General features: G+C 37.4%; 2 protein-coding genes and 4 pseudogenes across 2 annotated transcripts; 5 read left to right on the top strand and 1 right to left on the bottom strand.

The window, feature by feature from the left end:
• Positions 1 to 529: 529 nt before the first annotated feature.
• On the top strand, positions 530 to 3,347 carry LOC143633093 (serine carboxypeptidase-like; annotated as a pseudogene).
• Positions 3,348 to 5,489: 2,142 nt separating this feature from the next.
• On the bottom strand, positions 5,490 to 7,071 carry LOC143633119 (uncharacterized). The gene is made up of 4 exons (XM_077101463.1): positions 6,983 to 7,071; positions 6,815 to 6,868; positions 6,022 to 6,734; positions 5,490 to 5,953 (listed from the first exon to the last, which is right to left on the bottom strand). Exons 1-4 carry the CDS (start codon positions 7,069 to 7,071, stop codon positions 5,490 to 5,492), a joined length of 1,320 nt encoding a protein of 439 aa, XP_076957578.1.
• Positions 7,072 to 9,975: 2,904 nt separating this feature from the next.
• On the top strand, positions 9,976 to 12,137 carry LOC143633118 (uncharacterized; annotated as a pseudogene).
• A 14,407-nt stretch (positions 12,138 to 26,544) lies between these two features.
• On the top strand, positions 26,545 to 30,300 carry LOC143633092 (4-coumarate--CoA ligase-like 7; annotated as a pseudogene).
• An 11,899-nt stretch (positions 30,301 to 42,199) lies between these two features.
• On the top strand, positions 42,200 to 44,401 carry LOC143633117 (ABC transporter F family member 1-like). Its single transcript, XM_077101462.1, has 5 exons — positions 42,200 to 42,430; positions 43,498 to 43,571; positions 43,646 to 43,856; positions 43,951 to 44,185; positions 44,343 to 44,401. Exons 1-5 carry the CDS (start codon positions 42,200 to 42,202, stop codon positions 44,399 to 44,401), a joined length of 810 nt encoding a protein of 269 aa, XP_076957577.1.
• Positions 44,402 to 65,811: 21,410 nt separating this feature from the next.
• LOC143633169 (arogenate dehydratase 3 pseudogene) lies at positions 65,812 to 67,396 on the top strand (annotated as a pseudogene).
• Positions 67,397 to 72,089: the final 4,693 nt, after the last annotated feature.

Genomic DNA, 72,089 nt, shown 5'->3' with positions numbered 1-72,089 from the left:
TATAGCGCTTATTATTACGTACTTTTGCAAGAATGTCAATTTATATTAGACAAACAAACGACAAGATCGAATCTTAATGATTTGTTTGGAATATAGGGTAATCCAAAAGTGTAAAAACAAATTAATTTCATATATCTTCTGTGACAAATATTTTAAATACACATAACTAACATAACTAACTGTAAACACATTTTTATCATATTAAGTATCATCATCATCGCACTCAGTATATCATATTAATTATAACTATCCTAATTCAAAATTTAAAAAGTTGCTATCGTGAGACTTTAACTAAAAATAATAATAATTAAGATGAAGAATGAGTCCAAATACAACCGTTGAAAGCTATCCAATGACAAAGCTATGGAAATAATCGAGCATCATCTCCATTTACAATTTCTTTTTGACTTCTAGTTCGCATTTTCACACACACTATGTATGTGAAACAATACAAGAAACAAGCAAACATATACACATCATACCCCCCACACAATAACACAACCTGCTTCTTTCTCCTATCTTCACAATCATGGCTACTCCTCCTCACATCTTTTATCTCATTCCTCTTATTATTCTTGTTGTTTTCCTTTCATCATCATGTGCAAGAACTATTCCTTCTTTAAGTTCTTTTCATCATTCAAAACCTTTCAAAAAAACAGGCCACCAACTCATCAAAGACCTCAATTTGCATCCGAGTCTTGACATTAATATCGTTAAGTCCTACAATCATTCGTCATATCTTGATCAACAACTCAAAGTTACACAATATGGAATTGTTGAGAAACGGTTATCGCTATCTGTTCTTGGTGACTCTGGAGCCACTGTTCATGATCTTGCTCAACACGCTGGATATTATCGCATTGAACACACCGTTGATGCCCGGTATGTTATCGTTTCGTGATTTCAACTTAACACCTTTTATTTATACTGGTACTGTTATATAAATCATGTAAAAAAAAGTTTTGGAAAACCTACCCCTTTAAAAATATCTTGATGATTGGGAAAAGTTAGGAATATTGGTTGGGAAATTTGACTACTTCTTTATTCTATTGGTACTATTTCTAATACAGAATCTTTTAATGATTTGAGTATTGGAGTGGATACACTGTGCTTAGAAAGAATGCATATTCACATGTGTAGTTTATATATGATGATATACAATTACATTATTTTTAACAGAGTTTATTATTTAGTTCCATTTACAAAGGCAAAGCCTTTAAAAAGAGGTTGCGACACAGCATGTTGTCTGCTTGTCTATCACTTTATTATAATAATTTTGAATTCAATGAGAAATCTTTCATTTAAAAAAACATTTAAAAAAAAAGTCTTTAAACACATGAGTTTTAGAGGGGGGTGCCTTGGGTTTATGTCCCACAGAAGACGGAAATTAAAGAAATTCGTCATTAAAAAAAATTGGTTTTCAATTATTAAACACAAATAAATTACTATTCACCAATTTGGTTTTGTTCTTCTTTCAAAAAGTTATGTAGCCGTTAAATAAAATTCAACTGATCATATATATTGAATATTGATTCGTTAGTTACAAAAATATGATATTTTTATTCCATTTTAATGCAACATGGACTCGGTTGTATATGCAGGTTGTTCTATTTTTTCTTTGAATCAAGAAAGGCCAAAAGTGACCCAGTGGTTATATGGCTAACCGGGGGACCAGGGTGCAGTAGTTCACTGGCTCTTTTTTATGAAAATGGCCCTTTTAAACTTACCAACAACTTGTCTCTTGTCTGGAACGACTACGGCTGGGATAAGGTTCATTTAGTTTGGCTCAAAATATTCTATAAAATATCGTACCAAGTGACGCTCACAAGTTAGTTTTCAAACAGGTTTCGAACTTGATATACGTCAATCAACCAACAGGAACTGGTTTCAGTTATAGTTCTAGCGACCAAGACGTCCGCCACGATGAAACCGGTGTCAGCAATGATCTTTATTACTTCTTGCAGGTTTGTTGCTAAACCTAAATTCCATCAAGTTGTCTACTAATTTTTGCTTCAAGGTTTTTCAAATATTAATCAACAATGATTCACATATTCAAATATATAGGTGTAACCGAATTACAAGATAATGTGATAATGATAAACAATAAATCAAATAATAATAACTATAATGAATAATAAATCCTGCTAACATTTTTGTTGAGTTGGATTAAACTTAACTTTTTTATGAATGTAGGCATTCTTCAAGGCACATCCGGATTATGTCAACAACGACTTTTACATAACTGGAGAATCATATGCCGGGCACTACATTCCGGCCTTTGCTGCTCGAATTAATCAAGGGAACAAGAACAAACAAGGGATTCATATAAATTTGAAGGGCTTTGGAATTGGAAACGGGCTTACAGATCCTGCAATCCAGTATAAAGCATACACCGATTACGCTTTGGCTAATAAGTTGATCTCACAATCAGATTACTCCCAGATAAACCAACAAATACCCGATTGTGAAGCGGCAATCAAATAATGTGGTATGCATATATAACAATTTCTATTTTTGTGTGTGTGTGTGTGATTTTAGTCATTCCCTGGGCAAAATCAAGTATGCCACTTGTGTCTCTAGGTACAACGGGTACAACAACATGCGTGTTGGCGTTGGAAACTTGTCAGGAAATTTTCGAGGATATCTTGGATATTGCAGGCAATATAAATGTAAGATCACAAACAATATTACCCGAAAAAACATAACCATTCAACATTTACTAATGTTAACTTCTTTTCTTTGTAGTATTATGATATTAGGAAACAATGTCAGGGGAGTTTATGCTACGATTTCTCCAACATGGAAAATTTCCTGAATGAACCATCGGTGAAAACAGCGTTAGGTGTACCAAGCGACATAGATTTTGTTTCGTGTAGCGATGCAGTACACGAGGCGATGCTAAATGATTGGATGCGAGATCTTGAAGTTGGGATTCCAGCACTTTTGGAGCAAGGAATTGAGTTGCTTGTATATGCTGGAGAATATGATCTTATTTGCAATTGGCTAGGTGTGTTCTTGATCTGAAACTCTTGAAATAAATAAAGAATTTTTTTTTATTAAAAAACATATGAGAAATTTTCAGGGAATTCGAGATGGGTTGATGCTATGGTGTGGTCGGGTCAGAAACAGTTTCTTGCAGCTTCGAATGTGTCGTTTGTAGTTGGTGGGAAAGAAGCTGGAGTTATGAAGAACTATGGACCGCTTACGTTTCTTAAGGTTCATGATGCTGGACACATGGTTCCAATGGATCAACCGGTAGCTGCATTGCAGATGTTGCAGCTCTGGACTACCGGAAAGCTAACATCAAAAAGGGGATGATAAGCTTCCATGAATGAAGAAAAAAGAAACTGAATGATTTTTACTTGTTAGTGTTTCAAGTGTTTGCTGTTTTTTTGAATATTGTTCCACTTAAATGAAAGAAAGAAAATTTTACTTGTAATTAGATATCTGTTTGCCAAATTTTCATTTCTTATGTGTATTGTTTTGTAGTGACAAGATGAACATGGAACCAACCGGTCCAAACCAGATTAGACATGAACCTAAGATCATAGTTATCAAATGCGATAAGCGCTCGAAAGCGTTGACGTGGGGCCTAACGCCCAGGTGATAAGCGCAAAAAAAGCGCCCGGCTTAAAAAAACGCACATTAAAAAACAAAAATTTAACTAAAGTAGAACATCTTAATAAGAAAACAAGCATTCATTCTTGAAAAAGTTCAAAAACAACCAAAAACCGAAATCCAAAACATTACATACCAAGTACATCTTACAAAGAAAACATAGAACACATAAAATGTAGGATAAAAAGAATGAAATCCGTTGAGTTGGAGGATGCAACATCAAACTGAGATTGACTAGCCATTTACTGAGTCAAATATTAAAGTTAGATTAGATTGTAAGAAATAAAGAACATAAAATGCAGAATAAAAAGAAAAAAATCTGAAAAGAAGAACAAAATGATTTTTTTTATCAAATAATTATCGATAAGAACAAAACTAACTTGTAAATTATGAGTTTCTTCAATGATTTTATGTGTGATAAGATTGATTATGGAATCCCTTAAATAGTGGAGTTTTAGGTTCTCCTAGAGAATAGGAACAGGTTGTTTAAATGATATTTAACGCATATGGAAATATGGGATAAAAATCTGGCGCTTTAAAAATCTGAGGCATGCAAGTCGCAATTAATTCGCCTCGCCCATTAAATGCGCTTAAGCGCAAAAGGTGCTCGATTTTGATAGCTATGCCTAAGATTAAAATATTCATAGACCGTAGACTGTAGAAATTATAGATTTCGTAATCCCTTAAATAACTTTCTAATATGTGAAGTTCGATTGATGACACTTAAATTAACAACATAAATCAATGTTAGTCTAAGGAAAATATGATTTAAAAGTATCATGCATAATCAACGGTAAACGTTAATAAAATTTTCAATTAAATCAAACGAGATTTATATTTTAAAAAGGGTTAAAGTTTGTGAATAGAGTTATGATTGATCACTTTCCTTCATGACCCGACAATGAATTAGCATAGCATTTGATGTAGTATAAAGTTTATGGAAAATCACTAGAATTAATGACTATTTTACTTAACATATAGCCATTTGAAATAAGCTATAAAAAAAATTGGAATGACCATTTTAACTAAACCTATAGCCATAGCCATATAAGGAAAATTAGTGAGGGTGGATCGAAAAGCATAATGTTTACTTTTTGTTTTGAATGCAGTGTTGTAACATCTGAGTATATAACCGGTGTGTAAGTTCCCGTCCAACTTCTTGCTATACTAGTTGTTAGTTTCTAATAGAATTGGTCATTCATAAAAAAAATTTGTCTATATGCATGAAATTATAAGTGTATCACCCGATCAAAATACGTCGTGTCATAAATACCATCATTGACTAATTTTTAGGATGACACGGAAATCTACTTAGATTACAAATCTATAAAAACACTTTTTAGAAAACTCATTCAGAATACCAGTTTTATCTCGTCTCTCACTCAAATTCTTCATTCAATTATTATACGGAGGGTTGTATATCACTTATTCTCTCTACACCGCATAGACTCCAAATTGTATTTAAAAACACCTAATTTAAACTTTAGACAAACGTGATGTGATAATTTTATTTATTACTATTTGAGTAAATTGCAGTTTGCATCCTTGTGATTTATGGGTGGGGACGCACTTAAGACTCTATTTTAAAAAACGACCATGGGGAGCCTTTGGTGCTGTTTGTTTTTCAGAGGTAAAATGTCAGAAGACTGCGAAACCACATCTGCCAACATCTGTAGCAGAAGAGGTGGACCAAAACTCTGCAGTCTGCAACAAGAAGACTGTTTGTTTTTTAACGTCTGCAGACTGCTAAAATAAGCTGAAATTTAAATAAACTGAAATATAAATAAAAAAGGTCTTCAACATTCAAATTTAAATAATAGTCAACAACACTGAAATAATATTCATAATACCACAAACATTTTTTAAATCATTTATTCCGTATTTTGTATTAACTGCTCAGCAATTTCATCTCTTAACTGAGTCATATATTCCCGATCTGATGCAGTGCCAAGTGCTTCAACCTCGTCTTCATCAGCATCAATTTGCCTACGACTATTTCCAATCGACACATTGGGTTGATCGTATTGTGTAAACAACTCATCGTCCAAACCTTGTTTCCTAATAAAATTATGTAGCGCGAAACATGCAACGGTAACTTTCCTTTGTGTTTCCAATGGAAATGGTGTCATCCTCTTCAATATAGGAAATCTTGCTTTCAAGACACCCAAAGCACGCTCAATGACGTTTCGAAGTTTTGCATGTGCATGATTAAATTTTTCTTTATTGGTTAACGCACGTCTCCGACGAAAATCTCCAAGCCAATACCTCACATTACGATATGGAGCCATAAATCCTCGTATGTGTGCATACGCGGCGTCACAAAGATAGTATTTCTCTGTAAATATTTTCAATTAATTACAATATTAAACTAACATAGAAATAATTAACAAACAATAAAAATACCTGATGGTGGAAATGGGAATGGCGCGTGTGGATCTAATAATGCCTCTGATAATATTCTAAAATCATGTGCTACCCCTTCCCATCCGGCCACAAGAAAAGTAAAAATCATGTTAAAATCACAAATTGCTAATACGTTTTGATAACAATCACCCTTTCCCCTTCCTTTATATAAATCTTGTTGCCTAGTAGGAACAACAACATGTATCAAGGTCCCATCAAGTGCACCAACCGCTCCTTTAAAAATCTTTCGTAGCCTCTTGTTATGTCCCGGAATGTTTGGATTCGGATTAAAAGAAGTTGGTACTATTATATCTTTGGCGAAAAGCATCATTTTATCCAACACTTCATGAAAGAATTTATGAATTGTTTGCTTTGAGTGTTGAAATCTACGCTTGATAACCACGTAACGTTGGTTATGGCCGATTATCATCAAAAACATAGCCATTTTTTCCTCAACCGAAACATGTTTACTATCCTTTAACGAATAATTTGTTCTAAAATGTGCACATAGTCGAACAAATGATTCACGGGACATGCGTAACAATTCAATGCATTGTTTGGGATTTCCTTGCAATAACTCTAACGTGTATTTATGTCCCGTTATTGTCGAATCATTGTCTCGTTTTCGTTTCAAACCCCTCTTCCAAAAAAAGCGGATATACAAGTACATAACAACTACCAGAAGTATTTTCTCATCATTATTCATTATGAACCTGTTAATAAAACATAAACAACCATGTCATATAGCTATAACAAAACAACCATTATCATAAAGCATAAACAACCATGTCACATAGCCATAACAAAACAACCATTATCATAAAGCATAAACAACCATGTCACATAGCTATAAAATAACATACAATGTGTTAAACTTAACCAAAAAGCATAGAATGTTTTCAACATAACTAAAAAAACATACACCAAAAACAAATAATGTTTTCAACAAAACAAAAACTACTTCATAAGTCCTAAATTTTTAGCCGTCATCTCGATCCACCCTTTTAACACGACGGGAACATTTGGCAATGCCATCCACGCCTCTCTCATGTCCGTGGTCATTTCAAAAATATGAAAAGCAACCAAATATAGAAGGTCCGTCGGCTCTAACCCAACCAAACTTAACTTCTCAGAACACTCAACAACTGTTGTAACTACCGGGCGTTTTTTTTTCAGGTTTTTCCCTAGTCAAATGTCGCAAAGCATTTTTCATGTCAAGTGCTAAATCCTCAAAAGTGACAGATGATGATGGTTTTGAGGTTTTAGCCCTTTTGGGGGTAGGCTCGGGAGTAGGCTCAGGAGTAGGCTCAAAAGTAGACTCGGTAGTAGGCCCGGTAGTAGGACTAGTGCCGGCATCATCTTCTGTGTTGTCCATAATCATCAGTTGTTGGACCGATTGGAGTCGATGACAAGAGGATGATCCAACCACTGATGTTTGGGTTGAGGTCCACTTGCGATTCCCCGTGGCAATATTCTCATCAAACAGTTGTGCATGAAGTTCCGGAAATGCTAATGGAGTTGTCTTTAAGGATGCCGCTTTCGAATGCCCCTAAAAAATAATGGTAGATGTTAAAAAATAAACTAGGGGTGGACTTTAAGGTAGAGGTAGATGTTAAAAAATAAAAATATATGAACATACCTTCTTAAAGTCTTCTCATTCCTCGTTCGTTAAGGTAAAGGTATTTGTTTGAGGGTTGTAGATGTTGCCGGTTTTGTTTTTCAAATACAACCATCCTATGTATTTGGCTTTGAGATTATCATAGGCGTTTTTGACTTGTTTTTGAGTCAAATCCAATCCAAACTTTTCCTTAAGAACCCGTATTACCTTAGCCCACGAGTCTTTGTGCAAACTCAACCCTTTTTTACCCACGGTGTTTTTCTCTTCAATGCATGTTTCTAATAAACATTTTATTTGCTCATTCGACCAATGTTGTTTCTCTACCATTTTTATGATCAACTAACAAGAAACAACAATTCTATTAAAACAACAATTCATCGAACCTAAACTTTCTACAAACTTTATTCAACAACAAAGTATTAACAATATTCAACAAACCTAAACTTTCTACAAACTAATAACAATCTAACAAAATTAACAAAAACCTTTAACAGTTAACAAAACACTACAAACTTTATTCAACAACAACTAATAACAATATTCAACAAACCTAAACTTTCTACAAACTAATAACAATCTAACAAAATTAACAAAAACCTTTAACAATTAACAAAACACTACAAACTTTATTCAACAACAACTAATAACAATATTCAACAAACCTAAACTTTCTACAAACTAATAACAATCTAACAAAACTAACAAAAACCTTTAACAATTTACAAAACTACAAACTTTATTCAACAACAACTAATAACAATATTCAACAAACCTAAACTTTCTACAAACTAATAACAATTAACAAAACACTACAAACTTTATTCAACAACAAAGTATTAAAAATATTTAACAAACCTAAACTTTCTACAAACTAATCAAAATCTAAAAAAATTAACAAAAAACTAACAAAATCTAACAATCTAAAACTTTAACAATCTAACAAAATCCAACAAAACTAACAACAAACTAACAAAATCTAGCAATCTAAACTTTAACAATCTAACACACTTATAAAATTAAAAGAATAGGTAATTAGATTATAGCAATGGTGGTGGTGGTTGTGGAGGAGTATTAAACCTGGACAAAGAGAAAAGAGGCCGGCGGGTTGCAGGGTGGAGGAGCAGCGGCGGCGGCGTGGTGAGTGGAGCGGCGGCGGTGTGGATGCAGCCGGCGGGTTGCAGGGTGGAGGAGCTGGGCGGCAGTGGAGAGGAGTTAGGAGGAGGAGTGGAGTTAGGGTTTGGGGTATCTGATGAATGATCGATTAAATAAGAATGGGTAGAAGAGGTCAGAAGTAATAATACCAACACTTTTGGGAGAAGAGGGCGCGCAGACGTTTTTTAATGAAACGTCTTCGGAAAAAACAAACAAGCTGCAGAGCCCAAGCTCTGCGCGCCCTCTTCTCAGTGCAGACAAAAGAGGTGGAGAAGTGCTTTTGAGGAAAAACAAACAACACCTTTGTGATTTACAGGCGGGGTCAGCTTGTGTCCCTCTGTCTATTCATCGTTTTCTTGGACGTTACACACAAGTATGTTTGTAATTGTGCCACCATGTAAAATAGGGTCTCAAGTGTGTACCGCACATAAACCACATGAACACAAATTGTAATTTACACTTTTTTTTTATTATTATTAACAACTCGTATACTCCTAAAATTATTTTACAACAACCACTGGGCTTATACTAGGGCTGTTCACGAGCTGAGTCAGCGTCGTTTCAAGCCCAAGCTTGAAATTAAATGAGGCAGCTCAGCAAGGCCCGAGCATGATTTTGAAGTTACACAAGCCTAAGATCGAGGCGACGAGTCAAGCCATGACTCGAGTCGAGCTTGGGTCGATTTTGGCTATGTTACAAAAATGAGCCAGCTTAGTTCAAGTTGTTATGAATCAAGTTTTTTTAGCTAGTTTTATTATAGGTTTTATCAAGCAAGCCACAAACCTAAATTTCAAGTTTTTTTTTTCGTTACTAAAAATGATTATTATTGTAATAATTACGTCATCGATCCACGACAGTCAAAACTGATATACCCAGAAATCGTTTGGGGTATATCATTTGCCGCCACTCAGTTCGAATTTGTTGATAGTCAAGGTAAATCTTTCTTTCTGTCTTCTGTATCTACTGAATTTGTTGATCACCATCTGTTCGATCATATGCCTCAATAATCAAAACCCTAGAAAACCCCAAATCCCCCTAATTTGTGTTATGTATATGTGCTTATTTGACTTCTATTGCAGTGAAATTGAACACCAGTTATTGAATGGATGCTGATAGGTAATAATACTTTCTTTACAATTTTTCAATCTGCTTTTGGTACTTGTTAATAATAATAACAATATTTCTGTTTTAGGTTGAATTCACCACAGACCTCAGCTGTTCTGTTTGAAGTCATGGGATACCAGCTCCAGTTTTCACAGGTACATGATTATATACACATTTGAATGTATTTGCTTTTAGCATATGCGCTTGTAAGATTTGTGTCTTCGGTTATTAGGATCCAAATTCTAAGCATTTAGGGACAACCGTGTGGGATGCTTCCATGGTATTGGTCAAGTATCTGGTAACAATTATCATTTCTAATTCTTGTTAATTATGTATGATTGAATGATTGATTATATGGTTACTTTTGTATGAATGTATGCTTATGGATGAAATATTGCAGGAGAAAAATTGCAGGAAGGGGCGGTTTTGTCCATCGAAACTGAAAGGAAAACGTGTTATTGAACTTGGAGCGGGCTGCGGTGTTGCAGGTTTTGGTGAGATCTCTCACGTATGCAGCATATCAGTATATTCTTATATTTTGTTATATGATGTATGATGATTGTGTTTTTAGGCATGGCATTGCTTGGGTGTGATGTTGTTTCAACAGACCAAGTTGAGGTTTTGCCTCTTTTAATGCGCAACGTTGAACGTAATACTTCGCGAATCACGCAGATGAATCCTGATGCAGGTTCTTGAGTTTTTTAATTATTAGTTCAGTAATTATGCATCAAAGTTTCAGTTATCTTGTTTTTCCATTTTGTTTTTAAACTAATGGTTTTTGCTTACATATCAACCCATTATAAAGCAAATGGGTCAAGATTGCTCGTGTAATCATTACTTCATCACAAAAATAATTGCCCGATAATTTAAAATATGTACGGTTAATGCAGTTTTTAGTTGGCATAATGGCAATTTTACCGTTAATGCATGAAAGATACTTATAAATTTGGAGAACTTGCAAGATATGATGATAATTGATAAAGGTAATTAAGGGAATATTGATAATTCACAACTATTCATTTCAAAAATCGCACTTTGTGACAGGGAATAAATAAATAATGCTCATCTGTTTCTTAAATGAATTAATTTGTTACCTTTTGTTATAAACATGTGAAAAATATTACTAAAATAACAAGATTAAATAACAATTACGCACATATATTAAACGGTGATTTCAGGAACTTCTCTTTACACGCCACAAATATTGATTTATGTACAATTGACAGCAGAAACAACCTTAGAAAAGAAGTATCATATGTTACCTTTGGAATCTTTGAACGTGATATTTGATTCTTTTATTTCATCTTCTCAGATTCGATCGGGTCCATAACTGCTGCAGAGCTCAGTTGGGGCAACCATGATCATATAAGGGCACTCGATCCACCTTTTGACTACATTATTGGCACTGATGTTGTATGTTTAACTAAAACCGGAATCCGTGTTTTTTCACTTTAATTGGTTTGGTCTTCTTAACTCATAATTATATGACAATATTTTTCTGTGTTACTACAAGGTTTATGCTGAGCATCTGTTGGAACCACTATTGCAAACAATGCTTGCACTGTCGGGGCCCAAAACCACGATTTTGGTGATTACTAAACAACATTTAATCACTGCCCTATTCACTATTGTGCACATTCATTTCTTATATACATTTCGTATGCTCTTTTATTGCAGATTGGGTATGAAATTCGTTCAACAAATGTTCATAACAAATGATTGAGTTATGGAAGAAGCATTTTGAGGTGAAAATAGTGCCCAAATCAAAGGTATACCTGATTTCACAACTACAAACATGTTTATAAATGTTCTTCATTTTCAAGATTCAAGATTCACTTTTTTAATTTAAGTTTTTTTTTCCTCAATAGATGGACAGGAAGTATCAGCATCCAAGTATACAGCTTTACATCATGACCTTAAAGTCCCCAGAAGGAATTATAAATCTTGATCCCATTACCGAAAATGATGCAAATGAAAAGATTGAAGATGAAGCTGATAATGATAATGATAATGAATTGCCACAAGAAATCCGGACTCTTAGTGACTGGGAAGCCAGAAGATATGGATCAATGGCTGCTCGGCTTCTTAGAGACATCAAGATAAGTTAGATCCCTGTTGTATGTTTACAATGTTTTCTGTTTTAATTTGATTATAAAACATCATGAAATTACACCGCTGAGACCATGTTGAGGAATTTGGTGGCGCGTTCAGTAGTAAAAGACAGTTTCGCCCTACTGAATTGTAGTATTAAATTCAAGAAATTTTGCAGTGCATATGTTCAATCTCTTCAATGACATTGTGCTTTAAACGTTTCATTAAGGTTGTTAAAAGAACGAGCCAGTGTAAATTCACACCCGAGCTTGCGATAAACAACAATACGAGTGAAGCTGACTTGGCTTGTAAGCTCCAATCTGAGTTGAACGTTAAGATATTTAATTACTTTTAACCAGGGCCCCAAATTTGTATTTTGTTTTAGGCCCCCTAAATACACATGACAGATGTGGCATTGTGGCGTCAGCTTACCATCACATCATGTTTCTTTGGGGCATTTTACCGCCAAACTCAATAAGCTTTAAGAATTATAATGTATTAATTGTGTTTGTTGATGTGTGTGGCCGTAGGGGTGGCAAAACAAACCTAAATTGGTTGTTTTGGGTCAATAAGGATAACTTTTAAAATTGAAATAGGTCAGGATGGATCAAAGAACTTTTTAAGAAGGTTGAGATGGGTTAGGGAAAATGCTAGTAACTTTTGGTTATGGATTATAATTGATTAAAACAAGCTCCATACTATTCTATTTGAAACAAAACTCACGAAACCGAACCTAAACTGAAAACTTCGAAATCGAAAACAGCGAAACCTAATATATACCGAAATCGGCCAAAAACGAAGAAAGAACCAAAACCAATCTGAACCGAGAGAAAACTGGGATTTTTTTTAATAAACGAGGATGGCGGGGGAAACATTTTAGTTGTTTTACCTTTTTAGTTTTTTATTTATATTTTGAGTTATTATTTTTTATTGATTTTTTTGAATTTTTTTTTGATGGTTTTTGAAACCCTTTGTATTATAATAACCTTTACTTGGGTCAATATGGATTAACCCATACCCATCCGAACCTTAAAAAAAACTCATCTTGTGTCACACCCCGACCAAAGGCGGCGGAACATGCCGAGGTGTAACGATTGTCCATATGCACATGACACTAATTAAAGTGACAGTATTTAATAAACTCATTTCATTTCACAACATCGAAAATGTCACATAACAATTATCCATCAAATAACCATGAACAAGATATCACAAAATATGGCAAATTGATATTGTTCATTTTTACTAATATCCTAAGGTCTTTGATGTCGTTTTCTTCACAATCATAAATCAACCAAGACGCAAACCTGCAACATTTCATAAAATAAAGTTTGTCAACACAAAGGTCGGTGAGCAATTCATAAGTTTAATCATATTAGTATATAATAAAGATAGCAACAAAACTTGCATACGAAACGATAAATAAAAGTGGTAATTTGGATAAATAGATATCGCTAAACACATTAGCGACACCTAGCTATAAGGGGATGCCAAATAGTCTAGGATTTTATAGTTATCGTTAATTGCATTACGTTAACGACACCTTGCTATAAGGGGATGCCAAATAGTCTAGGATTTTATAGTTCCACCAACCAAAAGCGATAAACACATAGGCATATAAGCATAGAACACCAAATCGAGCAATTATTTAGGTAAAGTATACAACTACGTTTGTGGTTTAAGATTCAAATATAAAGCATTTTGTTGAATAAGTATGAAATGTCACCCCCAAAATAAAAGATGGAAAATGGGGTATGAAGTACTCACCTTCAAGTAGTAAACTTGAAAGATAATAATTTGGAGATTTGTCGGAACGACGAGTTTAGCGCACAATGCCTAAAAAGAAAAGAAGTCTTGAATTTAGAAAGGTTGTCTTGAAGGTCTTTAAACAAAATAAATGTTGAGAAATGTAAATAATTAAAGTTTAAGGTTTAAAATGTGACTATTTAAGAATTTATAATAATAACCCTTTAAAAATGTAAGTTTGCTCGAAACCGGGTTAAAGTATCTAACCTTAATATTTACTCAACCTATGTTAAGTAATAAGGTGGGTAAAATGCAAGAATGCAAATCCCTTTGGAATAAAGATACTAAAACGGGTTTTTTTATCGAGTGTTCGGGTTGTCGGTTCGGGTCTTGATAATTGGTCAAACCCAAAGTCAACTTTCCAAAATATTGAATGTTATGAGATAACTCAATAAAATTTAATAAGACTTAACCAAGTATGTAGTTCCATTGTTTTAGAACTAACAACGCACGTTAAGCGAGTGTTCGGTTTTATCGGTCCAAACTTTGTTATGAGATCAAGTTGGATCCAACATTTCCAAGTACTTAAGAAAATATTTAAAAATCAATTTGTAACTATTTTTAAAGAAATATACAAGTCTTGATGGCTAAAAAAAACACACTTGTGTGTCTTAAGCGAGCAAGAATCGGTTTGGTTCGGTTTCCATCTTACAACAAGTTCATAGATGGTTTCCACATGTCCAAACACTAAATAACTTGTATAATAATGTACAAATAAAAAAATACCAAAAGTTAACAATAAAGTCTTTAAACAAAAGTTCGGTTTTCGGTTCGGATCGTGTTTCGGGTTAAGACCGAGGTAAGATTCTACAAACCCATAACCGTAGAATTTGTAAAAAATGATTTTAGAAACTTAGATCTAACACTAAGTATGTTTAAACAAACAAAACTAGTAACAAAGTTCGGTTTACGGTTTAGAGCTATTTACGGTTAAACCGAAGCATAGACTCTTAAAAACCCATAACCATGGAACTTGTAAACATGACCAACAAACTAAAATAAGCAAGATTAATATGTATGAACAAGTTATATAGATGTATATATATCAAGGACACGAAGTCCTCCATGAAGCCTTGCCTTATGGGGTCCGAAACCTCACCGACCGGAATCGGAGAAGTAACTACCAAAGGTAAATAAGGGGTGTATATTATATATATGTTGCACAACCATAAACAAGTATTAATAAGGCTACATAAACTAATTAAGATGAAAGACCAAAATCCTTTAAGAACACTTAAGAAGATAACCTTGAATCTTTGATGTTTGAGATAGTTTTTTTTTTTTGGAGTTGTAGCAAGGGAAAATGAAGAGGAAAGGTGGTGTATATATAGGGTAATGTTGGTGGTCAAATATGGGTATGAGACACAAGAGTTTTCATGCAAAATGGATCAAGACAAAAACACAAAACATCAAAAAAAAATAAATAAATAAATAAATAAAAATAGGATGTTTTCAAGACCCAACAAGTGTGAAACAATATTGTAACATAAATCCATTATTTTGATTATAACATAAGCTTCGGTTTACAAATCGGGTCGGTTTACATAATAAACAAATACAAAAACGAATACAAACAAGACCCGAAATTGACGAATGTCACATCTTGACTCATATTCATCTTTATCCAAGCCTATTTTGACCATCATCCAATCTAACTAGTTTTATACCCGTCCGATGGCCAGGCAGTTTAATATGATGTCATAATCATATTAATATGCATTCTATAAAAATTAGTATTTGTTTAAAACGATATTACAACACAAACTAGAAAACTGATCCAACGATTGAGATCCATGATTTCCTTTTATCATTTTTACCTCATAATTGTCTGGCATAACTTATTTCAACATAATTTTTTATAGGCACCCATATTAACTTGAATTCATTTTAGATATAACTCATTTTGATCAGATCAATCTTAATACTTAGTTTAAAATGATAAAAGATATCATTTTACTTACAGCCCTTTGTAATCCAAAACCATTTTGAGCAGTTACGAGCCAGACCTGACCAGCCCATTTTGCAAGACTTTCATGATTAAGAGGAGAGAAAAGCCATTGGAAAACACAAATTAACCAACACGAGTCAACCTCAGACCCTTTAAACTAAACACACCATAACAAATCATTCCCAATTGTATTCAATAGGAAAAAAGTTGACCATTTATTAAAGATATAAAAACGAATATAAATCAGTGAACGTATTGCCGTTATTAGGTTACCTAAGTGTGAATAAGTCTTATAAGCTTATTAACAAAATTGCTTCTAGGATCCTCTTGCTCAACATTCGCCTGCCTATTTTTTTAGCTTTGCAATTCCTTCTTTAATTTCTTTATATCACCTACACTCGGCATCCATTTTATCCCAAACTCTTTGGCTCGGTCAAAGTGATTGATTAACTGTTTATTCACCATGAACTCTGCTTTGCATCCCAACAATAAGTCATTCCCAAGTATGCTCATTGCTCACTGGCTAGAACCATCTTTAAAACCACACAAACATGTTTAAAAAGAGGCCCGAAACGAAATATAGACTAATGATTTGCTCTTGTTTTTTCTTTTACCCCGGTTCCTGTCTTTTTGTTTGTATTCCATTATTGTAAAGACTGACACTGATGCATACAAATGTTTAAAAGAAAACCCCCCAAATTATCATACCGTCCACCCGCAACAGTTGAACTAACCTGGAAACTCATAAACATGAGATATGGTCAAAACGGTTATATCAAGCAAATGAAGAAAAAGAAAATATAACATTAAGACCTGTGTAGTGCCTTTGAAAACAACTTCATATATGTCACGAGTAATAATAATAATGAAGTCCTCTTGCTAAACTCAAATCAAGAACCACTTTGTTCACACATCTTGATTCTTGCATTGTCCAAAGCTTGGAATTTCTCTAAATCACTCAATGCTTGATTTGATGAATTGTTTTTCTGAAACTCACTTCCTTCTTTTTTAAATTCTAATGATAACTGCTAAGTTCTAACGATTATCGGTTCTCCACCATTTCAGTATTTAACCCCTTCTCTACAATCTAATAACAATAAGTAAGAGATGGAATAATAAGAGTCATAAATTTTAAATCAAATCACCAACCACTTTCTTTTTAATTTGCTCAAATGATTGCTTGTCTGGTTTGTCAATAATAAAGCAAACAGTTGTAAATGTGTGAGATGGCACACCACATATCTCCAACAACATTCCATCTAGTAACTTTCTGTTGTTCAACTTTATCTGCAAGCAAAAGTAGGGAATTCAATTTCAATAATTGAAGAAAATAAACATATCACATAAAGCATAATCCCACAAGAAGACTCTGAAGTGATCAACATTTGATGTTGTCAGTACCTTCAAAAGCCTTATGGCCTTGACCCAAAAAGCCTCTAGCTATTTGCCACTGAAAGAAATCGATGGACTCCTGATTTTTAATTTACCATAAAATATTTTTAAGAAATATGCAATCAGGATTAGAAAAATAACCTACCTGAATATGTTCATTTAGATGACTCAATAAATGCATTATTAATTACCGTCAGGCTCTATATGTGCCGGAAACATGAAATTTTCGCTGCTTGCTCCTCCACGTCTACAATTACATAACTATATAAAGCAAAATCACATTAAAACCACCTAATCAGCCACAAATCAAATAACAATTCGAGATAGTACAGACTAGACCTGCTTTGATTACATTCCACACCACAGCAGAAGGAAGAGCGATTCCGTGGTCAGCAGTCGTAACCGTTTGTATTTAAGAAATGAATTTGTGATAGGAATTGAGGAAGAAAGGGTGTTAAATAGGGAATAGAAACCCTAAACGTGGGTGTGGGAGTGGGAGAGAAGATACTGGGAAGGACGCCGGAGAAAAAGGAACTTGAACATAAAACCGCAAGCTATGTAACTGATAGTAACCTCTGCTTCTAGAAGAAATTACAGGACTTCAAACGTCCAGATTTCATCTCAGACCAATCTAATGGTTATAAGTCATTCAAAGTTAGTATAATTACCGGGAACAATATATTATATAATTCAACCCATTCATATTGCCACCTCTTTGTGAGCAACCAAATGCTAATAATTTTAATGATTAGTGTGGAAAGTTGTAGATGTTAAAAACACTTTTGGAACACATTAATTGATTATTTTGGTTGGATTTTAGTACGAAGACGTGTAGGTAGCAGCTTCACAAGAGGAGCATGCATGTTTTCCGTTAACATCCATTTCACATGTCATATATTGTGTGTGACGCTAAAGTACTATCTCATGTCTTAACATGTGAGCTAAGAAATCGTACCTTATATTCTTTATCATGTGTGTATACCCATGCATGCATACATATAGAGAGAGAGGTGAGTTAGTGTACAAAACAAAATTAGCGTGTGAAGGATAAGAAGCTACCAGAATGTGGCACGTGACATATGACCGAGGGTATATGTCTTCGCAATAATTATGCACAAACGTAAATGAGTCAAATCTATACTCTTTAATAAAAAGCCGCATGTTTTGTTAATGGCATCTCAATTTCTTTAGACATATGAATTAAAATGAGTAAAATCTATACTCTCTAATAAAAAAGCCGCATGTTTTGCTAACTGTCACTCTTATATTAAATCTCATCATTTTTAATAAACTTATGATAATAATTATAATAACCTATAAAAAAAGACAGATAATAAAAAATTGTCAAGCCATGCATGTTTAATATTATTAAAATTTATGATTAAAAATTTTTTAATTTAATATTCACCTTTTTTTTAAATATTTAAAATTTGTAATTTATATAATAACAATTATGGAAGAATTGTGCAGTCAACTATTGTACTCTGGGCTTTAGTGTATGTATCATGGTTTTCTCATTTTTCATTTAGCAAGTGTCTTTGCCTTTCATATGTGTCTGCTTTTAAAACAATCTTAATTGGTTTTCCTTCCCACAAAAACCCTAAATTGATCAGACACGCTCTCTCTTCTCTGTAGCGGACCTGAGCCTCGGTTAACAACCCCGTCTCAAATTTATGAAATTGGGTTGCGATGTTTGTTTTAGAGTTGCAATTTTTCAAGTGTATATTTTATGTGGTTTGCCTCTTATTTGTGTTGTCGGGTGAGAGTGTAAGTAGCAACCTATTCGGGGGTGGCTCGTTAGTTGCAGTCAGCTCTGGGTGTAATATTTGTGTGTTGTCGGTTCTGAATTTTCTATTATCGGGTTTGATTTTGTAAAGCCTAGCAACGGGATGATGTGACTGGTGAATTTGTACATTGATGTAGCCTTTTGTTTTTGAATCGAAGGCTTGCCTTTTCTGTCTCATAGTGCTTACATTTTTTTGCATAACTAGGGGTTTGGTTTTAGCAATTTTCTTTTGTCCATGTATTTCATCTCATTCTATCATATAGTTTGAGAATTCATTGATATTATTAGGGCTTCGTATATCTGTTATAGGATTACTAGTAGGGGAGGTGGAAGAATTCGGTTAAACAGTCTTCAGCTTTAGTACAGCTTCTGGTCACAGATGCTAAAGTTATCTTTTATGTTTATGTGATTGTTGTGTGTTATGTTTTTTTATGATCCTTATACTCTATGTTTTCTTCACTTGGACATTAAGTGATCTTTTACTCTTATAAGCATTGAGGCATCTTTTGATGTCAAAATATAAAAATATAAATCTAAAGTTGTGCAAGGACTTTATACGCACAAGGAGAGGGTGTTTTTTCAGCTTTTAGTTCCAATCAAGTTGACGAATTTGTGTGTTGACCCGTTTAGTTTTTATAATATTATTTAATAGTGTTATTTGACATGAAGTCTGAATAAAATTGTTATACAAGTTTAAGTTGCCTTTTAATTTAGAAACTTTTGTATAATAATCTTACACGCTTGTTTCACAAACATTGCTTTTATTATATTTTTTGATGAATGATGACCTTATACTTTTACTCAAGCATCCCTCTGTTTACACTTATACTAATGTCTTATTAACCATTAGATGATTACTAATTACTTTTTTATGATTTGATTTAAAAAGCATTGCAAGGTGATTTTAAGTGAAGTTTACAAATAATGTATGTTATTGAAATTGTTTTCGCATTATTTTTTACTTGCAGTTTGGTATACAAAGACTTTATTTTCTTTGTTGTTTGCAGTGCAGGTTCTTTAGCGGAAACTGTAACAACGTGTGAGGAGATGATAGAAGCATGCGGCCATATCGACCCGTATATAGTCCTAACCCAAATGCACTTCATAGTTGGTGTTATTGTGGGCTGTAAACAACGTTACGGAACCGAGCTCACAAGGAACTCATAAACGCATCAACGACAACCTTGGCACTGCCACCGGCTACACTAGCTGCGAAAACAAACCCTGCAAAAAGGTTAATTCATAACTAAATAGGTACGTTCACATACTCATACTATGTAAATAAACACAACTTACTAAACCAGCAACTTTCTCTACAGAACTTGAAAGCAGCAGTAAAAGACAAAAGTCATGAAAGGACGGTGACAAACTAAGAAGTCCAAGAACAATTAAGTGTTTTGTAGCTAACACTAACAAACCTAACCTTTTCTATTTATGCTATAGTTTGGCTAGCAACCTTCAATGTATTGTAATCATATATGTGAGAAATGCATCTTTTGTAGCTGTAATTTGGCAACCTAATTGTTGCTCCAATCCATGCCTCATGTTCTTCATGCGTTTATTAACGTGTTAACCATGCCTGGAACTGCTGCAACACGCGGGGTACATTAACTAGTTATATCCTATTTTATAAAAAAAAAAAAAAAAAAACGTTATTTAAAATATATACATTTCTTGAGATTTTAATTTAAAGTTTGAAATTTATTAAGGTTGTATGTTCTTCAAATTTTGTTATAATCCTATAAAAACTAGAATAGAGCTCGTATGATACAAGTGTAGTTAAAAAAATACAACAAAATGGTTAAATTTAATAATATACATAATAGCATACCTTATGGATTCATAAGATATAAATATTAATAAACAAAATTTTACAATTCATAAATCTCTTAAAACCTCTTTAAATACAGTATTCGACAGTGACCCGCGCGATTAGGAGAAATGCTAACATCATTATATTTAAAAATATTTAAAGGTTAACTTACAATATACTAATAGGATATTTAATGAAATTGTATATATACGTTCATCTAGAATATTTCTAATTTATTTATTGGGATTTCCAAATATAATGTAATTGATTGGCTTGATAACATAAGAAACTGCTCATATGGCATCTACTTGGTATCCTATGTGATTGTGGAGGCATGTAATGATGCATGTGGAAAAATTATCTTGCTTTAATAGTATAGTTAGATTAGATAAACAAAATATTGTTTCATATCTCTCATACTAGTTAATACCCATAATAATTCAAATTGAATAGATCTTTACTCTATAAATAGTATATGTAGAGTGTCATATACAAATTCTATAATTTTCATTGTTAGCACTTAGCATTTTTGCACGGCCAGAGTTTTGAAGGTCTAATTAAATCAATGACAAACATGTGTGATTTACGGATTAAACTATCTTATGAAGGATTCAAATAATAAATTATACTTCTAAGAACTAAAACATTCTTTATTTATAACTTTTCTAACTAAGTGCATTGATTAAAATTTTAAATGTATTTTCTTACTTTACAGTTTATTTAATTTGCATTAAAACCTGAAAATCCTTCTAGAAAATAAAAGTTTATTGCATATTTTAAAATTGTCGTAAAGACCCTTGTACAAAGACCGTGTATTAATAGTGTTTTATATGTTTATCATTTATTGTATATCGATTATTTATTAAATATTGTATTTTTATGAAGTATCCGTATAGTATAGAGTCTCAAAAGTATATGTTATAAAGATTGAACCTTTCTTCTGACTTTTCTTTTAACTTTTGGTGACTTGCCTTTGCCTTTGTTGGAAAAGACTGAAAGTACAAGGTCAAGGTTGGTATAAACTATCAACCACTTTTGATTCAGTCGTATATGAAGACAGCTTACTTGTTTTATTCACTTAATCCTTTAAATCACATCCGAGTATTAAAGTATGGGACCAGCTCAAATGACTTTTTTGATGCTATATTTTTATGAATGGTCACTTGAATATCTAAATTGTTGGCGGGCCACTTACGTATCCGGTCATTTCTGTTACCTAAGTACCGGACATTGTTAGGAGGAAATCCATCATAGGTGAGAAACCCTCTGGCCCAACTTGAACCTAAGACCTCCTGACTCTTGTTTTTAAATAAAATCTTTGAGTGTTTATTCTCAACCACTTAAACTTGGGGATCATTGGCTTTTGATGCTATATGATGTCCGGTTACTTTTATTACGCATATTTCAAATAATAAACCTTAATATTTTTTTTATGGATTTTTTACTAGTATAGTATTCATTTTACTCTTATTTTTAAATATGCAATTAATGACATTAAAACTTGATTACGTGCTTTTGATAGTTTACGTTTACATTAAAACCGATCTCTAATGTTAAATGAAGTTGAAATAAATCCATAAAATAGTATATATTTCCGCCATGAATGATGGAATGCATAAACTAATAAAATTTACTTGGTACGCATTGCTTAGTCATATTTTCAATTATTTTATTCTATAAATTATGTCGTTCCTCTATTCATTCAACTAACTGAATTTATACAATATCCAGACTTTATTCATTTGGTGGAAAATCATAATACGAGCAAAATATCTTGTTAGCACAATTAAAAAGTCAAGATAGAGATGAAGCATATGGATATGTCTTATTTGCTTACAAATCTTTTGATCCTCAAATCACACCTGCGTGTTAAAGCTAAACTCTTATTCACAAATCGTACCAAAGCTAAACTCTTATTCACAAAAACACACAAATCATACCAAATCATACCAAAGCTATCCTCTCAACCATGTTTTATCCTGCGGAATACGATTTAACTATATATAACATATTTTTTTTAAATTTCTCTCTTTTTTTCTTTAAAAAAAAAACTCACATCTAGTTTTTATTTTTATCTTACCCACAAATACTTGTTTTGTTATTTTTCTCATTTTTATACACTCATATAATTTAATGACGGGTGTATAGTAGTTTTGCATATATGAAAAGTTACTATAACATTTTTTATGATTTAGAGTTGCATTACCAGGCAAAAGTGCTCAAGGCTACATTTAAATCCAACCAATCACATTCATCCACTCATATTTTTATATTAAAAAAGGATGTAACATACAGAAAAATTTCAATACGAACTTTGACAATTTTGGAAGTTAAAGTACCAATTAATCATTTAGCTAAAATAAATATAGGAAAACGACACATGGTTGATGACAAATTAGATGAAATTGACACATGGCTGATAACTAATCGGATGGAATGACACATGGCTGATGACTAATCAAAGGGAATGACATCTGTCGCCACATATCATCACAGAATAACATGAGTCATCACAAGAATGACACATGCCGAGTTCTAGTAACACCTCGTGCTTATTGATTAAGTTTCCTAACAATATAAATAGAATACTTTAGAGTTCATTTCTATTCATCCCAAACACCAAACCATTCCCGTTTTCTCAAAGTATGTGCCATACCGATACCACTCCAGAGTTTTGAAGTTTCATAACCCGACACACTATGTAAGGTCGAAGTGCTACCCATTTTAAGGCAGGGGTTATTTTTAAGTCATTTCAATACATAGCTTAGATTATAATCGAATATATAGCTTAAACCTTGGAAAGTTATTATAAATATATTTAAGCTTTTCATCTATAAAGGTTTACAAAAAGAAATGTTTCTTTATAATTAAGAAACGTAAAGTTTTACATACAAAGGTCATTGTCAATCAACGTTTATTATAGAGCAAGAAACATAAATCTTTTAAACAAAAGATATTTATAATATAAATGCTTTATGTAACTCTAAAACGTGACGAGCATGTAGTAACTGGAAGGGTGCCAACACCGGTAGTTGAGTTTCTTGTCTCATGATAGTAATTCGTATAAATTCCAATCAACCGCGATACCCGTTTACTTTCCTGGAGAGCTCAATGAGAGTGTTTGAACCTATTAGTCCAAAGCATGCAACACCAAACGCCATAATGTTATATCAAAACAAATATTTTATCAAGGTTTAAAGTTACAAATTAGACTAAACGTCTAAAGCTATATCATTCGATCTATATATTTATACAAAGTTATAACTACAAGTTCGAAATAACATGCACAACATAAATCGGTAAAGACATACTAATAATAACAAATGTTAGTGCATTGACTCTAAAACTAGCGAGAAGGCGTTAAGCACTTTACATATTAAGTAAAAATTTTATTGTTAGTTAAGCCATTACGAGTTTATTATAGAAAAGTTATTGAGAGCCCCATACCTACGTAACATTGGCATCAATGTTTTTCAATTTTGTAGTTAAAATCACACCAGAGACATTATACTTTCTCACCCTCTATGTTTTCCATATCACTTTCGCCTAGGGATGAGCTCGGTATCAAACTGGTATTGACCGGTGCTGCTATCGAAATTCTCGATTTCTATTTTCCTAAAATATTGATACCGGTAACAAAGGCAAATATTTAGAAAATACCAGTACCGATACAATATTGATCACAAAACATAAAAAAGTCGATACCAAATTAATATGACAGCGCTGGTATCGATTCAGTACCCGTACCTGTTTACTCTTCGCTACTTTCTCCTGCCTCTCACTCCAAAACACCTAAAGAGTCACCGTCGGGTATCCTCTAAAGCCATAATATATTCATATCTTTACAAAATAATTTAAAAAAGTCCCTAAAAGTTTGTACTTCATCTTATATCCCCTTAAAATACGACGTAAATAAATACTATTCAACGCTCATAAAGCCATAATCATATAAGGCTGAGGGGTGTGGGGGGCTCTAATGGGGGCGCGAGTGGGGGCTCCAGCCAATAATATTGTGACGTATGGCAGAGAGAGAAACTGGATAAAGGGGGTGTTGGAGCCCCCGTTGGAGCCCCTGGCCCTGGTGTGGAGGGGCTCCAGCAGGGGCTCCAGCGGATTTTTTTTTTATTTTTTTATAAATATATTCAAAAAACGTATTATTAAAAAAACTCATAAATTATTAAAAAAAACACACATTAAAAAAAACACATTAATATCTAAAAATAAAATAAAAATTAAAGTACTAAAAAAACATTATTGTTATTCTTCGGCTTGGTCTTCTTCGATCAACCTCTTTCGGATACGTTCCTTTTGCTTTTCCATCAGCATTTGATCGATCGGATTTAGGTTACTGAAGTCTCTTGTAAGGAAGTCTAAATCTCTCATTCGACTTTTTTCCTTTTTGTCATTAGAGACCACCTCCATGGTTTTGTTGAATTTATTGAGGGATTCAACAAGATCGACGATGTTTACGGCTCCCCCCTCGGCCGGTTTTTCCCCTTGGCGTCCCTTCCCAATGGCCGCCTCCTCGGCGGTGAAGACGTTTCCTCCCCCGCAATGTTTAGGTCGAATCCAACGCGGCAATCCGACCCGGCGGAAGTGCTATACGCTCCAGACGAACTAGTTTTAGTCCGTTTCGGCCCTACTTCCGCATCAAGGTCCGGCGCCACCAGGTCAACCCACTTGGAACACCTTTTCAACCTCTCCCACAACTTTAAATCGTCCCACGTCTTCACCATCCCATACCTCCGCAAACACTCCTGCCTCCACTCTTCGACAGTGAAATTGTAAACCGCCAAATCATCACTGCCACTTGGTCTCATACGACCGGCGTTCCTGTTGAAAAGATTAGTAAACAAGCCGACAAATTTTCTGATTTCGGACCACCGACCCGAAATCATATCGGCGTTTCGCTCTGTACTCCCAACGAGCGTATAGAACGTCTCCCTAACCTTTGTCCAAAAAACCTTGCTTTTTTGGTAGTCGGCTGCAAAATGAATAATTAAATTAGATTTCCAGTTAATTTTTTTATTTAACTTTTTTATTAAAAATCATTTTTAAAAACGTTAAAACAATTACCGCAACGCCGATCCTCAGAAATGACTATCCAAGCCCGACACAAGGCTTCCTTCTCATCCGATGACCACGGAGTGGTTTTCCGTTTCGTCCTCGGAGTCGAAGCCGGTCCCGGCCCGTCCGTTACAAGTTGTTTTTTCCGGTGGACGCGTCTTCTTGCTCCCGTAGCATCACCGTGTGATTCTTGTGTCTCTGGAACAACAAAGTTATGAGACGGTTGTATGTTGGATGGTTGAAAGCCGGATGTTTCTTGCGGCCCCGAATAAAACATCGGTTGGTCTGGTGACGACCATAAATCGTCGTCAATATAATCTGAATCTAGGTTTGGGTACCAATTTCCAGACATTTTTTGGTATTATATAGGAGTTTGGGATATTATATAAGAGTTTGTAAGGTGAAATTGTGTTTTGATATGGTTGAAATGAGAGTAATTTCGGGTATTATACAGAGGTTTTAAGGTTTTTTTTTTAAAAAATTCGGAGCTCCAACGGCTCTTTTGGGCGAGCTCAACGGCTCTTTCTCTCTCTTCTCCCGCGACCACACTCACGCCTGCCTGGGGGCTCGCGCTCGCGCCCCGTTCGCGCCCCGGTGGTGTGGGGTTAGCGCCTGGAGGCGCGAGCGGAGGGGCTCTCGCGCCCAGGTTAGCGCCCCACACCCCTCATCCTAATATAATAATAACTTCCATTCAAACAAAAATCATTACTTCCAAGTTCTCATCTTCTACACCACCACCACAGTCCATGGAGAAATCCGGGTACGGCCGTGACGGAATATTCCGATCACTCCGGCCACTGTTAACCATCCCGCCAAAACCCACATCAATGGTCTCCTTCCTGTTCCGCAACGTCTCATCTTACCCAAACAAACCCGCCTTATTCGACTCCGATTCCGGCGAATCACTCACTTTCTCCGACTTCAAAACCACCGTCGCTAAACTCTCACACGCCTTAAGCACCCAATTGGGTATCACCAAAAACGACGTCGTACTCATCTTCGCACCCAATTCAATCCAATACCCGGTTTGCGCGTACTCAGTTATCGCCCTTGGCGCCATCGTCACCACCGTTAATCCACAGTACACTGTTCAAGAGATATCTAAGCAAATTAAAGACTCCAAACCCAAATTGATTGTTACTGTTGAAGATTTGTATGATAAAGTTGCAAACTTTGGTCTACCCGTTATGTTTTTGGGATCAGAGAGTTCAATTAAAGGGTGTTTTGGGTATAAAGATTTGATTTTGAAATCTGGGTCGGTTTCGGAATTGCCTAATGTTTCGATTAGAGGTGATGATACTGCATGCTTGTTGTATTCATCTGGGACAACTGGTGTTAGTAAAGGTGTGGTTTTGAGTCATGAATTTTATCGCGGTTTCGCAAATGTTGACTTCTGATCAGAGGTTAATGGGTGAGAAAGATCATGTGTACTTGTGTTTTCTGCCAATGTTTCATATATTTGGATTTGGGGTTATTTTGTATGGGCAGTTACAAGAAGGGAATACTGTTGTGTCAATGAGGAAGTTTGATTTTGGTGGGATGTTGAAGAATATTGAGAAGTATAGAGTCACACATTTATGGGTTGTGCCACCTGTGTTTCTTGCTTTGACTAAGCAGGATGTGGTCAACAAGTTTGACTTGTCGTCGTTGAGGCAGATCGGGTCCGGTGCTGCGCCTTTGGGGAAGGAGTTGATGGAGGAGTGTGGTAAGAGACTGCCTCATGTTGCGGTTCTTCAGGTAAACTTCATGATCTTATTTACAGTTTTGTTTGTTGGAAATTTTTTAACTTTAAATGGTGTGTTTATGCATTTATGAATTCAATGATGCAGATCTATCTTGGTATTGTTTGTTTACTGCAAATGCATATGTGCACATGGCTACTTGCCTATTTGGTTATTTTTGTGATTGTTTTATACTTTTATGTTCTTTTGGATCAACATTAATTTGGTATTCCAATTTGCATGTCTTCATTGATGTGTGTGTGTGTAGAAGTAGTAGTACTGGTGTTATTATGTAAGCTAGCCAAGTCTACGCTTGAGCTCGACTTGTTTCGAGCTATAATTTTAAAGCTTGAGCCTGGTTTGTAAGTAGTTTTAGCTCGGGTTCGGCTCTTTTATTACTTTTTAGTTTATTTATAGACCTTTATAATAAATTTTATTTGTGTTGTTAATTATAATTTTTATGTATAAAAATAATAATTATTAATTAAATATATTTTATTTTATAAATATTATTATTTAGATATATGTTTGATATATTAAATCAAGATATAAATAATAGGCTTGTTTTGGCTTGCAAGTATACTAGAGCTCAATAAGTGAAGCTTGAGGTCGGGCTTGTTTATAAAACATGCTTATTTTTAGCCTTGAGCAGTCTATATCCCATTTAAGCTACTAAGCTAGGCTGAATTTGAGCTTTTAGCAAGCTGGTCTCGAGTATCTTATGAGCGGTTTGGCTTGTTTACACCACTAGCTAGTAATTTGGATAAAAGAAGGAACCCCTTTCTAGTGTTGTTAAGTCCCATTTTATACGGCAGTGATTGGGCCCAACCGCTTATGGACGGGCCCAACTGCCCAATAGCTCTTCAACTACCGAACACCATTTTGAACATCATTTTGCTTTGATCTTGTTATTATTGTTGCTTTTTAGAATCTTGAAAATATGTGAGGAAAACAAGACACCATACATCATTCAAGTCTTCATGATCTTATTACAATGAGTATAATTGTTTACATTCATATGGTTTTGTTATATATTTTCTACCCCCTTTCTTAATCTTACAAAATATAATAATCGTGTGTATAACAGGGATATGGTATGACTGAAACGACCGGGGTCATTTCAGTCGAAAGCCCAATAATTGGACCGCGGCACTCGGGCTCAGCCGGAAGGCTTATCCCTGGAGTTGAGGCCCAAATAGTTAGTGTAGATAGCGGTAAGCCTCTTCCTCCTAATCAGATGGGTGAAATATGGGTCCGAGGAGCCAACATGATGCAAGGTATGCTCCTTTTATTATCAACACTAACACGTGTCGGTTGTCAAAATGTGCCGGTTGGATAAAAAGTCAAAACGGGTCATTTTTGTTCATTAAGGGCCGGACCGACCCAAAACACTTGTTTTCCACAATGTTTACTATTTTTGTAGATAATTTTTGTGAATACCGAAATTATATTATTTTAGTAATAATCTTATTTTTGGAATACAACGATTTAAGAGGTTTTATGTTTTATCCATTTTCAGGTTATTACAACAATCCTCAAGCTACAAAGCTTACAATAGATAAGCAGGGCTTCGTGCATACCGGGGATCTTGGATATTTTGATGACGAGGGTCAAATTTTTGTTGTTGATCGAATCAAAGAACTCATTAAGTACAAAGGTTTTCAGGTAAAACATGCTATGTTCATGCAGATAAAGATTCTATTTTTGTTCATGCAGATAAATAAATCATTTTTCTTTCAATGTAGATATTATTGTTGTAGCAGTATAGTTTTTTTAATCAGATTTAACACAACAATAACCTATCGAATTTCAAAATGAAAAAAAAAAAAAAAAGATTAAAACAGTTCTTAATGTTTACTCTATGCTCATAGTTTTCAGGTTGCACCAGCAGAGCTTGAAGCACTTTTGCTTTCACATTCTGAAATATTGGATGCTGCAGTAATCCCGTAAGCCATAATAATATAATCTTTTTCAAACTTGCTACCCAATTATTTGCACAAACCCGAACACGACATGAACCCAAAAATCGAGTTGGACACATGAACCCAAACACAACATGCATATTCGCCGGTTGACATGAATACGACCCGTTTAACTTGATTCTTTTATGTACATATCAGTACTCTATAATACCACAGAGAAATATGAACGTATACGAAACAAATTCGTTTAGATTATAAAAGTTAAGGTCAATTTCTGTTTAAATTTTCAAAACTTTGGCAGAGAATACTCAACCAAGTTATGACATAAAACACATTATATTTTTTTTCTTTTAAATAAATAGGTTAAATGGGTCAACTCGCGAACTCGCCAAGACAACCAGAATCCAACTCGTTTAGCTAAATGGGTTCGCAGGTTTGACCTGAATCTAACTCAAAACCGGGAATATTGTGTCCTGTCATAAATTCACTCCCCGAAATTTTACTGTTTAAATCCAGTTCATAATCATTAAAACCGCATTAATCTTTCTACTAGGTACCCTGATGCTGAAGCTTGCGAGGTCCCGATTGCATTTGTGGTCCAATCTCCAAACAGTTCGCTGACCGAAGAAGATGTCATGAAATTTATTTCTGAGCAGGTAAATATCGCATTACTATATAATTACTTTGCACAAATTTCATTTCTGAATTCTGATTGGAAATTAAACGTTGCATTGCAGGTTGCACCTTTTAAAAGATTAAAGCGAGTGACGTTTGTGAACAGCGTTCCAAAGTCCGCTTCAGGGAAACTTCTCAGACGTGAACTTATCGCAAAGGTCCGCTCAAAAATGTAACACTTTTATGTATGGTTAGTTTGATTAATATTTGTGGTTCTTTAGCAGTTCATGTATAATGAATTAATGTGTCAAGAAAACTGAATTAATTTAAGAGTTTCATGATCTTGTTTTCATTTTGCTATAAGTTGTCTTGTCTCCCATGGATGTTTTTTTAACTATGGTTTCGAAAATGAGAAACCTAACCTGTAAAGTTAGTTTGAACCGTTTTATATTTTAAAAATCGTTAGTTTGTATTAAAAAGTTACTAATGATGTTCGGTTCGCATGGTTAGTTACAACCTCCAAACCATCGTTTGAACTGTTAAACTGTCAAACTGTAAAAATTGAAATGTTGATCGAACCTGAAACGCTGATGGTACCGTTAAGTCGGCAAATCCAAAATATGGCTGAACAGGTAACCCGCAAAAGGGGTGATTTGATTTTGATGATTTGAGAGGACCCATGATTCATGCATATTAACCAACATGTTTTTGTTTCTAGTTCTTAACGCCATCACCCCATGTGCAAATATTATTAACCATGTACCACAAATACGCACATGACTTGATACAAAATTCAATAAAATTTAACGCGTGCTTTGATTTGATTCATTTCTATCATTTATGTCGTATTTCAATACAGAAGATTACACTTTAAAATTCACCTATATATATCATCATCGTACTCAGTATATCCCACCAATAGCAAAGCTATGGTAGGGTCTGAGGAGGGTAAGATGTAGACAGCCTTTTCTCTACCTCGTAGGAATAGAGAGTCTGCTTTCGGTGAGACCCTCGGCTCGAATATATATATATATATATATATATATATATATATATATATATATATATATATAGGGGAAGGTTAACGTACAATAATCGTACATTAGGTACGCGAGCTTTTTGAACGTCGATTTCAATTTCATGCGGTGGCATAATTGTAAATAACTTAAATTTAATTCTATGATCTAATTCATCAATTGATTCATTGAACGTCCATCCATATCAATATAATTCAACCGTCGATCAGTATTAAACTAATTTGCAGATCGATATCAAACTAATTGAGTTAATTATCTAACCCTAAAAATTTTCGTTACCTGCAAATAAAACAGAACGTTTTATCAAAACGTATAAGAAGAATCACAATTTAAGGCAGAGTTTCGACCTAGAATCACAAATAAAATGTATAAACCTAGAATGTATTAATAGAACGTTTAAAGGTTTAAAACGTATAAGGAAGAATCATATGAAAAAAAACATTCTAAAAACCTTAAAAGGTTTAAAACGTAACTAAAAATAAGAACTAAAAATCATTTATACATTCTAGGTTGAAAAAGTAACTAAAAATCATTTATACGTTCTTTTATCATTGAAATTCCTTTAGAACGTGTAAAGGTTTAAAACGTATTAACAGAACGTTTAAAGGTTTAAAGCTAATACGTTATGTTAATATGCTTTAAACCTTTAAACGTTCAGCTAAAACGTTTTTAGCTTTAAACGTTCAATGTCAAAAACCCATCATTCAGAACTCAAAATTGATCGATTGAAGCTTCAAATTGATGATTAAGTGAATCGATTTCAAAGATTAACCGATCAATTGGCTTCAATTTCAATTCAACTAAACAAACATGTGACGAGTTTTGCGTTTTTCCGATGAGTTTGTTGTTGACGACGATGATGGTGACGAAGAGTGTTGATGGCGCCGGCGAGCGGAGGTGAAGGAGGTGTACTGATGTCGGCGACTGGTGGTAGAGACGGAATGAGGGAGATGGACGAGCATATGAGTGTAATTGTGATTTTGGGTTTTGAAAATCTAACGGTTGGAAGTGTCGCGTACGTAATGTACGATAAAGGATTATTGTATTTTATCCTTTATATATATATATATATGAGTTATAGTTATAGATGTGTACAAGTTACATACTCGACCTTCATAAGCATGATTTGGATATATGTGGTTCCAAAACCAAAGTTAAATCCAACTCGATTTCAAATGTTTATATCGTATAAACATCTTTTGATAATCTAAAACAAGTTTAGCCTCCATGTGATATTTTCACAAAATTTCAACCCGTTTAATCCGTGCTATTTAAAAAAATAAAATAAAGGTCGCATCTTTTACTAAAAAAGGTCATGCATGTTTTTATTAGGTAGCAGTCCAAATTCAAATCCAATTTTAATGGCTGAAATTCACTTGTAGGGGATTAGTTCACGTAAGGTTAACTTATATAATCAACACCACTAATTTGATAATTTGGTCATTTTGAACCATCCATTTTCAAGTTCCACACTTGGGATTATCCTTCAGATAACTTAATTGATAATTTTGATTGTTTATAGATCATAAACTAAAGCTTATAACTCAGTATTCCATTAAAAAATCTTTATTTGGTCAATGTAGTTAAAATCTTTCAGAGATACAAGAATGCATCACATAGTTATTATGTGTATAACAACTTAACGTATCTAATAATGTTTTAATCGATGTGTAATGTGATTCTAAGCTAACGATACTATAGTTAAGATTATTTTCTAGAAATTACTATAAGAACACCAACTCAATCTAATTACCAAACAATGCCCATGGTCTATTGATATGAATATATGATGTTTGCTCGTCCCAAGAAATACTGTGAGCTCAAGTCCTTACCGGTTCAAGATTAGGTGAGTTCTGGACAAAAAAAAAAAAAATTTCGTAGTGACATGAATATAGGGATGAGGCTAACTTACCATATTGAATTATTGAGCAATCCTCACTCCTAGTGTCCTAAGCAGTTAATGCGGTAAAATATCGGATATCGGCCGAGGACCGATATTTGAGATATCGGTTATCGCGGTAAGATATCGGTAATTTTAATATCATGCAGATTATATATATATATATGTATATATATATAGCACTTTAAGACTAACAATTCAGTATATTCTCCTCCTATTAACAAATTAACCTTTTGCAACACTAACAACTGTAACAATTAGGAACTGATTAATACTCGAAACACCAACATTAAACACTAAAAGTTGAAAATTAAGGCTTAAAATGTTGATTCGGGAATATCGGTGAAATATCGGTCAAGATTGGTCAATATCGCTGATATTATCGGTACCGATATTCTGACCGATATTTCACATGAGGACCGATAATCGAGATATCACTGAGATTGACTGCACAGCTAGTGTCATGATTATAGGCATAGCTTACCAATTACCATATTGAGAAATTCTTACTTCTTATATTCCGGATAATGGAGGTAATAGAATGAATAAGAGAATATAATTGATAACAGAATGAAGCATATTCCATTATCCTATTTGGTTATTCTGTGAAAATCGAATGAATAATACCTTGTATTGTTTGGTAGATAATAAAAGATGAAAGAACGAAATTAAGTTATTAAAAATAACAAAAATACCATTTCCTCATGATAAAGAAAATTTACAATCTTTTGTAACTAAACACTAAATACCAATCTATGGTACAATAATGAACCATTTAAAGAACTTAAGTTATTACGTGATCGTGAAATCCCATCTTTCGTGCAATCGCAACTCCACCTTCAGCTTTCTCTGTATCACCGCCCTCTTCATTTGCATAATTAACATCTTCGCCCCAATCTTTCATCTTCATTGGTTGATGATGAATATGATTTGGATCCATATCGTTGGCAACGATAACCAGATCACCCACATTTGTTACAAACACATAGGTAATGCCGTTTATCATATATTTCATTCACTAATAAGGTATTTTGCTTATGACATGATAAGAATTGATTTTGTACACATGATTGTTTGTAAGTAACATTTTCATCATATTTATCATATAAAAATGATGCCCATATAGTAACTATCCATATTTTATTCTCATGAAAAAGATAAAAAAGAAATTGTATGTTAATTCCTTCTTAAATTATCATCTCTGTTACATTTAGAACTCACACATACCCTTTTTTCCACATTCGTACGAAAAAAAAAAACATATTTATTTAAAAAGTTTTAACTATAATTATGCATAATAAATGTTTTATAGTGTAACGGTGCCGTTGTATTGTTTAATTAGGCCATGTGGTATACTTTAACCCCTCTTAATCCTACATAAGCATCATATCACTCATTATTCTCTTTTTCACTTCATCTCACTCAAAGTAGATGGTTTAATCCTTTTAACTCCATCTCACCCCTATTAATTGTTAATTTAATATATTGTTATTTGCCTTTTAACCCGTGAAAAGCATAATCATGACCAATTTTTAACAAATTTAACACAAGTGGGGAATGGTTTAATCCATCTTTAAAGTGTTATGTCATCTTAATTTATGTTGGGGGTTAGAGTATACCCCATGACCTTAGTTGCACCGCTTCAAATCCATTTATTATTTGATAACCAACTTTTTTTATATATTTGATAATCAATTGTGTAATCGTCGCAATGTTTCTTAACCGTTGCATCTTTTTAACTCGGTGTAAGCAATACTATAAATAGAGGCCTTTCGTTTACATACACAAGATTTTTATCCCTGCAACCATCTTCTCCATGGGGAGTACTAATGTCGGTGGTGATTTCCGTTAACTCTCACATCAGAATATTTCCGTTACTTGGTTTTCCCGTCTGTTCAATATCTACAATACTCGTCCATTCAATTGGTATTCCATTTCTATAATAGTAAGGATCAACATATAACTGCTCAAAGTATCTGCACAACACCAAAAATATAATTGATTTATTGCTCTAGAACAAACATTTGCACTCAGAACTTAACTTTTTGTTTCCCTTTATTACATTAAGAAAACAAACGATACCGACTAAATTTCTGTACAATGCACATGCTAATTTTTGATATAGGAATTCCTTAATCAATATCTATATTATCTATATCTATATTACATTATAATACATATAGGCAACCTATCTCTCACATTCTCTCCCACAAGACACCGTTAAATTTAATGTTGGAATGAATGCTCCGGCTTGGGCTCCGACGGTAGTTTGGTTTTGGGTGACTTCATTCATTGCTCCGGCTACCTTCAATTCCATTCATTGCTTTGTCGTTACCATATTCATTGCTTGAGTTTGATTTTAACCATTGAATGTGTTATGACCTTTCATTTGATATTCTTTAATTGAATGTTTTACTCTTTTCATCTACCCACTATTGAATCTCAGGCCCGTTTCAATTAAATCCTACTTTAAGACTTCATCTTCAGTTCCCAATCACATCTACGAATTCTAGGGTTTGCGTTGTTTTAAGGTTTGAGGACATGGATCTTCGTTACGGGTATTTCTTCGTGTTTTGCTTCTTTTCAACTGATTTGGATTTCTGACGATTTCAGTTGTGCTTGACCTAATACCTATCGACATGTTCCTTTAAAATCCCCAAAAGAAGCGGCTCAATCTCCAATTTCAAATCTTCAATTTTGGCAATCAGCAAATCAATTGGTAATTATGTGAATCTCTGTTTTCATTGTTATATTTGTATATATTAGCTTGAAATTGATCTAATTGTTCTATTTGGTATGTCAGACGTTATACTTTTTGAGGAAGATTCATAATGTAGACTGGGCTAATCCTGTGTTTCCTATAAGTATTGAAGATGCCTCCAGAAGTGAAGCTGGAATTGAGAGGGCTTTATCAGGAATTCCAACTTATATAAAAAGTTATTTTAGCAACTTTACATTGTTTCGTATCTACTGCAACTTATGCATTCTTGTATATTATTGTTATCATTCTTTTTTCAATCATGCAGGCTGGAGAGCAACTTGTTTGAGTTAATAAGGGCGCGTTTACACTATCGGGTTTTTGGATGTGCGAATAGCTGCAAATCAAGGAATTATTCATCTCGAGTCCTATGTGGCAATTGTATGAAATCATGTTTTTATGTTTGGTTAGTATTGTGGTCTTAACTCTTACTTTTGACTAACTGGAGCATGATGTTATTTTGTGTAGTTTCAGCAGTTTTTAGTGAATGATGGCTTTTTCAACATTTTCATATGAACGCATTTTAAAAAGCTTGAAGAACCTACCATGACAAAATCATCAAAGGATTCTCGGTTTGCAAATCAAGTAAGCAAAAAGTTGCTATTTGATTTTATATAATTATTAATCTTTATATGAAATGAAGGATTCTCAAAATAGATAGTTTTACTAGCGAATTTGAATTACCATGCCCTACCTTTATAAGTTTAATATATTTTATGCTTTGTTTTTGACCTACGTTGTATGTTACTCTGCATATTTGTTATTTTTTTTCCATAACAGTATTAAGTTCTCTTTTTAAGCATGAAAATGAACATGGTGCAATTGATAATTTAGAAGATGACGTTGAGAACGAATTTTATTTGCAACCTTGGTTTTATGTACTTTTTTTTGGTCTACTTCAGGTATATCTTTTATTGTTCTTTGCACTCAGATGCATCGATTCAGGTCAAATTTAATATCAAATGTGTTAAAGTAGAATAGCTAAAAGGGGTTATTTTATTGAAAAATTTGTTGAAGGTGAACTGGTGAAGGCTCCACACACCATATACTTTTCTTATATTTGAATTCATGCATACGGTGGAAAGACATGATCAAGCTTGTTCTCATTCTCAAGCATTCCTAGTGTTGAGTCACTTTGAGTTCGGACTCACTTGGCGTAAATCATTCTCAAGCACTCCCAGTGTTGAGTCACTTTGAGTTCGGACTCACTTGGCGTAAATATGAAACCAACTATTGTTTTAGGCTCACTAATACGATCTGGCTATTGAGACGAACGAATCATAACATGAGCCGACCCGTAACGTGTGACATTCGTCAATTTCGGGTCTTGTTTGTATTCGTTTTTGTATTTGTTTATTATGTAAACCGACCCGATTTGTAAACCGAAGCTTATGTTATAATCAAAATGATGGATTTATGTTACAATATTGTTTCACACTTGTTGGGTCTTGAAAACATCTTATTTTTATTTTTATTTTTATTTATTTATTTATTTATTATTTATTTTTGTTGTTTTGTGTTTTTGTCTTGATCCATTTTGCATGAAAACTCTTGTGTCTCTCACACCCATATTTGACCACCAACATTACCCTATATATACACCACCTTTCCTCTTCATTTTCCCTTGCTACAACTCCAAAAAAAAAAAACTTTCTCAAACATCAAAGATTCAAAGTTATCTTCTTAAGTGTTCTTGAAGGTTTTAGTCTTTCATCTTAATTAGTTTATGTAGCCTTATTAATACTTGTTTATGGTTGTGCAACATATATATAATATACACCCCTTGTTTACCTTTGGTAGTTACTTCTCCGATTCCGGTCGCTGAGGTTTCGGACCTCATAAGGCAAGGCTTCATGGAGGACTTCGTGTCCTTGATATATATACATCTATATAACTTGTTCATACATATTAATCTTGCTTATTTTAGTTTGTTGGTCATGTTTACAAGTTCCATGGTTATGGGTTTTTAAGAGTCTATGCTTCGGTTTAACCGTAAACCGAACTTTGTTACTAGTTTTGTTAAATAATTGTTTAAACCTACTTATTGTTAGATCTAAGTTTCTAAAATCATTTTTACAAATTCTATGGTTATGGGTTTGTAGAATCTTACCTCGGTCTTAACCCGAAATACGATCCGAACCGAAAACCGAACTTTTGTTTAAAGACTTTATTGCTAACTTTTGGTTGTAAAACTTAAAGTATTTTTATTTGTACATTATTATACAAGTTCTTTAGTGTTTGGACATGTGGAAACCATTTATGAACTTGTTGTGAGATGGAAACCGAACCAAACTGATTCTTACTCGCTTAAGACACACAAGTTTTTTTTTTTTAGCCATCAAGACTTGTATATTTTTTTAAAAATAGTTACAAATTGATTTTTAAATATTTTCTTAAGTACTTGGAAATGTTGGATCCAACTTGATCTCATAACAAAGTTTGGACCGACAAAACCGAACACTCGCTTAATGTGCGTTGTTAGTTCTAAAACAATGGAACTACATACTTGGTTAAGTCTTATTAAATTTTATTAAGTTATCGCATAACATTCAATATTTTGGAAAGTTGACTTTGGGTTTGACCAATTATCAAGACCCGAACCGACAACCCGAACACTCGATAAAAAAAAACCGTTTAGTATCTTTATTCCAAAGGGATTTGCATTCTTGCATTTTACCCACTTTATTACCTAACATAGGTTGAGTAAATATTAAGGTTAGATACTTTAACCCGGTTTCGAGCAAACTTACATTTTTAAAGGGTTATTATTATAAATTCTTAAATAGTTACATTTTAAGCCTTGAACTTTAATTATTTACATTTCTCAACATTTATTTTGTTTAAAGACCTTCAAGACAACCTTTCTAAATTCAAGATTTCTTTTCTTTTTAGGCATTGTGCGTTAAACTCGTCGTTCCGATAAATCTCCAAATTATCATCTTTCAAGTTTACTACTTGAAGGTGAGTACTTCATACCCCATTTTCCATCTTTTATTTTGGGGGTGACATTTCATACTTGTTCAACAAAATACTTTATATTTGAATCTTAAACCACAAACGTAGTTGTATACTTTACCTAAATAATTGCTCGATTTGGTGTTCTATGCTTATATGCCTATGTGTTTATCGCTTTTGGTTGGTGGAACTATAAAATCCTAGACTATTTGGCATCCCCTTTTAGCAAGGTGTCGTTAACGTAATGCAATTAACGATAACTATAAAATCCTAGACTATTTGGCATCCCCTTATAGCTAGGTGTCGCTAATGTTTTTAGCAATATCTATTTATCCAAATTACCATTTTTATTTATCGTTTTGTATGCAAGTTTTGTGGCTATCTTTATTATATACTAATATGATTAAACTTATGAATTGCTCACCAACCTTTGTGTTGACAAACTTTATTTTATGAAATGTTGCAAGTTTGCATCTTGGTTGATTTATGATTGTGAAGAAAACGACATCAAAGACCTTAGGATATTAGTAAAAATGAACAATATCAAATTTGCCATATTTTGTGATATCTTGTTTATGGTTATTTTATGAATAATTGTTATGTGACATTTTCGATGTTGTGAAATGAAATGAGTTTATTAAATACTGTCACTTTAATTAGTATCATGTGCTTATGGACAATCGTTACACCTCGGCATGTTCCGCCGCCTTTGGTCGGGTGTGACACAACGGGCCTATTTTGAAGACCCGTGCACCTTGTCGTTATTTGAAGTAACTTATTACTTGGTGCATGGTGCAAGATATTCTATTTCATTAAGGGATAAGTATTTCCTAATTGTTAGCTTTTGCATTTGTTTAGAACACGTACAAGTATTTCCTATATAACGTGTTTAGTTTTTTTATAATTAATAAGAATCGTTTATATATTGAAATCTCTCTTCTTCTATTTTATTTTCTTGGAGATTTATGGTTGTCTCGAATAAAGCGTATCAATTCCCGTTATTGTTATTGATACGAACGAACCACCGCATGAGCCGACCCGCAACGGGCTCATTTCGAATCGGCTCATGCGATGATTCGTTCGCATCAATAACCGGATCGTATCACTCATTTTGCTAGGAGAACGAGTTGTGTGTGAAGTATTGTTTGGGGGATATGTTCATTCGCTACTTTTACTCTCAGGCAGAGCTACTACTTAGTATTGAACTTAATGTGACGCACTAAAGGCCAATTTACAGCAGAACATGTTATCAGAACATGTTTCAGTGTGAAAAGGTTTCTCAAAACTCATTTGCATTACAAAAATATGAAAAATAATTTCCTTTAGGTCTTCCAAAACTTAATTTTGTGAAGGTAAATATTCAAAAATTTTCAATGTCGATTTACTACTTTTAATATATGAGAATCTATTTTGTTGTTTTTTTTAATATTAAAGTGATTAATCTTTAGAACATGATTTGTTTCATGAGGATATTGACAATTTGGCATACAATAACCAACAAAATTTGCTTTATAATACCTTAAACAGGGTTAATCAACAAGTTTTTTTTAAACAAATGAATAGAGACATTTTTATAAATATTTAAACATGATTTGTTTAATTAAGTCTCATGATGGACCAAATCGACTCTTTGGAAAGAAGTAAATCATGAATTTCAACAATTAAATTGTTTGCATAAAACTCATTCAATACCAGTAAGATTTCTGAGATGTCAAGACATGAAGCCATAAAAGCCTTGGATCAGGTAGCATTTTTATCATAAATTTTGGCTTACAAACCTTCATTTTAATATAATTATCAGACGTGGAGGTTCATATAATAAATATACATGCTAGATTATATGTTTGTGTCCGTGTTTGTGTTACGGTAATTTGTGTTTATTTAATCTAACTTTATTCAATATATAAACTAAATAATTTGTGTTTTCATGATCTTACTTGGAGTGATACACAATTTAATTAACAAAACTTAACAAGAAACAAAGCATTAAGCGGTTAGCTGTGTTATTGTTTGAAGATAATGTAACAATTGTACTGCATTTTTTCTATATATACATGTTTCTCGTTATGGTATTATTTTTAACTGGTTTTTTTAGAAATAAGGCCTTTATTGTTTTAACTAAAGAAACCATTTGGGTAAGAAAAGTTTTGATGATAGCTTTCTTATCAAAAGGGCACAAAACACGCATCTAGGTGAATGAGGTGAGGTGTGGCCTAGGCGTTTAGAAGGACCCTATCTTATTAAATTGTGACCAAGGTTTTGCATGAACCCACTACACTATAAGTATGTTTTAAAACCGGTCGTACTGGTCGGTTGAATAGGATATACCGGATTCCAAACATGCCTCCGGTATTGTTATAGCTTGATTATATTAATATTAATAATTTATTCATTTAAATGGCCCAAGAGTCTAACCAAGCCCGATCAAATGCCCATCTCGACCCTCCACGATGTGCTAAACAGTTACTGATTGAATCTTTGTTGCATCGCCTCCGCACTGCAAAGCAAACTCATACCTATTGTATTCCCATTGGGTCCCCGCCGCAACGCGTGGACACACCTACTAGCATTTGTTGAAACATTTTGTTGCTTAATTTTTGATCAATTAATGGGACTTTTAGTAAATTATTAACGAATATGTTTGCAAGTCCTTGCATTAAAGAAATTTTCAATACAAATTTATAATACAAATGAATGCATTTTATTTATAACTTTGTTAGAGATTATGATTTATTTGTTTTACATCAAACTTTTTTATGCTAATGTTATTTGCATAAAATACACCGTCGCAACGCACCGATAACAATACTAGTTTATACATACATTTATAATAACATATGTCACACAAAAAGTATAATTGTCACCCGACATATAAAACCACCCGGTAGATACCTCATTCTCATTCTAGACCCTTGCGAAAAAATCTTCATAACTTTCCAAATAATTCTACATAATCCCAACAAAGAACTTTACATCCTTCTAACCACCCTTAAAACCACTAATATAATGCCACAATAATAATACTATTAAAATGTAAACCCACACCTAACTTAACTGATTAAAGTCTTAAACTTATTATATAAAGTAAAGCCGATCATTTCCCAATTTGATCATATTTAACCATTTCCGGTGACCGGTACGACGCCAAATCTTAAAAGTCACACATACTTGGAAAAATCCGGTTTGGATACGTCGGCTGGAGTTAGAATTAGAAAGTAAAGTAAAAACACGACACGTGTAGCCACTCACCCACTATAAAATATCGTAAACCGGTGTTTCTCATTTAAACTCAAACAAACCCTCATTCATCCCGTCGTCTTCACACCGACTTAACTTGCTTTCCATCCAAATCAAACCCTAGATCTTCAAATTCCCGATCTGATCAAATTTCACCTTTCCACGGTTTCCGATTCACTGATTATCCAAATTTTTATGTTTCTAGGGTTTCCGATTGATTGTATTGAAACTGTGTGTTTTGTTGTTGGTGTTTCAGATGGTGTCCGACGCGAGTAAGAAGAAGGCACTTCAGAAGAAGGCTGCCGCTGCTGCAAAACGAGGAGGTAAGGCAGCGGCCGCCGCTACGGCGGCTAAGGCGGCGGCGATTGGGACGATGAACGGTAGCTCGAGTTCTGATAACTTGTCGAACGGGATGGGGAGTCTGACGATTTCTGATCGTACGTGTACTGGTGTGCTTTGTTCTCATCCACTGTCTAGGGATATAAGGGTAAGTATTGATTTGATTTTATTTTATTTTATTTTTGTTAAATTTGAGGGTTTTTGTTTCTGATTTGAATTGATTGCAATTTTTTATGATTTTACAAAGTTGTATGTAAAAAACGAGTGCCTTGATGTGGTTGTTAATGTTACAAGTGTGTAATATATATCATAGTTAAAATAGTTAAAAACAGTTATAATTGTAGGTAAACCAGTATGTACATGTGTTTGTGGTTCTGGTGTACGACTATTTGAGTGAGTTAAAAGTAGTAAGTATGTACATGTTTATATGTAGAAAACAAATATCATGATGTGGTTCTTAATATTGGGTTGAATATAATATAGGAATTAGGGCCAGTTAAATTTGGGCGTTTTTATTTTGTGTGATTGACAACATTTAGGGTTAAAGATTGTAAAAAGTTATACGTGGAAAACGAATATAATGATGTCGTTGTTAATGCTCGGTTGAATACTATGGGAATCAGGACCTTTTAAAACAGGTTACATGACTGTCATTTTTTGATAGTTAAAACAGTTAAAACTGTGGTTAAAACAGTATGTACACATGTTTATGTGGTTCTGGTGTACGGCTCTTTTGATTGTGCCTGCGCGACATGTACATGCGTTTATATGGTTTTGGTGTTTGGTGCGTGTGAGGTAAAATTGTTAAAAACAGTTTGTACATGTGTTTTTATGCTTCTGATGTATGACCTTTTGTGTGTGCTGGCGTGTGTATGGGGATGTTCAGACTTCGGGTAAGAATAGAAGAAGTAAATATTTTTTTTTAAATGTCGAGATTTTATTTTATGAGTTGAGTTGTTGTATATACTTATTTTGATTGCTGAGTAAAAGACACAGCACCTAGGTTTAAGGATTCAACAAGTGGAAACTAAATTGTTTTTTGCAATCTCTAACGGTTGTACCTCATCATATGTAGGAAGAATGTCTGTTTCATTTGACTATTTCATATATACATCTATCTTATGCTACTATGGAGTTTATCGGACCCTATTTAAGTTATCACTTTTATTATCATAACTGTGTAATTGTAACCTTGTTTTAAAATTGATATTGCAGATAGAATCTTTATCACTTACTTTCCATGGGCATGATCTTCTTGTTGATACAGAGCTAGAGCTTAATTACGGAAGGTATTATCTTTTCTATTTCTTGATTCGTTTTGATGATTTTGTATAAGTTATATAATTATGTTTTTATTTTCTAGACGTTATGGTTTGCTTGGGTTAAACGGTTGCGGGAAATCAACTCTTCTTACCTCAATTGGAATGCGAGAACTCCCGATCCCTGAACACATGGATATATTCCATCTTACTCGAGAGATTGAAGCTTCTGACATGTCATCACTTGAAGCTGTTATGAATTGTGATGAAGAAAGGCTGAAATTGGAAGCAGAAGCCGAACGCTTAGCTGGCCAGGTTCTTACACGATTAATATATATATATATATATATATATATATATATATATATTAATTTGGTATGTATTTAGCCTCATTTATATTTGGATTCAGGATGACGGTGGTGGTGAAGCACTTGAACGAGTTTATGAACGGTTGGATGCTATGGATGCATCCACCGCCGAGAAACGTGCCGCCGAGATTTTGAACGGGTTAGGGTTTAATAAAAAGATGCAAGAAAAGAAAACTCGGGATTTTTCTGGTGGTTGGAGGATGAGAATCGCCTTGGCTCGTGCTTTATTTATGAATCCGACTGTTTTGCTGCTAGATGAACCAACAAATCATCTTGGTGAGTTATTATTTTTTCTAAGATTTTTATAAATGTTAAAAAGATACAATCAGGTTCTAATTTTTTATGACGTGTGATTGTTATTATTCTATTAAGAATTAAAAAAAAATAAAGAAGATACAAGCATGTTCTGATTCTTATGATGTTGGATTGATAGTTTTTCAAGATATTAGAAGAATTCTAAAGATTCAATCATCCGATTTTTATAATTTTTGAGTGTTATTATTTTCTCAAATTTTTAAAAAATCAAAAAGATACAATCAAGTTCTGATTTTTAAAGATATAAAAACGAATATAAATCAGTGAACGTATTGCCGTTATTAGGTTACCTAAGTGTGAATAAGTCTTATAAGCTTATTAACAAAATTGCTTCTAGGATCCTCTTGCTCAACATTCGCCTGCCAATTTTTTTAGCTTTGCAATTCCTTCTTTAATTTCTTTATATCACCTACACTCGGCATCCATTTTATCCCAAACTCTTTGGCTCGGTCAAAGTGATTGATTAACTGTTTATTCACCATGAACTCTGCTTTGCATCCCAACAATAAGTCATTCCCAAGTATGCTCATTGCTCACTGGCTAGAACCATCTTTAAAACCACACAAACATGTTTAAAAAGAGGCCCGAAACGAAATATAGACTAATGATTTGCTCTTGTTTTTTCTTTTACCCCGGTTCCTGTCTTTTTGTTTGTATTCCATTATTGTAAAGACTGACACTGATGCATACAAATGTTTAAAAGAAAACCCCCCAAATTATCATACCGTCCACCCGCAACAGTTGAACTAACCTGGAAACTCATAAACATGAGATATGGTCAAAACGGTTATATCAAGCAAATGAAGAAAATGAAAATATAACATTAAGACCTGTGTAGTGCCTTTGAAAACAACTTCATATATGTCACGAGTAATAATAATAATGAAGTCCTCTTGCTAAACTCAAATCAAGAACCACTTTGTTCACACATCTTGATTCTTGCATTGTCCAAAGCTTGGAATTTCTCTAAATCACTCAATGCTTGATTTGATGAATTGTTTTTCTGAACCTCACTTCCTTCTTTTTTAAATTCTAATGATAACTGCTAAGTTCTAACGATTATCGGTTCTCCACCATTTCAGTATTTAACCCCTTCTCTACAATCTAATAACAATAAGTAAGAGATGGAATAATAAGAGTCATAAATTTTAAATCAAATCACCAACCACTTTCTTTTTAATTTGCTCAAATGATTGCTTGTCTGGTTTGTCAATAGTAAAGCAAACAGTTGTAAATGTGTGAGATGGCACGCCACATATCTCCAACAACATTCCATCTAGTAACTTTCTGTTGTTCAACTTTATCTGCAAGCAAAAGTAGGGAATTCAATTTCAATAATTGAAGAAAATAAACATATCACATAAAGCATAATCCCACAAGAAGACTCTGAAGTGATCAACATTTGATGTTGTCAGTACCTTCAAAAGCCTTATGGCCTTGACCCAAAAAGCCTCTAGCTATTTGCCACTGAAAGAAATCGATGGACTCCTGATTTTTAATTTACCATAAAATATTTTTAAGAAATATGCAATCAGGATTAGAAAAATAACCTACTTGAATATGTTCATTTAGATGACTCAATAAATGCATTATTAATTACCGTCAGGCTCTATATGTGCCGGAAACATGAAATTTTCGCTGCTTGCTCCTCCACGTCTACAATTACATAACTATATAAAGCAAAATCACATTAAAACCACCTAATCAGCCACAAATCAAATAACAATTCGAGATAGTACAGACTAGACCTGCTTTGATTACATTCCACGCCACAGCAGAAGGAAGAGCGATTCCGTGGTCAGCAGTCGTAACCGTTTATATTTAAGAAATGAATTTGTGATAGGAATTGAGGAAGAAAGGGTGTTAAATAGGGAATAGAAACCCTAAACGTGGGTGTGGGAGTGGGAGAGAAGATACTGGGAAGGACGCCGGAGAAAAAGGAACTTGAACATAAAACCGCAAGCTATTTTTTTTTTTAAACTATTTACATTAAACCGCCATTGCCAGGGATAAAACCGCAAGCTATGTAACTGATAGTAACCTCTGCTTCTAGAAGAAATTACAGGACTTCAAACGTCCAGATTTCATCTCAGACCAATCTAATGGTTATAAGTCATTCAAAGTTAGTATAATTACCGGGAACAATATATTATATAATTCAACCCATTCATATTGCCACCTCTTTGTGAGCAACCAAATGCTAATAATTTTAATGATTAGTGTGGAAAGTTGTAGATGTTAAAGACACTTTTGGAACACATTAATTGATTATTTTGGTTGGATTTTAGTACGAAGACGTGTAGGTAGCAGCTTCACAAGAGGAGCATGCATGTTTTCCGTTAACATCCATTTCACATGTCATATATTGTGTGTGACGCTAAAGTACTATCTCATGTCTTAACATGTGAGCTAAGAAATCGTACCTTATATTCTTTATCATGTGTGTATACCCATGCATGCATACATATAGAGAGAGAGGTGAGTTAGTGTACAAAACAAAATTAGCGTGTGAAGGATAAGAAGCTACCAGAATGTGGCACGTGACATATGACCGAGGGTATATGTCTTCGCAATAATTATGCACAAACGTAAATGAGTAAAATCTATACTCTTTAATAAAAAGCCGCATGTTTTGCTAATGGCATCTTAATTTCTTTAGACATGAATTAAAATGAGTAAAATCTATACTCTCTAATGAAAAAGCCGCATGTTTTGCTAACTTTCACTCTTATATTAAATCTCATCATTTTTAATAAACTTATGATAATAATTATAATAACCTATAAAAAAAGACAGATAATAAAAAATTGTCAAGCCATGCATGTTTAATATTATTAAAATTTATGATTAAAATTTTTTTAATTTAATATTCACCTTTTTTTTAAATATTTAAAATTTGTAATTTATATAATAACAATTATGGAAGAATTGTGCAGTCAACTATTGTACTCTGGGGCTTTAGTGTATGTATCATGGTTTTCTCATTTTTCATTTAGCAAGTGTCTTTGCCTTTCATATGTGTCTGCTTTTCAAACAATCTTAATTGGTTTTTGAAGAAACGTGGATCTACTCACTGGTAGCAGATCTACTTTTCTCGGGTGTGATTAAACTATTTCACCGATGGTTCTTCTGGATCCGAGTTCTTCCACCTACAAAATGAACAGCGCCGTTACTTACCCCTCAGAAAGGGACAGAGGGGTCCTCTTTGGGGTAACCCTCCGGCGTGAGAATCAGTATCTTTTGGAGAAGATAATAATGTTGTATGTAAGTGAATCTCAAGAGTATTGCTGAATCGCTGAATACTCTTGATTTGTGTGACTGTGTGTTTTCTCTGTAACTGACTGTGAGTGAATATAATTCAATATGATTGAATGTGATATCACTGCTTGTAACTGTCAATGATTGAGTGTGAATGAATGTGTCATCAAAGTGGAGTTGATGCTGTATTTATAGTGCTAGGGTTTCCACTGGTTGGGCTCAGCCTCGTTGGCCTCCTCCAACCGCACTGCGCCATGTGTCCTCTGGGACACCTGGCGCTTTCTCGTTGGTTGTAATCACGTGGTAGCACATGTGTCATGCTGAGTTGTCGACCTTTCATTTGGCCGTTGTCAACATCAGCATATTCTTACTCCTTAAAAAGATGCCTTCTGGAAGATTGTCTGACGTGCACAATCAAGGTTGCCCTAATCCTGATTTAGATAAGGACGAGGTTGATTATGTGCACGTGTGATATGCGCCCATCCTGAGGATGCGCGAAGTCTTCTTTTTATTCTCACGCGCAGATATTTCATGCGCAAGTGTGATATGGACGAGCGTGTGATATGCGCCGCGCGATGGTGCGCCGGGCGCATATGCGACGCGCGAGCATATGTGATGTGCAAGAGCATGTGATATGCGCCGCGCGTTGATGCGCTGCGCGCATATGTGATGCGCGAGCATATGATGCCTGAGCATGTTTTGCATGCGCCGTGCGCCTAGGTTTTGGCTTTGTGCCTTGATGTCTTTATCTTGTGGGTTGACCCGCCTTGATTGGTGTTGAGGCGGGTATATACCTCTTCAAGCCCCCCCAGTCTAATGTGTGTCTTATTTCGCGCGAGCGTGGTGAGATAGATATTAGACTCACTGAATTGTCCTTTATAGGGGGTTTTGTCGTTTTCCTGGTTGTTTCCATCATCGCGCGAAGTTCTATCCAGTTTGTTGAAAACCAAAGGTCCAAACACGTGGTTGGTTGGTGGTGACGTGCGCCGTAAACGTGTCAGAGGTTTCGTGTGCTCGAGGTGCTACAGTTGCCTTTCACGTCCCCTCACAGCTGTCCTGAACACGTGTCGCACTCGCATTGGTTAGTACCTGCGAGTGGGGGCGCGTCACTGTGCCGTGGCAGGTCGGTTACAATTTTATGTCCCCTCACACAGCTGTTAGGGACACGTGTCCTTCCTTCGTTGGCTTGCACCTGCGAGTGGGGGCGCGTGGAATCCGATCAGCTGCCACATTTCTCTCTCCTGGTCCTATAAAAGCAGGCCCCTAGAAAATTTTTTATCCTCATCTTTATTGTTGTTCAAATTCGAATTCCTGCTTTCACATTCTGATTTGAGTGTTTACATCGATTCAAATCCTCGATTATCGGCTATTACAGTTGCATGTCTGATAGTTCATACTCGTCTAGCCCTTCAATCACCTCCGTTGCCTCTCGAAGACGCCGTGTGAAATCTGTGGTGATGTCGACATTGAAGCAAAAGGGGAAGGGGAAGAAGGTTGTTGAAACCACATCGGAGGAAGTAGGGAGGACCAAGGCCACCAAAAGGTGGAATGAAATCCCCTGCAAATTGAAGCAGGCCGATCTCGACAACCTCATCGCCTCTCAGGGGTTTCCCACCCTGTTTGGCTGCATGTTGCCTAGGTCCGGGCAAACGGCGGCGGACCCGCCTGCCGGCTATATATCCCTATATAGCCACTTTTTCACCCACTGCAACCTTCGTCTCCCGATGACAAGGTTTGTGGGTGCACTGTTGAAGTTCTATGGGATTCACATATCCCAAGTCCATCCGTTTGGACTCGTGCGCGTGACTCACTTTGAGTTCATGTGCAAATCCCAGCGCGAGGAACCCACTCCTCGGCGCTTTCAATATTTTTATAAGGCCAAGATCCAAGACAATTGGATCTCTTTTATTCCTCGCAGTCAGAAGGTGAAGTGCTCCACTGTTTCATTCAAGAGCCTTCATGACTGGTCTGAGAGGTTTTTTTACATTAAGGCCGGTGTGATCCCCATCCGTATGACCATGCGCTCTATCACTTCTGCGCCTGCGAATGAGGATGTCCTCAAGAACCCAACTGGCGCATGGGTTAAAAAGCTGACCGCCGAACCATCCCCCGCGAAGAAAATTTGCGAGGAGGCGCTGGTTGGGGTCGGCATGAGCAGGCTCTGGGCCGACAGCGCGCTTGAGCCCGTTATCCAAGTCGACGGGTTGTGTAAGTGTTTTTGTTTTTTTTTTTTTTTTTTTTTTTTTTTTTTGTTGTTGCGCGAACATCGTTCTTTTGCTGATATCATTTAACTTGTCTTTGCGCAGTCACCAAGGATTACATCCTTGCCGCTTATGATGAACATGTGGAGGGCGGCTCCGTCGAACTTGGCGTTGGGGAGGTTGGTTTCCCGGATCGCTTCGATGACATGTTCATCCCAGTGGATCTGGATTTTGACTTTGACGGTGACGCGCCTGGTAAGCCTTCGCAATCCTGCTCATTCCTTTAGAATACCCAAGTTTATTAACAGTTCTGTCGCTTGTTTTTGTAGATGCGCTTGAAAACTACGAGCTAGAGCTCGCGGAAGAGGAGGAGGAGGAAGAGGAGGTGCCTCTACTAAAGCGCAAAGCTAAGGGGAAATCTGGCGCAGGGGCCAGTAAGAAACAGAAGAAAGAGGACATCCCTGTCGCTCATCCCCATGCTCAAACGAAGAGACCTAAGGAAACCACAAAGGTTTCTTTAAGTTCTCTGCCTGTGAGAGTGGGCAGACCTCCTGTCCACTTGAGGTATGGTGCCGTCGCCTCCTCCGTTCGCGCTGCTGAAGAGAGAAGCCGCGCCGCGCCTGCAACAGGTATACTTTGCTTATCTTCATCTGACTGAGTTATTATTAAACCGTTGGTTATTTGAATGATTGCAGAGCCGGCGACGGTAACAGATCAGCCGCAGGCGCCACAAGGTGCTACGGCTGCGCCGGGGACTCCATCGAAGTCCCCTGTTCTACCCTCTGAAAAGGGTAGAATGAATTTTATGGCGATGTTCGACGCGCGAACAGAGTTGCGCCAAGGTAAGTGTTGCACATTTGTCTTCTGAATTTTTCCTTTTGGACTTAGTCATAAACCATTCCTTGTTTATTTGTTCATAGGAGTTGTAGCTGGTACAACAGTTGCTGATGATACTCCTGGCGCAGCTGCCGGCGCCGCTGGTTCTGGTCCTGCTCCTGCTAGTGCTGAGTCTCCCCTTGTTGGGATAACCAAGGAGCAGGAAACGGTGTTGCGGGCCGAACTGGCGGCGTCGAGACCTCCTTCGCCTCCTCCTGCACGTAGCCCTCCCCGCGAGGCTGGTTTGGAGCCTTCCAGGTCGCAGCAGAAGAGGCCTGTTGAAGGAGACGAGGAGGACGAGGGGGTTCAAGGTGAAGACTCCTTAGGAGATCGCGCCAGCCCTGCGATGCCGCAAGTGTTCGCAGCGCAGACCTCTGGTGGGGCTGGCGCTGACTTTCCTGCTTCATCCCCGCAGGTATGTATTGATTTGTTGGTCCGCTTCGCGTATCTCCCTATAAGTATGTTTTATGACTTAGAACTTTTCTTACATTTTTGCAGGAAGGTGACCACGTTTACCGCCCGAGATGGAATATTAATGAAGAAAGTTCCTTTCAATCCATGGGCGTATGCGAGGACTTCTGGGCTCATGCCGTGCCTCCTACTGAAAGGAGGTATCAAGAGGAGCGCACTCGCGCGGACTTGCTGAACGACCATGTTTTCGCTGGGTCGGCTTTTTTCGCTGCTTCCCAAGAGCTTCGTCGTGATTATATTAAAGTACGCGACGCTCTTGTGGAAGCCCAGCGAGAGGCTAAGGTGGCCGCCTGGAACCTGTCTGATGCTCGCGCGCGAGCTGAGAAACTCCAGGCGGAGCTCAGTGAAAACCGAGCAAGTGCCAACACCGCATACATCAAGCGCGGGCATGAGCTCCAGGCTGCGCGGGAGAAGCAGCAGTTGGCGGAGGCCGAAGTTGCCAAGTACGCGCGCAGAGTGCGTGTCTTGGAACAGCAGGCCGAGGCGCGTGACCAAGCTATCATCAAGAGTATTACTGAGAAATCATCGTTGGAGAGCGAGGTTGCGCGCCTGAAAAGGGATTTGGCGGCCGCGCAGGCCGATAGAGATGAGGCCTTGGCCACGGCGGCGTCCAGCCAGGAAGCACTTGGTGCTGCGCAGGCGGAGAAAGAGAAAATTTTGGCGGCAGCAGCGTCTGACAAGGAGGAACTAAAAAAGGCTAAGGAAACTGTTGAGTTATTAAACTCTCAGGTTCCTGCCCTCGAGACGTCTGTTGCTGGCCTCGCGCAGGATCGCCAATGGCTGGTGTCACAGGGCATGGCTCGCTGCGCTTTGGCGATGAAATATTCCGCCGAGTTTCAAGCCCTTGTGATGGACTGCAATGCCGCCGCGCGTTTGGTGGGCCGAGCTGAAGGGTTTACGGATGGGTATGAATATGGCATGTTGAGGAAGAACCCATCCGAGTACCCTTACAAGTTCGACGCGGCCTGCGCGGACATGGCCGCGGTGGGGGAAAAGTATATGAATACTCCCATCCCCATCCTTATGCAGGTACCTTGATCTTAATGAGTTTTACTTTACTAACATTTCTAAGTGTTTGTACTCATTACTTTTCTAATGATTTACAGATAGCTGCGCTTGCTGACCAGCCCGACCTCGGCGCACTAAAGAAGTTGCTTGATGATTGCGAGAGGGCTGGTGGCGATGATGGTGGCGCGGGGGATGTTGCCCCTGCCAGCGGCTCTGGCGCGGCGAAAGAATCTGCTCGTGACACCGTTGTGATCGAAGACTCCAATGAGGAGGAAGAACTTGACTATGGTCAGTTCGGAGATGAAGAGCAGACCGCGCCAGATGCTGCGCGAGATGATGAGGATGATGAAGCGGCTGACGTCGACGTGGAGACTTGAGAAGCCCTTCATCAAATTTTGTATATTTATCTTTTATACTTGTAGTTTGTAACTCATCATACTTGTAAATTTCGATCCAATGAAATGAAACTTGTTATCTCCTTTTCGTATCTTGCGCATTTCCATTCATCTCTTCATGTTTGGTTGTATAGATATAAGATATGCTTGAACGTTAAAATAAGAACAAGGTTGTAAGGAAATTATTCACTTAACCTCTGTTCTATTTTGTTTGTGGCTCTCGCAGTATCTTGCTCATGCTGACATGCACGCTAATTTTTCGTTATTTCTTTTTCGCGCGTTGGTGTCACGCGGTATGGAAGTATGAGTTTAGCCATTACATGTCAGCTTGTGTTACTCAGATATCCACTATGGTTCCGCGCGCGGCGTCGACCTGAGACCTTAACATGATATGGCATGTACTTTGCCTTAGTTTTGTTTAAGGATTTTTATGATCAGGCTGTGCGGGGTGTAAGATGGATGTATGTGAGTGTTTTGAGCTAAGGCTCTTTGTTTTGGGCTAAGGCCCTGACGATTTTAGAGTTAAGACTCATTAACGTGTTTGAGCTAAGGCTCGTAATTTTGGGCTAAGGCCCTGACGTTTTAGAGTTAAGACTCTTTAACGCGTTTGAGCTAAGGCTCGCGCATGTATGTTTTACTTCGCTTTATTTTGTTTTGAAGTCAATATAATGTTGTCATATTGTTCCAATTTAATAAAGGAAGTGTGAAACATGTATGCAAAGGTAATAGAACCAATATTGAAAGATAGCGCGAATCAGCATTCATGATGGCTTAAAAGCCTTGATTACAAATTTGAACTTTTTACATGAAGCATTTTCTAAGTTGTGCCGCGTTCCACGCGCGCGGTATCTTTTTTCCGCTCAAATCTTTTAAAGCGTACGCGCCTTTCCCCAGATCTTCTGAAATTTGATAAGGTCCCTCCCAATTGGGGGACATTTTTCCTGGGGGTATTGCGCGACTAGCTTCATTGTTTCGAAGGACAAAATCATTTTTCTTGAAGTGGCACTCTTTAACGCGCTGATTATAATACTTTTCCAGCTTTTTCTTGTATCTGGCCTCAGTAATGATAGCCGCTTCTCTGCGCCCTTCAAGCAAGTTAAGGTCCAATCTTCTTTCGCGGTCGTTATCAGTTTTGCTCATCATGAGTACCCTATGGGATGGGCATCCAATTTCCGCTGGGATCATAGCCTCTGTCCCATAGGTTAGGCTGAACGGGGATTCGCCATTGCTAGTTTTGCTTAATGTCCTGTGCGCCCACAAGACATTAGGTAACTCTTCGAGCCAAGAATGGGATTCTCCCTCCAATCTTTTCTTCAGCCCATTTAGCAAACTTTGATTCGCGCGCTCCACTTGGCCATTCCCCTGAGGGTGGTAGACGGACGTGAAGATTTGGTTGATGTGCAATTCTTTGAGCCAGCTTGACATCTTCCTGTCAGTGAATTGTTTGCCATTGTCGCTCACAATTTCCATAGGAAGGCCAAAACGGCAAATGATGTGGCTCCAGATAAATTGCTTCATCGCCTCCGCTGTGATTTTTGCTAGTGGCTTGGCTTCAACCCATTTTGTGAAATAGTCTATCGCCACTACCAAAAATTTCACTCGCCCTTGCGCTTGCGGCAGGGGCCCCACAATATCAATGGCCCATTTGTGGAAAGGCCATGCGGAGGTGACTGGAATCAAGTTGTTCTTTGGACGCATGGTGTTTGGCGCGTGGCTCTGACATGCCTTGCATTTTTGGATTTCTTTTAGCGCATCCAAGTACATGCCTGGCCAATAGTAGCCTGAGCTCATCGCCTTGGCAACCACCATGCGCGGACCAGCGTGAATTCCACAGATTCCTTCATGAATCTCCCTAATCACATAGCTTGCTTCTTCCGCATCCAGGCATTTCATGAGCGGTCCAAGATAAGAGCGCCGATACACTGTACCATCAAGTAGTTCATAGTTCTGCGCCTTGTGTCTTATCTTTCTCGCCTGTGCGCGATCATCCGGTAACTTCCCCTCTTTCAGGAATTCCATTATTGGAGTTATCCAGGATGAAGGAGTTGTATGAATTACCAGGACCGATTGCGTTTGCACTGACGGGCTGCTCATTATTTCCACCCTGACATCTTTGCCAAAGTGATCAAAATTAGTTGATGCCATTTTACTCAACGCGTCTGCGGACTTGTTTTCGCTTCGCGAGATGTGTATGATTCTGAAGAAGTCAAACTGCTCAACGAGCCTTTTTGCCTGCTCTAGATACAGAGGCATTGTGTTCTCCTTGGCGTCATATAGGCCGTTGACCTGAGCAGCTACCAAGTAAGAATCAACATGCGCCTCTAGTCTTTTAACCCCAAACTTGCGCGCGATGCGCAGACCAGCCAGCAGGGCTTCATACTCAGCCTCATTGTTGGTACTCTTGAAGTCCAACCTGATAGCATAAGTATATTCATGATTATCAGGGTCCACCAGTTTGAGACCTGCGCCAGACCCTTCGCTGTTGGAGGCTCCATCAGTGAATAGCCTCCAAACATCTTCTTCATCATTTGCTCGCGGAGGGTCTACCTCGCGCTGAGCTTCTTCAATCTTTCCCTCTGGGATTTCCGTAATGAAATCCGCCAAAACTTGACCCTTTATTGCTGGACGGGGCTTATAAGTGATCGTGTGCTCACCTAATTCCAGCGCCCACTTTGTCAGCCTTCCGGATAGCGCGGGACGTCGCAAGACTTGCTGAATGTTGTAACCAGTCAGTACTTCAATAGGATGACCATTGAAGTATCTATGGAGCTTGCGCGACGCGTGTGTTAGCGACAAAACTAACTTTTCCATGATGGAATAGCGCGTCTCAGGGTCTGTGAGCACCCGACTCACATAGTATATCGGCGTTTGTATCCCCTTGCGATCCACCAATAATACTGCACCGATCGCGCGGTCTCCAGCTGACAGGTACAATGTAAGGGTCTCGCCAGGAAGTGGAGCTGTGAGCGCTGGCAATTTAATGAGACATTCTTTTATCTCAGTGAAAGCTTGCTCAGCCTCAGGCGTCCACTTGAATTGGCTCTTCTTCAAACAGTTCCTCAAGGTGTTAACGAATGGAGTAGATTTGCTGGCGTGGTTAGCCAGGAACCTGTTGATTGACACCAATCTACCATTCAGCTTCTGAACCTCTTTCATGGTGGCTGGTGAAGGCATGTCAAGGATGGCTTCCACCTTCTCAGGATTCACCTTGAAACCATCCTTAGTGACCATTACACCAAGAAATTTCCCCTCTTCCGCGCCGAAAGTACATTTGCTCGGGTTGAGCTTCATGTTAACTTCCGTTAGGCGCTGAAGAGTTTCCTCGATGTCGTTGAGCATTTGTCTCTCCTCCCTGCTCTTGATCACCAAATCATCAACGTAGACTTCTAGATTCCTTCCGATTTGTTCATTGAAAACAGAATCCATAAGTCTCTGATAGGTGGCGCCCGCATTCTTTAAACCAAAGGGCATTTTTGTGTAACAAAAAACACCCTTGTCGGTTCTGAAGGCCGTCTTGTCTTCATCCTGTGGTGCCATTTGAATCTGGTGATAGCCTTTGTAGGCATCCAAGAAACATTTGAGTTTGAATGGCGCCACGGAGTCCACCTTTGCGTCGATGTTTGGTAGTGGGTAACAGTCTTTCGGACATGCTTTGTTGAGGTCCTTGAAGTCAATACACATCCTCCATGACCCGTTGCTTTTCTTTACCATCACAGGATTGGCTACCCACGTCTGGTATCGGATCGGGCGGATAATGTTTGCGCGCAACAGGTCCTCAACTTGGTCATTCATGGCCTTCGCCTTTTCATCCCCCATGATTCTCTTCTTCTGAGCAATTGGCTCCACCGACTTGAACGTGTTAAGAGAGTGTTGCGCCAAGTCTCGCGGGACCCCAGTCATATCGGAGTGTTGCCACGCGAAGACCGACATGTATTTTGTGAGCAACCTTTTCACTCTCAATCTCGTGTCGTCTAAAATGGTAGCGCCAATTGTGACCGTTTGGTCGGGGAATTTTGGGTTTAAAATCCACTTCTCTGGCGCATTGTCCGCCGTTGGAAGTTTCATTCTCCCTTCCCGCGGCGTGGTTGTCACTGCGCACAAATGATCGCGGTAAACAAATGCTACGCCTGTTGGTGTAGGGATCCCCAATGCGCCGTGCGCTGGCGATGGTACAGCATTAAATTGGGCAATTGTTCCCCTACCCAGGATCATATTGTGGCATGACGTGGTGGGCAAGACCAAGAAGTTAACAACTTCGGCTCGCTTGTGCTCATCATCCCCCATAGTTAGTTCAAATTGAATCTGGCCTAGGGGATGTATGATTTCATTTGAGACACCACAGATTGGTGCGTTCACAATTTCGAGCCGAGCTTGGTCTGCCGGGTCTAACTTTCTGAAACACTGCTCATACATAATGTCAGATTCGCTTCCAGTGTCCACCAGGACCTTTGACACTTCGTAATGAGCAATGTGTGTGGTAATAACGAGAGGACTGCTTATTGAAGGGCCTCCCCTGATTCTTGGGAAGATGACTTGCTGCTCGCGCCAATCTCCGTGAATTTGCGCGCTTCTCTTTCTTGACGTCTGCCCTTGTCGTCCCCCCTCAGCCACACAGATTCTTTTGTACTTCTTGCTGGCAGAGGCTCCCTCCGGTTGCTCATCTTCTATTCTTTGGTTTTTCACCAAGTGAGCCAGCCTGCCAGACTTTACATCCTTCTCGATCGCATCCTTTAAATGATGGCATGCGTCGGTGTTGTGGCCCGGGGACCTGTGAAATTCACAATATTTACCACTGTTTTGCGGCCCCTTGTAGTGTAGTTGCTTGGGAGGCTTGAATTGGACATTCTCAGTACTTAACACCTGTGAAGGTGTTTTAGTGAGGGGAGTCCATATTCTTGGCAGAGGTCTGCTAGGATCTCTGCCGCCCTCCCTCTTGTCACCCTCCCCGTGTTTACGAGCATCCTTTTGGGGCTGGGGTGAGCTTGGTTGCGCTTGTTTTTCCGCGGAAGAAAAACTTGTTGGCTGCAACCTGGACCATACAGAGTTCTGTTTGGCCCTCTTCTCTTTGCTGCGCGGTGATTCAGCCTGATGCGCTCTTTCTCTTGCCCTATCTTGGGCAATCTGTTTCTCATTTCTCGCGAAAACTCGCGATGCCTCCATTAACTTGGCCCACGTGGTGGGCATACCATCTTTGCTTACGAGAGCTCGTCGTAACTGATCACTGCGCGCGCCTTGTATAAAGGCCACGCGCAGGAGCTGCTCAGTTATGCCCCCGATTGCCAGGGACTCCTGATTGAAACGAGTGATGTAATCTTCAATCGTTTCATCATTCCTGCGGATGCAGTGCATGATGTCATCAGGATCGCGCGTGTGCCTGCGCTGCTGTACGAAGTGGGCCTGGAACTTTTCTAATAGTTCCTCGAACCCATCAATTTGCCCTGTCGGCAAGCTCTCGAACCATACTCGCGCTGCGCCCGTGAGGCAGCGGGCAAACATATGACACCATGTTGGCATCGTCCAGCTCTCTAGGTTTCCCGTGTTATAGAAACCTTGCAAAAAGTCATCTGGATCTGTCGTGCCATCATATTTCCCCAGACCACTTGGCATCTTGGTCTTATGCTGGATGGGAGCCTGCGCGATGCGCGCAGTAAACTTTGAGTGTTTTACCAGGATGGCTGGTCTGTAGGGTGTGGTTACGTCCACTTGCCCTCTGACCGGTGGGCTGTATGGCATGTGCAGATCCGGATCTGCTCTGGCTCCTGGCGCCATGTTCACAGGCGCGCGGAGCTGCGAGCCTCCTGCATGAGTATCCCTTGTCTTTCTCATGCTATGCACCTCTTCATCACTGAACTCTGTGTGTGCAGTGTGAACAGAATGCTCTTCTTCCGGCGCGCGCGGCCTTTTTGTGGGCTGCTTCTCCATCGCTTGCCTTTGTGTTTGGTCGGCTAGCTTCTTCTGTTTGATCATTTCAGTGTACTTTTCCATCAGACGCCGTTGCTCATTTATGAGCCATTCATTCGGATCGTCTGCTTCATCTTCTGGACCCATTGGTCCCTTCAGCTTCGCGCCGGCCATATTTTGTAACGTGCGATCGTCTGGAGGAGTTTCAGTCTGGCCGTGAGGGGTTGTGACGAAGGGACGGTTGCTGGTGGTACGCGTAGAATCACGCGGAACCCTCAGAACCTGCTGTCCGTCGTTAACACCCTCACGTTCAATATCCTCCAGAGCTTGATCAACGTTACGAACTCCAGAAACCATGGTGATTGAATTTTTTAGATCTGGATGAGATCTGATTGCCGTTTGTAACAGTGGATGGCGCCAATGAAGAAACGTGGATCTACTCACTGGTAGCAGATCTACTTTCCTCGGGTGTGATTAAACTATTTCACCGATGGTTCTTCTGGATCCGAGTTCTTCCACCTACAAAATGAACAGCGCCGTTACTTACCCCTCAGAAAGGGACAGAGGGGTCCTCTTTGGGGTAACCCTCCGGCGTGAGAATCAGTATCTTTTGGAGAAGATAATAATGTTGTATGTAAGTGAATCTCAAGAGTATTGCTGAATCGCTGAATACTCTTGATTTGTGTGACTGTGTGTTTTCTCTGTAACTGACTGTGAGTGAATATAATTCAATATGATTGAATGTGATATCACTGCTTGTAACTGTCAATGATTGAGTGTGAATGAATGTGTCATCAAAGTGGAGTTGATGCTGTATTTATAGTGCTAGGGTTTCCACTGGTTGGGCTCAGCCTCGTTGGCCTCCTCCAACCGCACTGCGCCATGTGTCCTCTGGGACACCTGGCGCTTTCTCGTTGGTTGTAATCACGTGGTAGCACATGTGTCATGCTGAGTTGTCGACCTTTCATTTGGCCGTTGTCAACATCAGCATATTCTTACTCCTTAAAAAGATGCCTTCTGGAAGATTGTCTGACGTGCACAATCAAGGTTGCCCTAATCCTGATTTAGATAAGGACGAGGTTGATTATGTGCACGTGTGATATGCGCCCATCCTGAGGATGCGCGAAGTCTTCTTTTTATTCTCACGCGCAGATATTTCATGCGCAAGTGTGATATGGACGAGCGTGTGATATGCGCCGCGCGATGGTGCGCCGGGCGCATATGCGACGCGCGAGCATATGTGATGTGCAAGAGCATGTGATATGCGCCGCGCGTTGATGCGCTGCGCGCATATGTGATGCGCGAGCATATGATGCCTGAGCATGTTTTGCATGCGCCGTGCGCCTAGGTTTTGGCTTTGTGCCTTGATGTCTTTATCTTGTGGGTTGACCCGCCTTGATTGGTGTTGAGGCGGGTATATACCTCTTCATATATTAATATGATATTGAAAAGATCAAATATTGTAACGCGTTAACCTTTCTAATTTTTAGATTTAAAACAAAGTCCAATAAACTATATATGTAGACCAAGTGATTATGTATGATGACATTATTTCTTTATACTTGTACAACAAATAAACAAAATGTGTTACCAAGCTTTCACCATGGTTCATGACTTACATTAATGTTCTTAATATGCACCAAATTGTGATACGAAATAGAAAATATAAGAGGGTTCTTTTGTAATTGTTGAAAGTAGGAAGGGTCGTTGTGTCAATGTGGTAACAGTGAGGGTATGTGTTGTAAATAGTTGACGAGTCTGTTACGTTCGTTGTATACTTAACTCTGTTGTAATTGGGGATCATCTATGAAATTGATACCTAATTCTGTTTGTTTCTCTCTCTCACTCTCTCTCTTTCTACACTGCTCGTAACATTGGTATCAAAGCAGTTGATTCCTCGGCTCGCGATTCCGATTTTCGATTCTATCTCTGAATTCTGATCACCGGAGTTCAATTCTTTCCACCGGAATTCCAATTCGTACCAGTATTCATTCAATTCACGATGACGACAACAAGAAGTCAAGCAGAAGTCGATAAAACCCTTAGAGATCATCACACATCGTTGTTGAAGTTTGACGCGTTCGTTGAGAAGGCTGAGCAGTCATTCATCGACATTCGTCAAATTCTTGACAAATTGGTAAATAACAACAACAATTCAACAAGCAATCCAGATGCAGATCAGACGGCGAATCAAAATTTCAATAACTCAAGAACAGAAAGACTGTTTCGATTAGGCAAAATCGAATTCCCCAAATTCAACGGTACAGAGGAAGTGGAGGACTGGATCTGTAAATGCGAACATTTCTTTGATGTCGATGAGACTCCTGAAAATTACAAGGTACGTTATGCTGTTATCAATTTGGAGGGTAAAGCAATGAAGTGGCATAATAATTTCATCAAAAACAGACAAATTGCTACCGTGTCTTGGTCTGAGTACTTAAGAACCATTACTCATCATTTTTCATCTACTCTTTTCAATGATGCTATGGGTATTCTCATTTCCACCGTCCAAACCGGATTATTAGAAGATTTTTGTGACCAATTTGATGAAAACTTGCTTAGGGTTACAATAGCTGAAGAATATGCTGTTAGTATTTTTCTTGAAGGATTAAAACCTGAAATAGGAGGTCCTATAGGCATGTTTGATCCATAAACCATGAAAGAAGCATACTTGCTTGCCAAGAAGCAGAATGCAACCAATTTAAAAGTCTCATATCAGCCTAAAACCTATGCCAAACCTTTTAATAATTCCAGTTCTACCCTTAACCCTACACCATTGTCTACTGTCAAACCACCAATTCACACCTCCCATTTACCCTTGCTTCCTACTCCACCTACTAGCCAAAAATTAACAACCAGAAGATTATCTAGTAAAGAAATGGAAAATAAGAGATCCAAAGGGGAGTGTTTTTGGTGTAATGAAAAATACACTCCAACACACAATTGTAGGAATAAACAATTGTTTGTATTAGAAGTAATAGGAAATGACGAAGAGATCATTCAAACACATGAACCTGTTACACCTTGTGAACTCATCAATATAGAGCCTCAAATCTCTATTCATGCTCTATCAGGAATTCATTCCTATTCCACCATGAGGGTTATGGCTATTGTAGGAACACGACAAATCCATGTATTAATCGACTCTGGATCAACACACAATTTTATCAATGAAAATTTAGCCAAAAAACTGAACTGTCCTCTAAAAGAGATTAAGAGTATGACGGTAGGGGTAGCCAATGGAAATCAGTTAGACTGTGTTAAGATTTGTCCGGATTTTCAATGGGCTATGCAAGGTATGTGGTTCAGAGCTGATGTATTTGTTATTCCACTTGAAAACTATGACATGGTTTTGGGTGTGCAATGGTTACTCAATCTTGACAATATTGTGTGGAATTTCAAAAATCTCACCATGCAATTCAAGATTGATGGTATAGATCATCAGCTTAAGGGTTGTGATAATAATAATGTCTCTTTATGTTCCAACATAAAGATGCATGAATTGCTACATAAAGGAGATGTTTCTAAGGCTCAATTACTGAGTATTAAACTGCACACTTCTGAAGGGCAAAACAGTCAGTTCCAGCACTCTGCTGCTATAACAAATGCTATAGTAGAACCTAAGTTGGATTCACTCTTACAAGAATATGAAGATATCTTCAAAACTCCATCTGGTTTACCACCCCATATGGATTGTGACCATAAAATACCATTGCAAGATGAAGGTACGGTTATTAATCAAAAAGGTCATAGGTATCAGGCAATGCAAAAAGATATCATTGAACAATCTGTTCAAGAAATGCTTGATACAGGGGTGATCAGAAATAGCTCTAGTCCTTTTGCTGCTCCAGTGGTCTTGGTTAAGAAAAAAGACAATACTTGGAGACTATGCATTGATTATCGAAAGCTTAACAATGCAACTATAAAAAATAGATTCCCTATTCCTTTGATAGAGGAACTATTTGATGAATTAGGGGGAGCGAAAGTGTTTTCTAAGTTGGATCTTAGATCCGGGTACCATCAAATAAGAATGAATGAGGCTGATATCCATAAAACCGCTTTCAGAACTCGTCAGGGACACTATGAGTTTCTGGTGATGCCATTTGGCCTCACAAACGCTCCTGCTACATTTCAGTGATTGATGAACACAACATTTCATCAATTATTGAGGAAGAGTGTACTAGTGTTTTTTGATGATATTTTGGTCTATAGCAGCTCTTTGGATCAGCATTTGGTACATTTAGAGGAGGTGTTCCAACTGTTTCGGTTGCATAAGTTGTATGCTAAACAATCTAAGTGCAGTTTTGGTGGCACTAATGTTGAGTATTTAGGCCACATAATTTCCAATTGTGGTGTTTCAACTGATCCTAAAAAGATAGAAGCAATTCAAGCTTGGCCTATACCTTCATCCATTAAACAATTGAGGGGTTTTTTTTGGGAATTACAGGGTATTACAGAAGATTTATCAAATCTTTTGGCATATTGGCAAAACCCTTAACTGATCTGCTTAAGAAAGATTCTTTTAAATGGTCGAATGAAACCACTATGTCGTTTAACCAACTTAAACAAGCTCTCATATCTCCACCTGTGTTGCCTTTACCAGATTTCACCCTACCCTTTGTGTTAGAAACAGATGCCTCAGCGAAAGGTATAGGTGCAGTTCTTATGTAGCATCAGCATCCTATAGCCTTTATCAGTAAAGCGCTCTCACCAAAACAACTAACTTGGTCAGTTTACGAAAAAGAATTGATGGCCATCCTATTTGCAGTCAAGCAGTGGCATCATTACTTATCCATGGGTCATTTTATCATAAAAATTGATCAAAAAAGTTTGAAGTTTTTACTTAATCAGAGGGTCACTACACCTCTGCAACATGTTTGGCTGTCTAAAATGTTGGGGTATGATTACGAAATTTCATACAAAAAAGGTTGTGAAAATTTGGCTGCTGATGCCTTGTCAAGAGTACAGGGGTCCACTCTTCTAGCTATCTCCTTGTCTACATTGGATGAATCCCTATTTGATAGAATTAAAGCTACATGGTCCAATGATGAGAAGCTCAAGAATATTATTGCAAGGTTAAAAGAAGGGCAGTTAGTTAGAAATTTTAAATGGACCGGTCATACCTTAATCAAAGGTAACAGTTTAATGGTGGGCAAAGATGATCGGCTGCAAAATGACATAATTACCCTTTGTCATTCAACACCAATGGCTGGTCACTCAGGTGTCCATTCAACCTTGCAGAGAATTAAAGACTTTGTTACATGGAAAGGGGTCTCTAAACATGTCAGACAATTTATCAAAGAATGTGAAGTCTGCCAAAGATCTAAATCTGAACATGTGGCTAGTCCCGGTTTGTTGCAACCTCTTGACACTCCAAAATTCATCTTTTCAGACATATCAATGGATTTCATTGGTGGATTGCCAAAATCTCAAGGTAAAGACACTATTTTTGTAGTGGTGGATAGACTTACCAAGTATGCTCACTTCATTCCATTAAGCCATCCATATTCAACCACAATTGTAGCTCAAGTTTTTTTAGACTATGTGTTTAAGTTGCATGGGTGGCCCGACACTATAGTCTCGGATAGAGATCCAATTTTTCTGAGCAACTTCTGGAAGGAATTCACACTGTTACATGGAGTCACCTTAGCTTTATCCACTGCCTACCATCCACAGACAGACAGACAAACTGAAATTGTAAACAGATGTTTAGAATCGTACTTGAGGTGTATGGTTATGGGTAAAGAGAAGGATTGGTGTAAATGGTTATCCCTTGCGGAATGGTGGTACAACACTAGCCATCATTCAAGCATCAATATGACACCTTTTCAGGCTTTATATGGGTATGCACCACCCTTATTCATACCTTATATTCCTAAAGATGCTAGAGTGGCAGCAGTCGATGAGTTATGCTGTGATAGGGAAGAAATGATTTCTATTCTTAAACAGTCTTTACTTCGGGCTAAGAATAGAATGAAACAATTGGCAGATCGACATCGTTCTGAACGAGTGTTTTACATTGGTGATTGGGTATTTGTTAAGATCCATCCCTATTGTCAATCTACTATGAGATATAATAAATTTTCAAAATTGTCTCCTAAGTACTATGGCCCATTTTTGGTGCTTGAAAGAATGGGTCCAGTGGCTTACAAATTGGATCTTCCAAATGATGTTCAAGTTCATCACACATTTCATGTCTCACTGTTAAAAAGAGCAAACGGGCCACCTCAACAGGTTATTCCCATTCCTGTTGAACCAAGATTTAAGTTTCAATCTGCTGCAATTCTAGAACAACTAGTGTACAAAAAAGGTCATCGGGCTTCAATGCAAGTTTTGGTTCATTGGCATTCGCTTCCAGTTTCAGAGGCTACTTGGGAAGATGTTGCAGAATTCAAGTTACGTTTTTCCGAATTTAAGTCTTGAGGTCAAGACTTTAATTGGGCGGGGTGTAATGATACGAAATAGAAAATATAAGAGGGTTCTTTTGTAATTGTTGAAAGTAGGAAGGGTCGTTGTGTCAATGTAGTAACAGTGAGGGTCTGTGTTGTAAATAGTTGACGAGTCTGTTACGTTCGTTATATACCTAACTCTGTTGTAATTGGGGATCATCTATGAAATTGATACCTAATTCTGTTTGTTTCTCTCTCTCACTCTCTCTCTCTCTCTCTACACTGCTCGTAACAAATTGGCTTGACTATTTCTTGCCAGACAATTGTATTTATATATATTTCGCATCCAAGTAGCATTTTCAGGATTGTTAAATAACTTTGAAGAAAGATTTAGTCTAACGGCTTTATGTTTTTATATTTTGATTCTCTTTTATCCATGATATATAAAATAAAATCATTATCCAATTGTCATAGCTTTTTAACATATTATTATTTCTAAAATTACATTAACATGTCCCTAATTCCTAGGTAGCATTAAATGTTAAATATGCATTGTATTCTTTATCTTTATCCACCTAGTTTCGTTAAAAAACAATTTATTCTTTATCTTTATCCATATCTTATCTCTATCCATATGTTTTAATCGAAAATAGCTTTAACCTTTTAACGTTATTTATCTCTTAAAAAACCTCTTAACATCTCATTCTTATATTTATCTTCATTAATTAAATAATACACTTTTAATTAGTTTTTACAGTTATTTTTTTTATTTCCACTCACAAAAAGAGTTATAGATAAACAATAAGTTAGTAAATATAACGAATCACTATCCAACCCATACATAAACCACAAACTCGTGTTCATGAACTAAATTATTACAATAATAATTTCACAAATAATAATTTTATATATGATTTAGAAATATAATAAAAAAAGAAAATTAAGAAATAAGGTGAAAAGAGGGGTTAGGTGTGAGATTTGACCCACCCATTCAAACACCCACACCCACACCCACACCCACACCCACACCCACACCCACACATATAAAACCCCACATGTTTCACTACTTCTTCTCAGCTTGCAAACAACAAGCCTTCATACCTTATTATTATTATCTTTCTTTTTCTTTCCTTTTTTAACTTTTAGTCCTCCATCTTCCCTCCCATTTCCAAAATGCACTGTATCACTCCATCAAACCTCACCTTCAAATCCATACCGTTAACGCCGTCACACACCGTTAACTCCCACCGGCTCAATCACATTAAATGTGTCGCAAGCCCATTCGACGCCGCTAACGCCACCAACCTCTCATCCAACAACTTCGTTAACGGGATAGGTAAGAGCCGAGCCGACTGGCAAAGCTCATGCGCTATATTAGCCAGCAAAGTCGAGTCACAACAACAGAACACAGATAAGCCAAGCGAAGCCGATAAGTTAACCGTCGTTAACGGCGTTAACGGACACAGCACTCTAGATCTAGTTCCAATTGACAAATTGCCAAAACCGTTAACGATTGCTGACCTGTCACCAGCACCGGCTCACGGCTCGACTTTACGAGTCGCGTACCAAGGCGTTCCCGGCGCGTACAGTGAAGCCGCCGCCGGGAAAGCTTATCCGAACTGTGATGCTATTCCGTGTGACCAATTCGAAGTCGCGTTTCAAGCCGTTGAGCTTTGGATTGCTGACCGTGCGGTTCTACCGGTGGAAAACTCGTTAGGTGGAAGCATTCACCGTAACTACGATTTGTTATTACGTCACCGGCTTCATATAGTCGGTGAAGTACAACTTCCAGTTCATCACTGCTTATTATCGCTACCAGGTGTTCGTAAAGAATACATTAATCGAGTGATTAGTCATCCGCAAGCGTTAGCTCAGTGCGAGCTAACGCTTACGAAATTAGGTTTAAATGTCACACGTGAAGCAGTTGACGATACCGCGGGCGCTGCGGAGTTTGTTGCAGCGAATAATCTCCGCGACACTGCAGCAATAGCGTCTGCACGTGCTGCTGAGTTGTACGGACTTAATATTTTGGCGGATGGGATTCAGGATGATTCGAATAATGTGACGCGGTTTGTAATGCTTGCGCGTGAACCGATTATACCAAGGACTGATATTCCGTTTAAGACGAGTATTGTGTTCGCGCATGATAAAGGGACTTCGGTTTTGTTTAAAGTGTTGTCCGCGTTTGCGTTTCGGAACATTAGTTTGACGAAAATTGAGAGCCGGCCGCATCGAAACAGGCCGATTCGAGTCGTTGGGGATGAGAATTTGGGGACGGCTAAGCATTTTGAGTATTTGTTTTATGTTGATTTTGAAGCTTCAATGGGTGATGTTAGGGCGCAAAATGCATTGGCCGAGGTGCAAGAGTTTACTTCTTTCTTGAGGGTGTTGGGTAGTTATCCCATGGATATGACTCCTTGGTCACCATCTACATGATCTTGTTAAGTTATTATTATTATTTTTTAGTTTGGAATTGGTTTTGAAGAAAAAGGAATGTAATGTTTGGGTAAATAACTTAATATGATTTTCATGTGAGAGTTTAATTAATATCCAATATTCATAATTTCATATTGATATTGATGCAGTTGATGTACACAAGTTTGTATTTTTTTTTTCTTTCTTTTATGGCGCTTTCATATACCAATAATTCATATAATCAATTTATATGTTATATCTCCAAATAAATCAGGATTGTTATCATATTTTGAGATACATAACCAACCAATCTCTTTAACACTATCTTCCCGAGTTTCATTTAAAGAAGGAAAGATAAAGAAAATAAGGGATTGAAAAAAAAAATTGTTGTGTTCCCGAGTTTCATTTAAGGAAGGAAAACAAAAGGGGTGTTCTCGAGTTTTATTAAAGGAAATAAAAAAGGAGGGGAGAGAAAATTAAGAGTAAAATAAGAGAATTTATATCTTTCCAAATTGAAAATATTTGAAAGGAAAAAAATTGATGAGAAAGAGAAGATGCCAAAATAAAAGAGTAAATGAGAAAACTTTTTTTTTCTTTATCTTTCTTTTTATAAATGAACTCGGGAACACATTGTAAGAGATGGTCTAGATTTAATCCAACCATAAAGATTCAGAACAATCTCAATTATTTCCTCCGAATGAATGTGTCTTTGGATGATGATTCTCATGTGTAACACCCCGACCAAAGGCGGATTATACATCGGGGCGCCACATATTGTTTCATTACTCGTGACACTATTGGGTGTCAATATTTAATAAATACATTCATTCGCGCACGCGCAAAGTAAACACAAGATAACATAAAGCAACATAATTCAATATATTATAAGGCAAAATATTCGAACAACAATAACTTGTCTTGATACATTTTAATCTAGGTCCAAAAGTAAAAACGTCCTACGTGTCCACAAGCTCCAAATGTAGCTACAGCAAACCTGAACATGTGTTAAAATAAACGTCAAACACTTGCGTGTTGGTGAGAAATCAAGTTTAATACAATACATAGATAACAATAAATCTGCGCGCAACATGTGTATGTCTGGTTTTCAACAAGGGTGTAATCTGATCGGGACCAACTCTAAGATTCATAGACTGCCAGTGCTCACAATTGAGCTCACAAACAAGAAAGATTGTGCAAGTGTAAACAAAAGAAAAAATCATAAACGATAGTTCTCCCGTGTTCATCTAATGGTACCATGAGAACTGCGGAATAGACCGACAAGACGGTTAATGATCCACACATACAAATAAACAGCCAAGTCTACGTCCTCAACACATGGGATACTGCGCGACTAAAGTTCATAAACAGTTTAAGACTCTAAGTTTGTATGAACACATGAACATCCCAAAACATTAAAAGCAAAAAGGGATTAGGTACGAGATTACTCACGTGATAAACGATGCGGTGTAAGATAAAGCAAGAACCAACTTTAAACAAGCACAAGTTATCCTATAAATAAGATTATTGTTTTAATGATTTGTTTTAAGTCTTGATTATAAGTTAGCATAATTAATAAATAAATTATTATATATAATATATATTACCGGAAAAGCAGGGCAGAACAGGGAGGAAGACGGAGGCAAAGAGAGAGGAGACGGCAGAGGAAGAACAATGGCAAGGAGCAAGAGAGAACAGGAGAGTTTAAGTGCTTTGTGTGTGTAGTGTTAGGAAAAATAAGATTATTGTTATTTATAGGGAAACCCTAGGGAACACAATCCCTAGAAAAGAGGAAAAGATCTCCAAAAAGTAAAAGATTCCAAAAGCAAAAGATATGGCAGCTGCAGGGGACAAGAGAAAGCTGACAGGGAACAGTAAACAGGCATGGGCGGGTCAGATAAAGGTACTGGTCAAGCATGGAAAAGCAGATCTCAAAAGATAATGTCAGTCACTTTTTCTGTCAACCAATGGGGTTGGTGCGCATGCTGCGCCAAAAGTGGCTTTTCAGACATAAAATAGGTCAGGTCAACAGCACAGAGGATAAGACAACACAAAAGCAAACAGGCTGGATAAAACAGAAGAAAAGATAAGTCTTAGCGCGAGAAGGCTAAGGCGCGCCGCGGGAAGAATCACATTTCTTAGCGCGCCGCGGGAGGAACTATAATTCTTCGCACGTCGTGGGATGAACTACGATTCTTAGCGCGGTGCGAGAAGAACTACAAATCCTTAGCGCGTCGCGGGAAGAACTACCATTCTTAGCGCGCTGCGAGAAGAATTACAATTCTTAGCGCGCTGCGAGAAGAGTTCGTCTCGCGTATCGCTGGAACAGGTGGTCTTCACGCAGGCTTCCTTGTAAGGAGTCTGGCGCGTGGAGCTGCGCAGACAACCTTAGGCGGGAAGGAACAAAGGACAAGCAAAGAGTTAGAAGAAAAAGAGGGAAACAAGGCTTAAGGGCGGGACGGCGACAAGAGGGAAAAGAAGGCGGAAAGAGAGAAGAAGAGGGACGGGACGGCGGAAAGAAAGAGATGGAGAGGCGGGAAGGAAATTATATATTATTAGTAAAATATAAGTATAAATAAATATTAAATCATAACAGAAAGAGATCGGATAAGAGAAACGGGTACCTGGGTCGGGTCGGATCGGGGCAGATGTCACAGTCTCCCCTACTTTAAGAAATTTCGTCCCGAAATTTATCTCGAAGTAGGTTGCGCAGAGAACAGGTGCGGGTACTTGATCTTCATTTGATCTTCCCTTTCCCATGTAAACTCGGCTCCGCGCTTGGACTCCCAGCGAACTTTCACGATAGGGATGCGACTGCGCTTGGTTTGCTTAACCTCGCGATCCATAATCTCAACAGGCTTCTCAACGAAATGCATAGATTCATCAACTTGAACTTCATCAAGTGGAATGTGAAGGTTCTCGTCAGCTAAACATTTCTTGAGATTGGATACATGGAACGTTGGATGCACATTACTGAGCGCGGGCGGCAGGTCAAGTCTGTAGGCAACTTTTCCCACACGCGCGAGAATCTTGAATGGACCAACATAACGAGGAGCAAGCTTACCTTTCTTCCCAAAGCGGACAACACCTTTACAGGGCGACACTTTGAGGAGAACAAGATCACCAACTTGAAATTCGAGAGGCTTTCGCCTGCGATCTGCGTAACTCTTCTGTCGGCTTCTGGCAGTCAGCAGATGATCACGGATCTTGGCGATTTTATCGGTTGTCTCTTGAACAAGTTCGGGTCCTGTGATTTGAGCTTCACCCACTTCGCTCCAACAAATCGGGGAGCGGCACTTACGACCGTAAAGTGCTTCAAATGGGGCCATACCAATATTGGAATGATAGCTGTTATTATAAGAGAACTCGATCAAGGGCAGGTGCGAATCCCAATTACCTCCAAAATCAAGAACACAAGATCGGAGCATATCCTCAAGAGTTTGAATAGTTCGCTCAGACTGTCCGTCAGTCTGAGGATGATATGCAGTACTCATGTCCAAGCGAGTTCCTAGCGCAGATTGGAGAGATTTCCAAAAGCGGGATATAAAACGGCCATCGCGATCGGATATGATGCTCAAAGGAGTACCATGGCGGCAGACAATTTCCTTGACATAAAGCTGCGCGAGTTGCTCAACACGGTAGTTTTCACGAATGGGCAGAAAGTGAGCAGACTTAGTCAAACGATCCACTATTACCCAAATGCTATCATGTTTGCTTGCTGTCAAAGGTAACTTGGTAATAAAGTCCATCGCTATACTTTCCCATTTCCACGTAGGAATTTCTGGTTGTTCGAGCAAACCAGATGGGCGTTGGTGTTCAGCTTTTACCTTAGAACAAGTCAGGCATTTAGCTACGAACACAGCAATATCCTTTTTCATACCGGGCCACCAATAAGTAATGCGCAAATCCTTGTACATCTTATCAGCGCCAGGATGAATAGAATACCGAGATTTATGCGCCTCACTCAGGATATCAGCGCGAAGATTCTCATCAAAGGGAATCCAGATGCGATTAAGATAGCAGAGAATTCCACTCGAATTGGGCACAAAATGCGCTTCCGCGCCACACGCTAACTCGGCGCGAAGGTTACCATTACTGATGGATGCGCGCTGCGCGTCACGAATGCGCGATTTAAGGTTGCTTTGGATCGGCGCAAAGTGAAGCTGCGTGCGCGGCAAGATATAGTTAAGCTGGCAGGGTTTTCGGCTGAGCGCATCGGCTACCACACTAGCCTTACCAGGATGATACCGGATCTCACAATCGTAATCGCTGATGAGTTCGTTCCATCGGCGTTGCCTCATGTTGAGTTCCTTTTGATCAAAGATATGCTGAAGGCTTTTATGGTCAGTGTAAAGGATACACTTAGTACCATAATGGTAGTGTCTCCAGATCTTCAAGGCAAAAACAACTGCACCAAGTTCGAGATCGTGAGTTGTATAATTCTTTTCATGAACCTTGAGTTGCCTTGATGCGTAAGCGATAACCTTGCCTCGTTGCATAAGAACACAACCGAGACCTTGGTTGGATGCATCGCAATACACGACAAAATCATCATTACCCTCAGGTAGCGCAAGGACAGGAGCTTCACACAACAAACGCTTGAGCGTTAGAAAGGCTTCTTCTTGCTTCGAGCCCCAAATATACGGTTTACCTTTGTGCGTTAGAGCTGTTAAAGGTAAAGCGATCTTCGAGAAATTCGAAATGAAGCGCCGGTAATAACCAGCTAAGCCCAGAAAGGAACGGATTTCAGAAGGAGTGGATGGCGTGATCCAGTTCTTGATTGCTTCAATTTTGGATGGGTCGACATGAATACCCATCTTGTTTACAACATGGCCAAGAAACTGTACCTCATCAGACCAGAATTCACACTTGGAAAGCTTGGCAAAGAGCTGCTCGGTTCTAAGCTTTTGCAACACCAACCGAAGATGTTGCTCATGCTCGGCCTTGGTCTTAG

The sequence above is a fragment of the Bidens hawaiensis genome, unplaced genomic scaffold, assembly GCF_021521415.1.
Source record: "Bidens hawaiensis isolate Kalapana, Puna unplaced genomic scaffold, B.hawaiensis_p1.1 tig00006617_1, whole genome shotgun sequence".
In the NCBI taxonomy this organism is placed as follows: Eukaryota; Viridiplantae; Streptophyta; class Magnoliopsida; order Asterales; family Asteraceae; genus Bidens; species Bidens hawaiensis.
Note: the sequence above shows the minus strand (reverse complement) of the source record. Positions and strands in the feature narration are given on the sequence as shown.

What these genes read in the sequence shown, in the direction of transcription:
- LOC143633119 (XM_077101463.1), bottom strand. Translation starts at nt 7,071, where the DNA reads ATGAGAGAGGCGTGGATGGCATTGCCAAATGTTCCCGTCGTGTTAAAA. An exon ending in AAAAATTTAGGACTTATGAA is followed by an intron (nt 6,869 to 6,982) that starts GTAGTTTTTGTT and finishes GTTATTTTATAG; the next exon opens with CTATGTGACATGGTTGTTTA. An exon ending in GGTTGTTTTGTTATGGCTAT is followed by an intron (nt 6,735 to 6,814) that starts GTGACATGGTTG and finishes TTTTATTAACAG; the next exon opens with GTTCATAATGAATAATGATG.
- LOC143633117 (XM_077101462.1), top strand. Translation starts at nt 42,200, where the DNA reads ATGGTGTCCGACGCGAGTAAGAAGAAGGCACTTCAGAAGAAGGCTGCC. An exon ending in CACTGTCTAGGGATATAAGG is followed by an intron (nt 42,431 to 43,497) that starts GTAAGTATTGAT and finishes TTGATATTGCAG; the next exon opens with ATAGAATCTTTATCACTTAC. An exon ending in CTAGAGCTTAATTACGGAAG is followed by an intron (nt 43,572 to 43,645) that starts GTATTATCTTTT and finishes TTTATTTTCTAG; the next exon opens with ACGTTATGGTTTGCTTGGGT.